At 42.1% G+C, this 72,089-nt stretch overlaps 1 protein-coding gene across 1 annotated transcript; it reads left to right on the forward strand.

The window, feature by feature from the left end:
* Nucleotides 1–9,033: 9,033 nt before the first annotated feature.
* LOC309868618 (lysozyme-like protein 1) lies at nt 9,034–23,981 on the forward strand. The gene is made up of 5 exons (XM_082738671.1): nt 9,034–9,128; nt 11,043–11,205; nt 11,703–11,861; nt 22,878–22,956; nt 23,747–23,981. Exons 2-5 carry the CDS (start codon nt 11,067–11,069, stop codon nt 23,814–23,816), a joined length of 447 nt encoding a protein of 148 aa, XP_082594797.1. The 5' UTR covers nt 9,034–9,128; nt 11,043–11,066; the 3' UTR covers nt 23,817–23,981.
* The last annotated feature ends 48,108 nt before the right edge of the window (nt 23,982–72,089 follow it).

Consider the following 72,089-nt stretch of genomic DNA (forward strand, 5'->3'; position numbering starts at 1 on the left):
CAAAGAAGAGTGTCTTGGAAACATAAAGGACCAGATTCTCCCTTGGCCCAAGTAAGTATCTTCAATTAACCTCCTAAAAGAGCCTGTAATAATCCCAAAGCTAGTTGCTGGTCTCTTGACGCCGAAATCCAAATTAAATCTTATTATCCTTCCTAGTAGGACACAGGAAAGGCATACCAGCTTAAATCCACAGAAACCCCAAACCTCATTTTTACCAATCGTTTTAACATTTTTCTACCCTGAAATCTTTTACAAGAGCTGCCTTCAAGACAAACTGGCCCATTTGAACTTCTCTCTTGCCTTTCTTCTCCACCAGTTGCTGGAGACGCTAATGATCAGGAAAAAAATGCACGGATTGCACAGAAACTGGAGAAGGGAAGTTCAAAGTCTCCACAAACCAGGTTACCAGTCAAAGGAAAAATATAGAAAATAAAATAAATAAGAGTTTCCCCCAATCCTCAAACAAAATGAGAAATAATAACTCCCTAGAAGTGCCCGTGATTTTTAACATCCATGGGATGCTTGGTTGAGTTAATATCAAATATTATTACCACATCTGGGTTAGCAAGTGGAATTTCCATGCAATCTTGGATCACCGACTCTTCCTTTGCAACCACAAACTCTACCGTGAAAATCTCTCCAGATTTGCAACCAGCGTTATCTTTTTGTCAAAACAGCAAGACCTATAAGGCAAAGTGTAAAATCCTGGGCCCTGTGCGTATGGGGAGTAGCTGTGAAATGAAGATCCGGGTAGGTAGGGGGCGTCATGAAATCGGGCTTATGACCCACCGCTCCATGAACAGACTTGGAGGGGGGAGGCGGGGAGAGCACTCAGGGGCTTGGGAGGGGCAGGGAGCTCTGACTAAGAGAGGGGAAAAGAAAGGACAGCTTTGAGAGTCAGAATGCCTTAATCAAGATCAGCCACGGGGAACAGAAGTACGCTTGTCCATTGGCTTGTGTAAACGGTAGTGGACCATGGCAGCTGGGGGTCATTCTTGTTTAGAATTCTGCAACATGATTGCTATATTCAGGAAAGCGTCGGAGCCCTGCCGATGTATTCTGCAGTGAGATGGGCTGGTTTGGGGAGGGTTGTGTCCCTGGGTTAAATGGTAACTGCTTTTCATTTTTAAGCTGAGCTTTCATCGATATGACCTAATAACTCAATATTTATTAAGTTCTCACTAGGTGCCAAGCACCTGGAGAGTCTTTCTCATGGCAACTCACTTAATCACAAATATTCATTCCATAAGCATTTAATGGATGCTTCCTTGGACCGAAACTTTGTGCTCTGTGTTAAAATGCAACTTTAGGATTCAGCCTTTTTCCCCCCTTTTTTCTTTTTTTTTTTTTAACCGAGGTGTATTTGGCACACAGGATTATATTGGTTTCAGGTGCACAAAACGATGATTTCATATTTATGTTTTTTGCCAAATGATGTCCACAATAAGTGTAGTTAACATCTGTCACTACACATAGTTACAGAATTTTTTCTCGTAACCAGAGCTTTTAAGATCTACTCTCCTAGGAACTTTAAAATAGGCAATACGATTTTACTAACTATGGTCACCGGGCTGCACATTACATCTCTTTGACTTACTTGTTTTATAGGTAAGTTTTTGCCTTTGGATCCCCTTCATCCATTTGCTAACCCCCAACAACACACAGTCTACCTGTGGCAACCACCAATCTCTTCTCTGTATCTATGAACATTTTTTTTTTTTAAGTTTCCACATATAAGTAAAAACATCAAGTACTGCCTTTCTCTGTCTGACTTGTTTCACTCAAGATAATGCCCTCAGGATCTACCCATATTGGCACAAATGGCAAGATTTCATTCTCTGCTATGGCTGCAGAATATTTCAGTGTCTATACATCGCACATTTTCTTCATCCATTGATCCATCAGTGGACACCTAGGTTGTTTCCATGTCCTGGCTACGGGAAATAAGGCTGCAGTAAACATGGGGGCGTGTCTATCTTCTCAAGGGAGTATTTTCATTTTCTTTAGATAAATACCCTGCAGTGGAATTGTGGAATCATATGGAATTCCTATTTTGATTTCTTGATGAACCTGAGGGATCTCCATACTCTTTTCCATAGAGGCTGTAACAGTTTGTATTTCCACCAAAAGGGCACGAGAGTTTCCTCTTCTCTATAACCCCACTGACACTTGTTATTTCTTGTCTTTCGGGTAATAACCATTCTAACAGGTAGGAAGTTACATCACACTGTGATTTTGATTCGCATTTCCCTGGTGATGAGGATGATATTGGACATCTTTTCATGTACCTGTTGGCCATCTCTATGTCTTCGATGGAAATATGCCTGTTCAGATCCTCTGTCCATTTTTTTTTTTACTGGATTGTTTTTGTGCTATTGAGTTGTATGAGATTTTTATACATCTTATATATTAGCCCCTAAACAGATATATGATTGGCAAATATTTTCTCCAGTTTGGTAAGTTGCCTTTTCATTTTTTAGATGGTGTCCTCAACTTTTTAATCTGTAAAAGAAGGTACTGTACAACATTTCTAGGGTTTCTTCCTGTTTGAAAAAAACCTCATTTTGATTGGTTTTATTATTTGTTTATAAATAGTTTGTCTTTCATTTATAAACTTCAAGATTCCAGATTCGTTATTGTGATGTTTCCTGGGTCTAAATTATACATTGGAAAGGTCACCCGACGATACAGTTCTCACCACGGGAGCCTGCCAGCGTTGAGAATTGAGATAAACGTTAACTGGAATTTTAAACACATGCTTACAAATGACTGCAAACCTCAGATATAATAAATAAAGGACAGCAAGGGAATCAAGATCCGTAAAATTATTCACATAAAACTTCTTTCTCATGTAATAGTGGCAACATGACCAGGATTCTGGCAGAGACAGTCCTCTTTTAGGGGGATATGTCGAAGGCTAGAGGTCGTGTGGCTGGGACCTCATACCCAGTTGTGTGGCCCACAGTAACAGCCATTTTGCCACTGACAGGAGCCAGACGTTTTAAGTCTGCTAGGTTTCTGATTTTCCTTATTCTGGGAGTGCGTAGTTGGATTAAGTGATGGAAAAAGTCATGCCACACAGACATTTTCCTTTCAAGAAGTTAAGGAGAGTTCAGCCACAGTGCAAGTTCTTTCTGCATTTATCTTGGACTTAAAAAAAAATTGCAAATGGCTACAACATGACATGCTGACATATGAGAGTACAAATGGGGAAGGTTTGAAAAGATGATGGCAAAAAGAAAAGGCTGACCAATAGGTGAGCATTTGCGGGAGAAAAGTAGCAACAATGTAGTGGGAAAGACTGAAGGTTAGTTTGCATGTGTGTGTGCATACATGTAGGCACACACACACACACACACACACACACACAAACAAATTCTCCCAAGGTTACAACATAAAGTATTGAAGAAATTCTTGGAGTGCCAAACGTGGTAAATGTGTGTTTCATGGAGGAAAAAAGTTATCCTAATGTCTACCCCCTCCCAACCCCTACCCCCTCACTTCTAGAATGGAACATAGGAGAATTTCCATTATGCATTCAGCCTACATCAAAAATGTCAAAGAATAGAAACAAGAAAGAGCCAGTTCAAGATAAGCATGGCATGAAAGACAGACCAAGGATTCGTATCCCATCCCTGACCAGGTCTCCCGGCAGGGCAGAGTGCTCCAAGGGCAGAGCTGTGGAACCGTCGCTGTGTTGGTTCCAGTAACAATTCTAATATTTTGGAAGCCCCAGATTCCTGTGAGAATTTGGTCAGATTTAGTCTATCCCTAGAAAAATGCACACAAATACCTCCATTTTGCATATAATTACAGGAGATGTTCAGATCCCCAGAAGCTTTGGACTAAGGATTCTAACCAAAAGATCCCTCTAGACCTTTCTGATAGATGAAGCATAGATATATGGTAGATATATGATATATATAGATATAGATATAGATAGATAGATGATATATATATATACTATATATATACATATATATAGATATATTTGATAGATATATGCAGAATGATCTCACATTTCTTCATCAAAATAACTACCAAACCTGCCTTGTTGCATTTGCCTCAGAATTCATTTTCTTCACCATGGTATGATGAAGATAACCAGCACACTGTGAATTCTCATGGGTCAGGCCGTATTCTAACATTATCCTACTTGGTCTTCATAGTGACCCTATTGAACAACACGCCGTTATCAACCTATTTCACAGATGCCACCCCTGGGGCACAGAGAATTAAAAGTAACAAGTAGTCATTGGCAGGTCCAAACTCTGGCAGTCTGATTTCAGACCTTGCATTCCTACCCTTGTGGTTTCTTCTACTCAAAAAAATGTTTCTCCCCTATGTATAGCGGTAGAAACTCGAAAAACAAACACACACAACAAAAAACAATGAGCTGAAAAAAAAAATGGAAAGAAAATTGTTTTATCTTCTTTCCTTACTACTTCGGGGAAATAATAGAGAAAAGGTTCAGAGAAAGTCTTGGTTTCTTATTCAAAGGACCCATCCTCTCATAAAGATGAGGTTACTCTCCAATTCCAAGGGCCAGTTCCCACCCGTTATGTCCCTGAGCTGGGTGGTCCTTGGGTCTTTCATCTCATTTTCCACTGTCACAGACGAGCGGATTGAGAATCACGTATCCATTCCTTCCTGTCAGCTTATTGCAACCTATGGCAGTTTAGATGGCACAGGGTGTCGCCAACGTGGTCACATTTAATTAAAAATTAAGTCAGGTCAGACTATATTAGCAGAGTTAATGATATTAGTCGTTAATATGGTTAATTTTATTAAAATGAGGTCTTTAAATAGTAGAATCTTTGCAATAATTTGTAATGAGAAGAGCAATTTCGAAAATCTTTTGTGCCACATGCTTGTTGGGCCTTTCACTGGCAAAGTAGTAAAAGGGTTGTCAGAATTAGAAATTAATCATTTTTAGTTTACAGTAATGAGTCCAATATGTGTGTTTGTATGTGTGTTTTTCCGACACCACCAAGCAATTCTCCCATGATTAGCAGACGCTGTGCGAGTGTCCTACAGTTGAACTCAGGTCTGACACTACCTGGAGGTAGATAGTGTCAGACCCCACGGGGTGAGGGCTCAGTCCCACAAAGCGCCCTCTGCCTCAGATATCAGGCACAGGATGAGGCTCTCATCTGTGCTTCTAACCAACTGGCTATAAACTGGAAGCTCCAAAGACCCCCTTCCTTGGGTTTGATTCATTTCCTGCAGCAACTCAGAGAACTCAGATAAACACTTATTTATGTTTACAGTTTATTTTAAAAGGATAAAACTCAGGGAGAGTCAGATGGAAGAGATGCATAGAGCTAAGCATCTAGCTCTATGGGTTGATGAGGGAAGGGTTGCAGAATCCATGCTCTTTCCAAACACACCCCTCTCCCCACACCTCCTGTTGTTCACCAGCCCTGAAGCTCTTGAAACCCCATCGTTTTGGGGTCTCTATGAAGCCTTTGTTACATAGGCACAATGAATTAAGTCATTGGCCATTGGGAACTGGACTCCACTTCCAGACTTTCTCCCCTCTGGGAGGTCAGGGGTGTGGGACTGAAAATTCCAGCCCTCTAATCACAGGGTTGGTTCTGCTGGAAACCAGCCCCGTCTTTTGGTGCTCTCCAAAAGTTACCCCATTAACATAAACTCACAAACATTACTGGGGTTTGAAAGGGGTTTGCTATGAGCATCAAGACACATTGATCACTCTTATCACTTGGGAAGTTCCAACGTTTTAAGAGCTCTGTGCCAGAAGCGGAATGAAGACCAAATATACATTTCTAATTATAAATCACAATATCACACGAGTGTTTCAGATATGCTCAACTTTTCTGTTATAAGTGCCTATCAGCAGTTATAGGAACTAGCAGATGTTTAAACGTATTTTGGAACAATTTTAGATTTATAGAAAAGTTTCCCAGATAGCAGGTAGTCTCCATATACCCTTTACTCAGTTTCTCTGACATTAACATCTGTCATATCCACAGCACGTCTGTCAAAACTCAGAAATTAATGTTGGCACCATGTGTTAACTTTTTTCAGATTTCACCAGGTTTTCCAATATTATCCTTGCTCGATTTCAGGGTCTAATCCAGGATACCGCACTGTATTTCATCATCATATCTTCTTAATCTCTGCCAGCCTGTAACAATTTCTTGGTCTTGTTTTTCATGACTTTGGCACATTTGAAGAGTACTGATGAGGTATTTTGTAGAATGTCCTTCATTTGGGGTTTAACGTATTTTCTCATCATCAGATGGTTCTTGTAGATGTTGGGGAAGAAAACCAAAGAGGTCAAGTGTCCCTGTCATCTCATGCTATCAGCGGGTACATAACATGACTCCTCACTGATGAGGTTAACCTTCCTCCCTGGCTAAGGTGAGGTGCGTCAGGTTTCTCCACTATAAAGTTACTGTTTTCCTTCCTCCATGCTCTGTCTGTTGGAAGCAAGTCACTAAACCCAGCGCCTATTCAAAGGGAGGAGAATTAGTCTCCATCTCCCAGAGGGGGGTGGGAATTATCTACATAAATTATTTAGAATTCTTCTGTAAGTAAGACTTGTCCCTTATCCCCATATATTTATTTAATCCAATCATTTATTTATATCAGTATGCACTCACAGATATTTATTTTATTTCCTGAGTTATAATCCAATACTATAGTTATTTATTTGGTTGTTCAAATTGTTCCAGCTTTGGCCATTAAAGTTCTTTCAGTTTGGCTCCTCTGTCTCTTGGATATAATACACCTCCCTCTTCGTCTGTCTCTTTTTAAGCACTTCCTTAATATCTACCACTAATAAGATGCCCCAGGCTCATTTTGCATTTTCCATGCCCCAGTCCTGAAATCAGCCAGTTTTCCAAGACGTCCTGGCTTCATTCTTTGGAGAATGGTGTTAGAAGCAAGATCGAGGTTCTGAGTGTGCTCATTGTTACCGAGTGTCACATTTTCTAGGTCCTTTCAGAAGATGCAGTTAAGAAATAAATATGTATATACTAAGTCATGTATACACACAAACCTATATTTATTTTTCTATCAAAGCCAAAAATATTTATGTATATATATTCAATAGATAGAGTGAAGAGACATCTATTGAACATATCAAAGATAGGGAAAATTATAGGTATGTGTGTGTACATGTATGTATGTGTACATGTGTGTATGCATGTGTGGATCTATCTGAAGATAGATGATAGATAGATAGATAGATAGATAGATAATCTCTGCCTCTAATCCAGCACAACAGGATTCATTCTCGATTTCTTCTTTATTTGTAACTTCTTCCTGACAGTGTAAAATCTGGCTCCCATTGTCCATAATTTACTTACTCACTTGTTTAATCCTAGTATATGAGTAAAATAGTTTTAGAATTGCTAACTTTTGCCCCTCTGAGAAGCTAATTTACTAATGACAGTATAGTGTTGATATACACATCTTTTCGTCCTTAGACGGAAATATCCAGTGAAAACGGTGTTTTCCAAAATTAGCTCGATCAGTAACTGTTTTTCCATCCCCTTCAATGAGATTATCTCCCACATTTAGAATACAGTTAAATTTGTCAGTCTGCATTGCATCCTGGGATCGCCCAACATCCTGGTTGATTTTTAAAAATTTGTATACAACAAAGTTCATGTGGCGCACAATTCAGTGGTTTTGACAAAATCACAGAATCGTGTATCGGATACTCCAGTACCATAGAGACTGGTTTCATTGATGTAAAATTTCCCTTGTTCATCCTCTCTGTAGTCAACCCCACCTTTAATCCTTGGCAAACACTGATCTGTTTTCAATCCCATAGTTTTCACTTGTTTCATAAGGTCACATAAATGAAATCCTATAATATAGTCTTTTGTGTTGTTTCTTTTATTAAGTAAAATGAGCTTGAGATTCATCCATGTTGTGGAAATTGGTAACTTGTTCCTTTTATTGCTGAGTAGTATTCCACTGAATGGATATGCCAAGTTTTTTATGGTTTCTCCTGTTGAAGGACATCTGGTTGCCTCCAGTGTTCTGTGATTATGAGTAGTTGTTGTAGGTTAACTTTTCACGAGAACAGAAGTTTCCTGTTCATTTAGACAAATACCGATGTGTGATTGTTGATGTGATTGGAAAGTCTATGCTTAATTTAGCCAGACCTGCCGAACTGTTTTCCAAAGTGACTACACAGTTTTGCTTTCCGCCATGGATGAATGAGACTCCTCACTGATCTACAGCTATATCATCATTTCGTACTGTTTGATTGATTGATCTAAGTTATTCTTCCTTTTTTTAAAAGATTATTTATTTATTTATTTGACAGGAAGAGAAATCACAAGTAGGCAGAGAGGCAGACAGAGAGGGAGGGGAAAGCAGACTCCCCATTGAGCAGAGAGCTCGATGTGGGGCTCGAGCCCAGGACCCTGAGATCATGACCTGAGCTGAAGGCAGAGGCTTAACCCATTGAGCCACCCCGGTGCCCCGATTTGAGTTATTCTAAGAGGTGTGAGTGATATTTCATTTTGGTTTCAGTTTCTATTTCTCTAATGATGAAAGATGTTGACCATCTTTCCTACATCTTGAGTTGTGTTGCTGATCTCACTAAGATATTTTATTAATAACAAATTATAACAAGACATTTTGTGCTATTAATGTAATTTTTAAATGTTAATTTCACCTCTATCTCATCCTTTTTCAAATCTTGGTTTCATGTATGCTTATAATTTAAGTAACATTAGTATAGAACATGAATGTGATTCATAATCTGATATATACCTACAAGGGATACGTGCTCAATGTTAATGGGATCTCCAAACTTGTTTGGAGACAGTTGCCCGAGAAAGAAGCTTGTGCTTGGATGGGAGGCCCTAGTGCAGTTGTATAGTGAGGAGGGCTGTTGGGGAGGACAATAAAAAAGAAAAAAAAGAGAGGTAAGGAAGGCCCAGAACATAGTTATCACCCAAGTCCCAAGAAACAGGATTCTAGAATCTCTAGGCAGTAGGGAACAAGAGTTAAGAATTCTTCTCTCTCTAAGGCTCTGAAGAAAGATTCCTGGTTGAAGACAGATCACTTGGGTCTTGTCAGAATCAGAAATGGCTTCATGGGGTGCAGGAAGCTCATGTGAGCTGCCAATCACTGATTGAGTAAGTAAAGGAATATTCCTTTCATGCAGGGTCTCTGGGGTAGGCACCAGGAATCTGCCTCTTTGGTAAGATCTGAAGTAGTCCAATGAAGCCACCTGTCCCAAAGAATCAGCAACAGCAACCTTTGCTTGCAGGACGCCGAACATGGTGGTGGGGCTACCACTGCTGGGGGGGGGGGTCTTGTTTTGTTTTGTTTGCTGCCAGTGTGATTCTAAGGCAGGGGATGGAAACCGACCTAACTGATAAGGTCTGCATAGTAAAACTCTTGTGTATCCCCCTCAGTGCCTGGCATATAGCTCACTGCTTACATCAGGGACCATTCCTGAAAAGGGCCAGATAATAAATATTTTAGACTTAGTGGTCTGTATGGTCTGTAATCCAACCACTCAACTCTGTGAAAAAGAACCATGCACTCTATATTACCGAATGGGCATAGCAACGTTCCGATACAATAAAACTTTACTTACAAAAGCAGGTCTGGTTTGGTGACCCTCACTATTCACCAGTATGTATCCTATATACCCTACAGGACACATATTTACCTTATTGTTTAGTTACTTTAAAGACCGCATAATGATTCTTCCTCTCACCTTTCTGAATACTCAGCCCTGTTTTTAGCCTCACCTATCCACTGGAGAGTGTACTCTAAGAGAGCAAAAAATAACTTTAGAAATTTCTAGGCAATGCAGAAAATGATGCTGGGTGAAAATGTGTATGAACATCACATTCAGTATCAGAAATTTCACTCCACCCCTCAGTAAGGTTACTGTATGTGGGGAAGACATTGCTTCAAGAGAGGAAGCGCTTCTAGAAAACCAATAGCCAACAAGGCATGGAACTTTCTGACATTTAATTTGTAAGTGGAAACCACTTTAAAAAATTCAGTGGGGGGTCTCTTTATGGGTTCTCTACTCCCACCACCACTTCCCTCCTCTTATGACTCATTGTCACCTGTCCCCTCAACAGTCAATACCATGACTTTTAAAAAGGCGGGCCCACGACATAGTGATGAAGGAGCTCAGAGAAACACTGCACTCGCAACACAACATTATAGTTTTGAAACAACATTTCTGCATTTGGGACAGTATTAAGAGGATGGAATAAAGATAAGGTGCTAGGCCTTCTTGCTTCAATAAAGCCCAAATAGTAAATCTTAAAGTTGTCCATGCAGACCCGTGTATATTTCATCTCTGGTTGAAACTGGGTCATGTTCCCCCATGCATAGGGAATGCTTCAGTCTTTGTATTCTATTTTTTTCTATTCATATAATTAAAATGGGAATTCAGGAGATGTATCACCCCCTGTGGTTTCTAACTGGACATCAATAAAGGAGGGTTCATTTCTTTGCTTGCCTGACCCAGGGAACATAATAGTATTTACTTGACAGTGACCATGTAGGAAAGTATTAAGAACCTGCACTCATTCTTCTTTATACTGTATATTCCTATACTTTGTTTCTGGTTCTAAGTGGTTAAAAAAAAAAAAAAAAAACAGGAAGCGGAGGGATGGGCAAAATGGGTGAAAGGGAGAGGGAGACATAGGTTTCCAGGTAAGGGATGAATGAGTCACAAGAATAAAAGATATAGCAGAGGGGCTATAGTCAATGATACTGTAATAGCATGGAGTGACAGACTGTAGCTGCACTTGTGGTGAACATGGCATAAGAGATAAATTTATGACTTGTCAAATTACCCTGTTGTACATCTGACACTAATGTATTATAGCAATAAAACAGCTTTTAAGATTTAAAAATTAAAATAAAATGTAAATAATACAAAATTAAATTAACAGAAAATATCTCAGCTGGGCCACCCACAACCATGACAAATGTTTAAGTTCTCAGTGGCAATAGACTTAATCTCAGGACTCAGGACAAAGCAAGGTGGTTTGACCTGTTCTCCTGATCTTTGACAGGTTCTGCCTCCAACAGACCTGGGGATGAAGGCTGCTGGCATCTTGGCCCTGATTGGCTGCCTGGTCACGGCCACTGAGCCCAAAGTCTACACTCGCTGTAAACTGGCAAAAATATTTTCGAGGGCTGGCCTGGACAATTACCAGGGCTTTAGCCTTGGAAACTGTGAGATTTCTTTCTTCCTGTTCTTTTCCTACCTTTGGTCTCTCTGATGAGATGCCCGAGTCTCTCCAAACCCCCAGCTTTGCCTTGTCCCCAGCTGTTCCATGCTCTACCTACCCCTCCCAAGGACGCCTACTAGCTATCCACATATTCTCAAATGATGCTCCCTGGGGCACCTCTCCTCCTCCCTACCCCTCATGTCCTCACTCCTGGAGTCCTCCACAAATGACACCAGCAAGGGAAGGAGAAAACTACATCTCCCTTGCTGGCGTGGTAAGGGCAGACCTGACTTCTGACCTAGTCTGGGTGCAGCCACTGACTAGGTGTGCCACTTTGGAAGTGCCTCATGGGTGTGCTACTTGCCTTGTCCCCTCTCTCCCCCAAGTTCTGTTGGGACCACAGCATTACGGTAACATGTGTAAAGGAGCTCTCCTCTAAGAGCAGACTTGGAGAACAAAATGTATTTCTTTTATTGGCATTTCTGGTTTTTCCCCGTCTAGGGATCTGCATGGCATACTATGAGAGCCACTACAACACGACAGCTCAGACCGAGCTGGAGGATGGAAGCATCGACTATGGCATTTTTCAGATAAATAGTTTCACATGGTGCAGACGTGCTAAGCTACAAGAGAAGAACCACTGTCACGTGGCCTGCTCAGGTACACTTTGATTTTTTAAAAAATAATGTCCTCAGTTCTTTCCACAGTTTGGCGACCGTGGCCATTGCTGCTATAAACATTGGGGTACAGATGGCCCTTCTTTTCACTACATCTGTATCTTTGGGGTAATGGCCACAGTCGCCAAACTGTGGAAAGAACCAACATGCCCTTCAATGGACAAATGGATAAGGAAGATGTGGTCCACATACACTATGGTCCAGATTCTGGACCATCAGAAAGGATGAATACCCAATTTTTGTAACAGCATGGATGGGACTGGAAGAGATTATGTTGAGTGAAGTAAGTCAAGCAGAGAGAGCCAATTATCATACGGTTTCACTTATTTGTGGAGCATAACAAATAGCATGGAGGGTGCCTGGGTGGCTCAGTGGGTTAAGCTGCTGCCTTCGGCTCAGGTCATGATCTCAGGTCCTGGGATCTAGTCCCACATCAGGCTCTCTGCTCAGCAGGGAGCCTGCTTCCCTCTCTCTCTCTCTCTGCCTGCCTCTCTGCCTACTTGTGATCTCTCTTTCTCAAATAAATAAATAAAAATCTTTAGACAAATAATATGGAGGACAAGGGGAGATGGAGAGGAGAAGGGAGTTGAGGGAAATTGGAAGGGGAGGTGAACCATGAGAGACTATGGACTCTGAAAAACAATCTGAGGGTTTTGAAGGGGCAGGGGGTGAGAGGTTGGGGGAACCAGGTGGTGAGTATTAGAGAGGGCACGGATGGCATGGAGCACTGGGTGTGGTGCAAAAGCAATGAATACTGTTAACGCTGAAAATAAAAAAAAAAAAATAATGTCCTCAGGAGACTGTGGACTTTGAGAAACAAACCAAGGGCTTGGGAGGGGAGGGAGTCACGGGGGGGCAGTGAGCCTGCTGGTGGGTATTATGGAGGGCATGTGTTGCATGGAGCACTGGGTGTGGTGCATAAACAATGAATTTTGGTACACTGAAAAAAATTAAATTAAAAAAAAACTGCATGGAAAGAAACATCTTGCCTAATCTCACCTACAGATGAAAAATCATTTGAAAAATAGAGTTCTCGGGGTGCCTGGGTGGCTCAGTGGGCTAAAGCCTCTGCTTTCAGTTCAGGTCATGATCCGAGAAGTCCTGGGATTGAGCCCCGCATCAGGCTCTCTGCCCAGAGGGGAGCCTGCTTCTTCCTTTCTCTCTGCCTGCCTCTCTGCCTACTTATGATCTCTCTGTCAGATAAATAAATAAAATCTTAAAAAAAAAAAGAAAGAAAAATAGATTTCTAACTAGAAACCACAGCGTAAGAGAAAAATATTCCACAAGAGTTCAAAGAAAATATTAATCCAGAATTTTATGTACGGTAAAAATATTCATCAGGAATTATGAAGAAATCAAGACATTTTCAGATGAGAGAAACCTAAGAGAAGTTTTCACGGACCTGCCAACAACAATCGCTAGAGTAAATTATTGAGGCAGAAAATAAATTATAAAACAATGAATCTTACAACATGTCAAAGGAAGGAGTATGGAAGTAAAAATGAGTAAATACAATGGACTTTGCTTTTCTTGAATTTTCTAAATTATGTTTGATTGTTGGAAAAAAATTATATTGTCTAATGTAGTTCTCGGTGTATATAGAGGAAATAGTTAAGACAGTTATACTAGAAAGGGGATGGCAAAGGGGCTTAATGAAACTGAGATTTCTACACTTCATCTGAATGAGAAAATTTTTCAGAATTAAAACCACTGAAGGCAAAAGCAAAACAAAAAATACACACAAAAAAAGAAGACTGGAAGACAACAAGCACAGTGAATAGAAAACATTTACAAATATGGCAGATATTAATCAATGATATCAATAATCATTTTAAATATGAATGATCTACATATGCTAATAAAAAGACAGAAACAATCAGAAAGTAAAAAAAAAAAAAAAAAAAAAATGTCCTCAGGGATAAAAGCAAGAAAGCTGTATAATGGACTACCTACCCATTTTCTGCTTTGACAAAAACTTGGAGTAGATGTGCAACTAGGTCTATGCCATGCCAATAAATTATTCAACAGTTTCCCGGGGTGACACTTACCGTCCTGTGGCCTACTTGCCCAGAGATGACTGACTTCTTCTAGGATGGTTTTTGTGAATCAACCAGAAAAATGGAGGGGTGGAAAAATTATCTTATTACCCTTTCATGCATAGAGACATTATGTATATTCAATAAGAAGGAGAAAACTGTTTGCCAACTGTGAAGCAATTTATTGAAAGCATGCATTGATGCTTCTTTGCACAGAACAAGGCAAATAAATACACTTTACCTTTTGTGAACAGTATAAATTAAGCTAGAATCCACTTCTAAGGCTTCTACTTCAATCATTTAAGAAATATATGTGTGCACAGAAAAGGCTGACGGAAAGCATCAGACATAAATTCTGGTATTAGGAAAGAGAATATATGCTTTAGGAAGTTAAAGGACTATAAACAGGTGTGGGTTGAGTGCTGTGGACTTCAGAGGACAAAGACCTCATTGATCAAATCATGGAAAGTCTTGTAGACACAATGATATTTGATCTAAGGCTTGGAAGATAGGTAAAATTTGGACATTCAGAGGTGGAGAAGAGTTATTCCAGGTAAAGGGAACAACAGAAGCCAAAAGGTGCATGTGGAGAGAGGGTATGGGGCACACTCAGGGAGAAGTGAGACATTTGTGTTATCTGGAACAAAGGGGATGTTAAGACAAATCACAGGACCTAGGGTTGAACGGTTGATTACTACCTGATTATGAAGGGCCTGGGAAGCCAGGTAAGATATATGTACCGATTTCTGCCTGCAATAGGAAATCAACAGAGGTCAGTTGATTAAGAATTGTTCCAGAAGGATTAATCTGCAGACAGGGTATGAAATATTGCCATTGCAAAGGTTGAGGTGAGAGATAGAAAGACCTGAATGATGGTCATGGCTGATGGGATGGAGAACAGACAAGAGATATTCAATAGGTCCTGCCCTCACTCTACAACGTGAGCAACACGAGGGCAAGGATTTTATCTGTTTTGCTCACTGATATATTCTCAATGCCCAGAAGGGTGCCTGTCCAGAGTTTTGGGGTTCAATAGATATTCATTAAATAAATGAATGGAAGGAATTAGGAGCAAGGTTGAAGATAAGGTGTTATAAGATATTCTGTGGCAAACTCCTTAGGAGCAGGAAATAAACTTTTAATTCCTCTTTGACACAAACACGATAATCAGTACATATGTTTGAATGTATGAATGATTGAACAATATGTCAATTTTCCAGTAAATTGTCCCTACACCTACATTACAAGATTATGGTCACTAACTCCTGAAGAAAATCATACAATTGTCAATCAATTCCTAATTTAGAACATTTTTCTGTTGGGCTAAAATCCACCTCTTTCTAGCTTTCTTCCATTAATTCTATTTTTTCCTCCTGGGTTTATTTAAAACAAATTTGCTCCATTTTATATACAGAAACTTGTTAAGTGTTTGAAAATAACTAGTAGATATTTCTTATCTTTAATTTCTTATCTTCTGGGCTAAAATATTCAGTATCTTCACCTTCCTACAGATATGACTTTTAAACCCCTCCCCATCCATGGCCAAGTTCATTAGCATTCCCCAATAGTTTGCCAATGAAGTCTTCACTTCAATACAGCACCTGGACATGAACATTTTTAGAAGTTGAAAAGCAGGAGGACAATGGCTGGCTAATTAAGTAATTAAAGAAATCTGAGACCTAAACTGACAGTAGGAAAGACAAGAAGCAACCATAGAATCCTAAAAGGGCTCAGAAATCAGCAGGTTCAGCTAATTCTTGAAACTGGAATGAAAGTAGGTAGAAAATAGGAGAAGCCCAATTAAGGAGCAGCTAGACCATCTGTTTCCCTTCCTGACTCCATTCAGCTACTGACTGTTCCTCCCCAATTCTGGCAGAACACTGGAGCTTTCCTTTTTGGACAAGTGAGTAGAAAGTCAACTGAGGGACCTCAATAACCTGTGAATGTGAGAGTTTCACACTGAAGACACAGGAGATTAAATTAAAGTTACCATAGTCCTAACAACTTTCCTCCACTTAGATCCTAGAATGACAGACAGCGGCAGGCTATCCTCTCCAGAAGAGAAGATCTGCCCAGGAGAATTCAGACAGATGGAAAAGGAAATAACTAAAGATTCTGTGTAGGAGCTCTCCATGAACAAAACTAGCCAGGCTTCCTTATAGGAAGATACACAATTGAAAATCCCCATGTCTGTGTACAGAACACCTACGAATCAGTTCTTAAGTCTCTCTTTCTTAAATGGGTGCAAATAACCAAGAATCGCCAGACTCCATAGACATGTCATTCACATGCAAGAGTGAGACAAAACAAAACAAAAAACAATATGAGATAAAAGTAACTGTTTTAAAAGCAGAGATTATACAGGGAAATGAAAATTTCAAATGAAAAAGGGAAGTATCAACGATATCTTCAGATAGATAACATGTCTTATCAATGAAACAAGAAAAGGATGCTTTATAAAGAAGAAATATTTGGAGACGAGCTCCTGGAAATTCAAAGTATGACTGCACACACACAAAAAAACTCAATAGATAAGTTGGAAGATAAGATTGAGGAAATCTTTCTAAAAATAGAATTAAAAAGAGATAGATGGAACAAGATGGGATTGGGAGGGAGACAAACCATAAGTGACTCTTAATCTCACAAAACAAACTGAGGGTTGCTGGGGGGAGGGGGTTTGGTAGAAGGGGGTGGGATTATGGACATTAGGGAGGGTATGTGCTTTGGTGAGTGCTGTGAAGTGTGTAAACCTGGTGATTCACAGACCTGTACCCCTGGGGATAAAAATATATGTTTATAAAAAATAAAAAATTAAAAAAAAAAAAGAGATAGATGGAAAATAGGAGAAATAAGGATATGAAAAATAAATGAATCTGAATAGCATGTTTCAGCAGGGTAGAAGAGAAACAGTAGATAGAATGAAATCTTTAAAAAACATTTCCAGGGGCACCTGGGTGGCTCAGTGGGTTAAAGCCGCTGCTTTCGGCTCAGGTCATGATTCCAGGGTTCTGGGATCGAGCCCCGCGTCGGGCTCTCTGCTCAGCGGGGAGCCTGCTTTCCTTCCTCTCTCTCTGCCTGCCTCTCTGCCTACTTGTGATCTCTGTCTGTCAAGTAAATTAAAAAAAAATTAAAAAAAAAAATTTCCAGAACTAAAGGGCATCTGTTTCCTATTTATAAGGCCCATCACATAATCTTGTTGATTAACATAGTTTCACACTAAGGCACATCCTCATGAAATTTCAGGAAACTAGAGAGAAATAGAATACAGTATAGTCTTCAAAGAGAAGATGTGTGTTTTTTGTGTGTGTGTTTATCTTACTTGATGTTCATTAACATTTTGGATCCCTGGGTTCATAGCTTTCATCTTTTCTCCTTTAAAACTTTAATGGTATATGTATCAGATCATTTGATGTGTCCCACAGGTCACTGAGGCTCTTCATTTTTCCCATATTTTTCCCTTTATGTGTTTTATTTTCAATAGTTTCCATCGCTATGTCTTCAAGTTCTCTTTTTTCCAAAGTGCTTAATCTACTGAATTCATTCATTGAATGTTTTATTTCAGAGATCGTATATTTTTGTGCAAGGTCATTGCTATATAGCTTTCATTTCCCTCATTTTATTCATGTTTTTCTTTAAGTCCTTGATATAAATAAACATATTTATAAATTGTCTTAAATTCCTTGCCTGGTAATTCAATCAACTGTATCATTTCTGGGTCTTAACATTGACTGATCTTTTCCCTGGTTAGGGGTCACATTCCTATGCCTCTTTGCACATACAATAACATTTTGTTGGATCCTAAAGATAGTATATGTTACATTTTTAAGTGTCTGGATTATGTTTTCTTCCTTTAAGGAGTGTTGGATTTCATCTTGGCAAGTAGTTAATTCTGATCAGCCTGACCCTTTTAAGACTTGCTTTTAACTTGTGGTGGGGAGGAGCACCTGGGTGGCTCAGTTGGCTAAGCCACTGCCTTTGGTTCAGGTCATGATCCTAGAGTCCTGGGATCAAGTCCTGCATCAGGCTCCCTGCTTGGCGGGGAGTCTACTTCTCCCTCTGACCTCTTCCCTTTTATGCTTATGCTCTCTCTCTCTCAAATAAATAAATAAGGTCTTAAAAAAAAAATTGTGGTAGGGAAGTTTGAGAGTCATGTTTATGGTGGGGTTAATTCAGTGCTACTACCAACACATGCCTTTTCTAGTGTCTTTTGAATGTCCAGGGGTTCACCAATGTCTCTCCCTTCTGATTAGTCAGAAATCAAATGTCTCCCAGACCCGTGTAAGCTCTGTAACTGTAGAGGTCCCCAGTAATTGTTTTCTAGCTAGCTTCGTGGAGTCTTACCCTTTGCAAGTCCAGTTTAAGCCTTTGGCCAAAGGTTCAGTGGAATCCCTACGCTGGGTGGCCCCTAACCTTCAAGTACTTTTCCCCACAAATTGCAGCTGCCTTCGCCTCTTACCTCTGTCTCCTCCACTTAAATTGCCATCTCCTGCCTGGGTTTTAACTTTCTGGTTTGGCAAATGCTTCTGGGCAGAAAGTCATGGTGATCATAAGACTCTTCTCCTTTGGTTTCTATCTCTCAAGGGTCATGATCCCACCTTGCCTTTTGCCTAACATCTGAAGATAATGTGCTCGTGTATTTTGTCTAGTTTCCTAGCTGTTTACAGCGGGAGAGAAAATCTTCTCCTTCATGGCCGTGCTTGACTTTACATGCAGTTGACTAATTTAATATTGTTCAATTTGGTTTCAAATACGGAAGTCTGGGGCAAACCTATATCTGCAAGGCAATCTTGAATTCTAGAAAATTAAAATGTTGGATGGTTCATGGTTAGAGATGAACGAACACTCATATCTGCTTTCTCATCATAAAGAGCATGAGATTTTTAGAGACAGCTTTAAAATAGAAAACAGGATGTTGGTTTTATATCTTAATCACCCCTCAGTAGCTGGCCTCCCTCAGCCTCAGGCCAGAGAAGCTTTAATTATGGACAATGTCATTCTGTCCCACGTATTACAGAAGTAGGGACATTTGTCATGGGAACCCGGAAACAAGTTAGCCTTATGGTCTCTTTATGAGAAACATGACGTTCCCTACATGTACGGGTCATGTGCACCTTTTGACCATCTTCCAAAGCCATGCCATCTTACTCCCAGGCCAAAATCTATTTCCAAAATTCCTGCCTACCATCCCCAAACTATTTGGACAGAATATTTTTATATATGCATATATACACACAAATAATAATATAATATCAATCTTTATTTTCCTTCAACAGCACAGACCTCTTTAAAGTAAGAGATGTTTAAGAAAAAGGAAGGTGGTTGTTGTCTCTTGTATCTAGCGTCATCTACTTTTATTACTCTCTATTTCCCATCAGCTGGGTATCTAACTTGGCCTTTGCCACTCCAGAGAGAGGAAGGAGATGTAAATTGTTGACATGATAGTGATACAGTAGGTGGGAAGCAGGAGATGGTGGGGAGAGACGCAGAGACATTGAAGCACAACAAACTTACCTGAAAATATCGTAGTTCTTTCTGCGTAGATTGCTGATGTTTTCTGTTGTTTATGTGGGAAAATAAACTCTTCAGTTGAATAATGCTTTGCTGTTCGACAGAACCCTTTGACTGCAGAGACTTGTCTATTTAAAGTAAATGGAGCAGAAGCAATTCTTGGCCTGGAGCCTTAGAAATACTTGTTCTCTTGCTCATTTCTGCCCCTCTGCTGCCCCTCTGTGGTGATTTCATTGTATTTTCACATCTCAGCATACCAGGTTCTCCATTCCCAGCCCCCATCTCCCTTCACGCATTTTCCCAAGCAAATTCAAAGTCACGTCCAACTAGCACTTTCAAGACATCTCATTATTGTTACAAAAAGCTACAGCGAAGTGGGGGACTAACAAACAAACTACAAGGTCTCCAGCACATGGGCCTGAGAACCTAATCCTCTCGCCAATGGTACACACTATCTCCAGCCAAGCGAACTGCCTTACCTCCAACACAAGCCTTCCACATGACATTGTACTGTCCTGGCATAACAGAATACTCTCCATGTCTTCCCCACTATGGATAGCCTGTTTCTTTCCCACTCCCTGAGGGCCCACTGGACCCACTTCTCCTAGGAAACGGGCTCCAACCACTTTTAAACACAAACGGTATCTCAGCCCTTACCAAGCATGTGTGCGCTCCATATAAAGTGTCTCTAGGTAATTTGAACATGCAGCAGATACCAAGCACTTGAGTTTGGATGATCTCCTAATAAATAAATAATTACTCGAAAAATGAATATTTATGTTTTTATTCTCAAGTTCACTGGCATCTATAGTACTCCATAAGCAGGCCTCTTTGCTTACGTGAGTTGGAAGCAAGTAGTCAAGGACAATAGAAGTTAAGCCATGGCTTTGAATGCAGGTTCATTTAAAGGGCTGACCTTGGCACACACCCACACAGTTGCTTGAGGCTGAACACAGATAATACACAAAGAGACCTAACAGGAGCTGGACACACAGTAAGTTTTTAATAAACGTTGGCTCTTAGTAAGAACGATTACTATTCGAACTAATCTCTCCAGAAATTAGGCAAACAACTTATAACCTAACAAAGCTTTGGTTTTCACTGTGAATCAGATGTTACTGAATTTGCATAATGTCTCAATTGCTTATTCCCTAGAGGTTGTCATATTTTTTGTTAATCTTCTCTTGGTTAATAGAAGTTTGTTTTAAATTTAAAAAAAAAAAAGATTTAGAATGAATTTGCTCAAAAGAAATCTATCACTACCTTTATCTTTTAGTTAAGCTTATCTGAGAAAGCAACCCAATTAGCAACTACACTGGCATACTCAAGAAAAACTCCATTTTCAACTGAGTTTACAAAATAATTGTGTATTGTATTGATCTGTTTAGGCTGACATTATTCTTTTTTGGTTATAGTTTTCTGAAAATAAAAATAATGCATTTCTACTGTCAAAAGTTCAGAAATATGCAGTGAAGTTATAAGAGCCTTTTTATCCCACAATTGAGAGCTAAACCTTCAAATACTGGTAATGATGACTATCTTTTTATTTTCTCTCTCAACCAGTGCTGTCCAATAGTATTTTCTGGGTTGATGGAAATGTTCTCCAGCCATTCACTATGAGAACCACTAGCTACAATAAAGATTCATAAGGCATCTGAAATGGAGTGAGAGCAACTGAGGCACAAAAGTTCTGATTGTATTGATTAATTTAGATTTAAATAGACCCATGTAGGGAATGGCCGCCATATTGGACAGTGTAGCCCTAGGAGGATATTTTTTACAATACTGAGAACCTTACATTAGGAGCATTTTCATTATTACAAAATCTTCTCAACATTTGATTTTAAATGGCACTCTGTTTCATTCTATGTAAATATTATTATTATTAATGTGAACACCTCTCTTATAAGGCAATTAGATCTTTTCCATTTGGAAGTAAATTAAACAAAGCTACAGTAAACACTTTGTAAATAAATCTTTGTCTACATTCATAATTCGTTCCTCAAGATAGATCCAGAAAGGGGCGCCTGGGTGGCTCAGTGGGTTAAGCCTCCACCTCCGGCTCAGGTCATGATTCCAGGGTCCTGGGATTGAGTCCCGCATCGGGCTCTCTGCTCAGCAGGGAGCCTGTTTCCCGCTCTCTCTCTCTGCCTGCCCCTCTGCCTACTTGTGATCTCTGTCAAATAAATAAATAAAATTAAAAAAAAAAAGATAGATCCAGAAAGAGAAATTACTAGGTGAAAGATTAAGAACAGCTTTAAGGCTCTTGACCCATACTATTACATTGCTTTCCTGAAAAGTCGCACCCATTATACTCTACCAGCAAGCACTGAAGAATGCCTTCGTCCTTGCACCCTTGTCAACCTGGAACATTACCCTGTCCTTTAAAAATCTTAGCCTAATTAATAAATAAAAATGATATCAAATAGTGTAGGCTTTTGTGTCTTTGGTGGTGGTGGTGATGGGCAGAGAGATGGACCTCCCAGATTCGCCTTGAAAGAAAGATGTCTGGCTCTAACAGCGTCTGTGTAATTTTCAGACTATCTCCCTGGTACCACCTTTGGGGTTGTCTTAGCTGCAGAGGACTGCCCCATCTAATATTGTGTTCCTCCGGGGAAGTCCACACCCAGGGACTAACTGAGGGATTCATAAAGACTTAACCATTTGGATACCACTTAGGCAACTTTGATGGGCCTGCATTTCAACTGGACATCTCTATCTGCCTACTCCAGCTTCTGTGCCCTTTCTTGCACAGATGTGGATCTCTAAGAAACACTCTTCACCCCAAGCCCATGTTTGCATTTACTTCTGAAGAAGTGCAACAGAAATGATGTTGGACTTTATTTGCCTTTTTCTGTCACGTTTGCATGGAGGGTTTTGAGGCCGCTTCTGGGCAAGAAGGAAAGAATGCTCAGGCCAGTGCATTCATTTGCAATCTGAAGATCTGTTATGTATGAAAGCCCTAGAAAAACTAACAAAGACTAATGTGTCTGACATAAACATTTTTGCATGTAAAAAAACACCTTGGATGGATTTTTTTTTAATGCACAAACTAGAAAGTTAAATAGACAAGTTTAATATTTATCTATAAAGAGATCATAAGTGCCAAAGCATTCCCAGTCGAGAAAAAAAAAAAAAAAAAAAAAACCATTGTACTGTCCTCCTACCTGTGTATTTCTTTAGGACACAGGAGACACTCTCCTCCTGTGCCTAAACACATCCCCCCAAACCCTTCAGGACCGTAACTTCAAGAAGCCCAAATGTGGCTACTCTACAAATTAAAAAAAAAAAAAAAATTCTTTGATTTGTAAAAAAGCGCAACAAAAATAAGAACATGGCTTATAGTTCTTTCCACCCTCCTGTTCCAACAAGCAGTGAGAAAAGTGCAGAAAACTTGATCAGGGCTTCCCCTCAAATAACAGTCTCAGCTAATACTCTACTCCTCTCTCTCACAGCCTTGATCACAGATGACCTCACAGATGCAATTATCTGTGCCAAGAAAATTGCTAAAGAGACAGAAGGGATGAACTATTGGTAAGAGTTTCTCCTTGGCCAACTTTGGCTGACGTGGCCAAAACCGACCGTGTCCATTCATCACACCTCATTGGGCACTGATAAGCTCACCTCTGCAGAGGTCCCATGATGTTAATGTGACCTTGTCTCCCTTCCCCATGAATGTGTGGCTGGACAGTGAACACGGTGAAGGGGGTTTCTATGGGGACGAGAGACAGTATGAGTGATGGCGGTTTGCGATTGCTTTTCACATTAGTATTCCAAACAACAGAGCAATTCCTCATGTGAATTTCTGGTGAAGGTCATACACCAGAGGAAAAAAGCTTGAATTTGCTCTCCACTTGGATGAGATCTTGGAGGGCTAGCGCAACACTTTGTGGGGGGAAAGAACATGCAGTAGCAAGAGAAAAATGACCATGTCAGTTACACACCATCCATTGGAGGGGAGCTGCCTAGGACAATGCACAGACACGGTCTCTGGTGCTCCCAGTTACCCAAGGCTGGGTTTCCTGTGAACATCGCTAATCAGGTCACCCACTTGGGGAACCTGAATTTTCAGTGGTGTAGGTGTTGAACTAAATGATCCAACCCTATAAAAGTTGTGTTTACCTGTTGCTAAGGCTAATGAGGGCTAAGAGCAAATCTAGAAGAGAAAAGTCTTAAGGCAAAGGATAAAGTTGTCGGATCTCAGAAACAAAACTAAATCCTGGGAACCACTGGTAAATTTGGTTAATTACCTATGGTTTTGAACCTATGGATATTTGGATTGTCATGCTTCTTTCTGTTGTTCCTGCTTCCCTCTCCTCTTTAGGCAAGGCTGGAAGAGACACTGTGAGGGCAAGGACCTGTCTGAGTGGAAAAAGGGATGTGAGGTTTCATGAACTGGAACTGGACCCAGGAGGCTCGGCAACCACTCCCTAGGATCTGTAGTGAATGTCCAAGTTTTCATGTCACCTTGTCCCCCCTTCCTCCCAATGTTCCTTCTTGAAGTTGGAGAGGGAAAACTAAGTTACAGTTTTAAGGAAATAAATATTTCCATTTCGGTATCTTTACTTCGCCCTGACTCTGTTTAAGCGATGTCATAAAAGCACAACGGTGAGATTTGAAAAGTCACCTGCAAAATAGTTCTCACCCCCAAAAGAACAAAATTCCATCTTTGTCATAAGGATTCCTGGCTCTTTTGGCCCTGAAATGGCTTCTCATTTAAAAAGAGGACTCCTGGGACGCCTGGGTGGCTCAGTTGGTTGGACGACTGCCTTCGGCTCAGGTCATGATCCTGGAGTCCCGGGATCGAGTCCCGCATCGGACTCCCAGCTCCATGGGGAGTCTGCTTCTCTCTCTGACCTTCTCCTCGTTCATGCTCTCTCTCACTGTCTCTCTCTTAAGTAAATAAATAAAATCTTTAAAAAAAATAAAAATAAAAATAAAAAGAGGACTCCTGGGGCATCTGGATGCCTCATTCGGTTAAGCAACTGACTCTTGGTTTGGCTCAGGTCGTAGGGTCAAACCCTGTACTGGGCTCCACGTTCAGTGTGGAGTCTGCTTCGGACTCTCTGTCCCTCTCCCTTTGCACCTCCCTCCTGCTAACTCACTCACTCTCTCTTTCTCAAATAAAATAAATAAATATTATTTTAAAAAGAAGACTCAAGGGGTGCCTGGGTGGCTCAGTGGGTTAAAGCCTTGGCTTTCAGCACCGGTCATGATCCCAGGGTCCTGGGTTCAAACCCCACATTGGGCTCTCTGCTCAGCAGGGAGCCTGCTTCCCCATCTCTCTCTCTGCCTGCCTCTCTGCCTACTTGTGATCTCTCTCTGTCTGTCAAATAAATAAGTAAAATCTTAAAAAAATTCAAATCAAGAAGAGCAGGAGATGAATGACCATGGTTTGCTGACCTTTTTCCTGAAGCCTTAGGTCATTCTTCTCTTGGTCAGCAGACACACTGCCTCTCCTTAACTTTCTGTGAGATCTAGACAATCCTTATGGACACTCTAATGGGAATAAGTGGGTGAAGTTGCAGCCATCATCTTTAATGTTAGAAGAGTTCCCCATGTCCCAACATCTTTTTAAATTAAATCTATCAAATTCAAAACTAACATCATGGTGGCAAAATTGCTTCCAGCCTTAGACCTATAGATTTTGTTAGTTCTGGAAACTGGTGATTATCTGAAAGACACTTCCTTACCTGTAACACTGAGCCAAGGAGCTTAGATCCCAAAGAGCTGTTCCCAGAATACACTCTGCTCCAGGCAGGGATGGCTCACAGGGCAGGGTAGTTCCACTCTGCTGAATTTCCTCTCTCCCATTCTCTGTCCTGCTGGGGCAGAGGTGGTTGGGGCTGCCTTACTGCAACGTTACATAGCAAACTCAAGTCCAGTGCAATCTGACTTCAAGAATGCACTCAATTAGGGTTTGTTAAAGAAATGGTTATACCTACAAATAAGTTTCCCACTTAGAAGAAAGTCCCCACTGGTCAGACAGATGGATTTTGTGATAACACCTAACTGACCCATAAACACTCTCTCATTGCCAGCTGTCTGGACTCTGCCTGGCTCATGTCACATCCTGGCTTCACTTGGAGGCAGAGGCTTTAAAAAAAATCTGAACTGCTATTTGCCAAAAGAATATAAACTTTTCCTATGTGTCTAAACAAACATAATCTGGTGACAATTTAACAGGCATTTCAAACCATGGGAAAAAAGCTTTGGAAACTCGCAGAAGAATTGAAAAAGAATTCTGTGAAATGGCTGAAGAAAACATGAAAAATGTTAACTCCATTAATTTGTGCTTCTAGAAGTCTTGAAGTCTAGAAAATGCATCTTTCATTATTATCGATCGTCCTGTTATCCATCTGCCTTGCTGCCCCATTCTTAGTCAAACCTCCCTCATTAAACCGGTGATACTGTGTTCATTACCAAGGTTGGTATGGCACCTGGCACCAGCTGTTCAAACACTGGGGGAAATATTAAACAAACAAACAAAAACCCACTCGACTCCAAGAAAGGAGTGCTTTGAGGTTACAAGTAAAGAGAAGTTAGCTGGCCTTACAATTTGATTATCTTTTCACAAAACTCATAACATTTCTAAGCATGTAATCCTATTATTTCTGTCCCTAAATGTTTCATTTATTTAGTATTTCCATAAAGATTTAGGATAAAAAAATTGCATTGTCCTGGATAATTTTTTGCAATTAATGATCTCAGAAATTTAAGAAGAAAATATTGCTCCTGTTCCTGAGTTATCTTTAACAAACGTATCTTGAAATAACAACTGAAACATATATTCCCTTCTACAGTTTCCAGGTTATTTGCAAATAGATTCTCCGTTTCTCCTCACAGACACCTTAGCAGCAGCTTACCACATGTCACTGCGGGGACAGTTGGATATTAGGGTTTGGAGAACTGCTTCGGTAGATACAGTCTTTCTTGGAGACTCAGCTCTGCCTGGCTCTTGGAACCCCTCACCTCTCAGCATCTGTCACTATGTATCCCAGCTCAGTCTCTATCATTCTTCAACACTTTCTGTCTGGTTCAACCATTTTTTCTTGATGTCTCCTGAATCCATATACCCTTTCTCTTTGGGTGTCTTTGCTCCTGGTCCCCAAACCTGGAAGACTTTAATACTTCCCCATAGCCTCTACAAGCTCCACCCAGCCTACAGGAAGCCTCTCTGGTCCTCCAACCTCCAAACAGTCTTTTCTCTATGGTCTTTCCCAACTAGACACAGATGGGATCACAAAATGGATACAAACATGACCTTGCATTTGGAATATTTTTATTTTCCAAATCAGGTTCACATCCAATAACTCAAATGCTCCTTACAACTACCTTGGGACACAGTGTAAAGTAATCTTCACTTTATACAGAAGCTACTGGGTTATGGAAATGGTGACTGTCTCTCTAAGATCCATGGTGCCATAGTCAGGAATCAGGGTAAGCCTGCCACCCTATAGGAATCCTCACAACTCAACGAAAGAACAGTGGCCTAGTTTCTTTAAAAAGACAGAGTGCCTAAGCCCCCCATCTGAGGTCATTCCCCAATTCCTTGAGGGCCCCAGTACAGCACAACCATTAGCCAGTCCTGGAAAGATCTAGAAGAGAGTAGGAAATGCTCTTATCCCAAATCTAATCTCTCCAAGGTGAATTAAAGAAATAAAGACTACATTTGGAGACCAAGAAAGAGTTCTTCTGTCCTCCCAAAATAGATGGAACATGTTCTAGATTTCTAAAATTTGAAGCAAATGTATTGCATTGATCAACAAAAAAATTTACAGTTTAAAAATGAAAACATGAAAATTATTTTTTCCAGTGGTCAGGTCTTCCAAATGGCCACTCCACGCCCACTCCTCTGGAGTCAGGTTCCGCCTTTCCTCTGCGGGGCCGCTAGACTGCAGAGCATGCACGGCCAAGGAAGCGGCCTGGACATGCCCGTCACCCACGCAGCTGTTCCAGGGAGCATCCAGCTGCTGGAAGTTCCACACATGCAAGGGTCAGGGGATGGAAATCCCCACAGCTTGTTTGCCTGGGAGCCCCTTCCTGGGGGGAGCTGAGGATGCAGGAGGAAATCTGACTATAGCAGAATCATCGAGAACACAGCTGGGCTCCCAGAGGCACCTGGGGCAGCTACACGGCACTGTGACTCAGACAGGTGGCTCTGTCTCTCCCTCATTTTCCTTCCCTCTTTTCCAGTTTGTTCACAGCACAGGAAAGAGATGCTTGGACACCATCTTGAATCACAGACACAGCAAGCACATCTGTTTAATCTGATCTTTCTTAACAGCACGAAGGGAGGAAACAGAAGGCCAGAAGCTAATAAACAGTCTCAGAGAAGAGGGGAAGGGAGGAGAGAGACAAAGAAGATATTTTCTTACACGAGACAGCAATTCGAACAACTTTGGCCATGGGAGTTCCCTTCCTGGTGGACCCAAACCTAACACTGTGTCTTGACCAGGGGCTTCTGCATTGGCTTTATTTTCATAACTTTATCAGTTGGGCTCTGATTATAACAGAATACATATTCATTGTGGAACATATAGCAAATAGTTTTCCAAACAATAAAACTATTCTCAACAGTCAATGCTGCTATTAATACTCGTGGCTTTCCATTCTGGAAAACAGCATGGAGGTTCCTCAGAAAGTTGAAAATAGAGCTACCCTATGACTCAGCAATTGCTCTACTGGGTATTTACCCAAAAGATACAAATGGAGTGATCCAAAGGGACACATGCACCCGAATGTTTATAGCATCAATGTCCACAACAGCTATGTTTATAGCAGCAATGTCCACAACAGCCAAGCTACGGAAAGAACCTAGATGTTCATCAACAGATGAATGGATAAAGAAGATGTGGTATTTATATACAATGGAATACTATGCAGCCATAAAAAGAAATGAAACCTTGCCATTTGCAATGACTCGGATGGAACTAGAGGGTATTACGCTGAGTGAAATAAGTTAATCAGAGAAAGACAATTATCATATGATCTCCCTGATATGAGGAATTTGAGAGGCAACGTAGGGGGATTGGGCTGTAGGGAAGGAAAAAATGAAACAAGATGGGATTGGGAGGGAGACAAACCATAAGAGACTCTTAATCTCACACAAAAAACTGAGGGTTGCCAGGGGACAGTCGGGGGGAGAGGATGGTTGGCTTATGGACCTTGGAGAGAGTATGTGCTATGGTGAGTGTTGTGAAGTGTGTAAACCTGGTAACCACAGACCTGTACCCCTGGGGCTAATAATACATTATATGTTAATAAGAAAAAAAGTACTCGTGGCTTTCCTTCCATTGTTTTCCCTGTGTCTTACAGGGTTGGAATCAGAGTTTTAATTTTGTAACCCGATCTTTTCACTGAACATACCGCATGATTTTGCCCCATATTTGCTAAAATACAGTGCCTATGAACAGCAGCATGGTGGCTGTGTGCCCCATAATCCCTTTCCTCTGTTCTCCCTTGCTGTGTACATGGCTCAACCAGCAACAGTGTCAAGCCTAGGACCCTAGGCCAAGTTGTGGAAAGGGCTCTTTTCTCACTGCTTATTCTCCTCCAGACATCACCCAAAGCCCACTGTCTGTGATTTTCCTGGGGCCCCTCTTTCCATGGACTCCTTGACTGCTTTGGGGAGAATGTGGATCAAGACCAGAAATAGACAGCGCCACGGTTTCCAATCAGGATCCATTGAAAAAAATGAAAGTCCATACTGTCCTGGAAAACCCAAAGTACGTGGTTAGCCATGCTGTTTCACCTCCTGCAAAATGGGAAAAACATATTCACTGCACACACTCGTATGGAGGGTGAGCAATAATATCGGAAGCACATGGCACAGACCAGGTTTTGAGAAAAATTGGTGGGGTGCCTTGGTGACGCAATCGGTTAAGCACTGGGCTCTTGATTTGGGCTCAGGTCATGATCTCAGGGATGTCCGCTCAAGCCCAGTATCGGGCTCTGTCCTGGGCATGGAGTCTCCCTTTCCCTCTGCCTTTCCCCGCAATGAGCGCGCTCTCTAAGAAAATACACAGATCTTTTAAAAAATGGGTTCCTATTACTTCATTTCTACATTTTTCTGTCTTCGGTATGTTTAACAGGTGATTTCTAACAGGTATGGCAGACACTTCAATAGGATGAATTACATTTTGCATGAAAGAATGACATCTCCGAAAAAGGAAAGGAGAGAGCTTTCCTGAAAGAAGCTGCCAGTGAAACTGAGGCCACCTTTGTTTTACTTGGGTCCCTGCAGCTGACATTTCCAAGCTACAGGGTAAAAAGTTAAAAGCGCTCTGGATTCCCCTGCCTGCTCTCGACCACACCCCCACTGGCAACATAATTCTTGGTGAGGAAGAAAAAATAAATCTATAGTTGCCTTGAAAAGCATTCATGCAAAATAAAGCCCAGATTCATAAGTAATCGGACTTGTGCATCACTTTCCAAAACAGTATCCTGTTACGAGCTAAAGCAAACAGCGGTTTCAACCCTGAGAACTGACAGGCGGTTCAGAGGGCAGATTGGAAAAGATTAAATATTTGTGCAAAATGCCACATCCCCCTTCACAAAGAGCCGCCTGAGTCTGGAATAAAAGGAAATGGGAATCGGAGGACGGGGATCCAGGAACTGAGAAGAGAGTCTTATCTTTCCAGAGGAAGGGCTGATATTGGAGCAGTTGGTGGGGAAGGGGAGAGGGGCAGAGATGAGGTGGAGGCGGGTGCCAGCGCTCAGATCACTGCATGCCTGCGCCCAAGGCTGCACTTTTGACCCGTGCAGTAGAGTCCCGCCACAGGGGCTCAGGGGAAGATGGAAACAGGATGGGGAGAGCTTTGAGGCTGCCAGGCTGCGGTGGCGGAAAGCAGGAAAGAGGCATGCTTGGAGAAACCCACAGTCTGAGCAGTACTACGCTAACTTGTAAGGCTGGGAGGAGACAAAGGTGGCCTGGGGCTGAGGCCAGTGAAACGCACTGTGCAAACTGGCAGTCCAGAGGCCCACCGGTGGAGCAAAGGACAGACCAGGAAGGGGAGGGGAGGGGGTTAAGAAAGTTGTTTAAAAACAGCAGTTTCCAGCTCTGCTGACAGTCTATCAAGGCTGAATTTTCTGCCTCTGAGATGTTTCGGTGTCTGCCAGGAACTTCGAATTAAAAAAAGGAAAAAAAAAAAAAAGGAAAAATCTCATACAATAGCGCATTCTGCGAAGGCAGTAGGGAGATTGCTGATAAGATGAAAATCTTTTAGAAATTGGGATTTTTTTTTTTTCTTTCCGTGGATTTGGAGCTCCAAGGGCCCCACCACGAAGACTAACACAGGGCACACCCCAGGAAAAAAACAGTGCCCGGAGCCTCTGAACATAGTTCAAGAAGAAGGAAAGACCATGGGAAGCACAGCCTGTGGTCCCAAGTGCTGACTCAGAGACAGCCTTAGATCAGTGGTTCTCAACCCTGGCTAACGCATCCGGAGGCTTTAAAAAAAAATGCCAATACCCAGGTCTGGCTCTCTTGTGTTAAACTGGGCTCCCTAAACTTGGAACCCTGAAGTGGGTATTTTTTTTTTTTTTTTTTAACTCTCCAGTTCATTTGAATGTGCACCCAGGACCACGAAGCCTAAGCAAGAGATTTTCAAAGGGACTTGCTGTTGTACCCAGTCTCCCAACTGGGGGGGTGGTGCGGGGGAGAGTATCAAGTACCTCCATCTTCTCAAGAAGTCATGTGCCTTGGGAAGGCTTAGAACCAATCCTAAGATCTGAGGAGCTGAACCTAGTCATCAGAGCAGATGCGGGGGGAAGGAGATAGAAATCATCCAGCTGCCAACAAATGTTTAAACCACCATGATGTGCCAGGCTCTATCTGTAAAGGTGACATAGAAGTAATAGCAGGAGATCCCAAGGCTCTGAGTGTCCTGGGCAGGGAAGGTTGACCGAACCGTGCACAGTCTGCAGTCCACAAGCATAGAGAAGGTTAAAGGACCATTTTCAAGAGGGTCTAAATATAAATGCAAATATTAAATAAGCACATGTCAAAGATTTTATTCAACTCGTTAATTAATGAGAAAATCAGTAAGACCTTAAGACCGGTTAAAAGCAATTTGAAGAGCTAGGTATTTACAGGCAATTTATGAAAGGAACATTATGGTCAGATTGCTGGGTTAAGATCCAAAATTAATATCTTAAAGGAAATAAACGATATCTTTTGGGGGCTTTTCCTTTTCCTTTCCTTTTTTTTTTCCTGCCAAATTACTTGCCTTTCTACCAAAGAAAAATCTACAACTGAATAGGTAACTTCACTGACTTACCTATTAAGTTACCTATTATTGAGTCCAGGAATTTTTGGACAACGGTGAGCAGTGAGTTGAAGAAGCGCATTGCCCTAGATAATCCTCAGGGAAGCTCTTGTCCTCTAGGACAGTGCAAGGACATGCTGCCCACTTGTCAGCCTTATTTCCAAGTTTTTGATCATTTTTCTTGATAGCGAGGGGCAGGTGGCCAGACTGCAGGTCCGGCGAAGGAAGGCTGAGCTGCTAACTGCCGAGTCCCCGGAGAGAGCCCGCAGTCCATGCCACGGTGCATCCAGCCACGGCCAGTGACATTCCCCCTGCCTCCAGCTTCCCCACCAGCAGCCTTCACAACTCACACCTCCATGCCTTGGGTCAACCTTCTAGCCCGGACCGCAGTGCACTGAGTCGAGAGCTTTTAGCAACACGCGTGCACGGGTCCTTTACCCCAGACCCCCTTACTGACCTGAGCCGCGACGGGCATCAGCACGTGTTGAAGCCACCTGTGCCTCCGACGAGCAGCCAGGGTGCGGATGCTGACCCGCAGGGGACCCAGCCGTCACAGGGTGCGGCCGGAACGGGAAGAGGACCAGCCAGGGAGTAAGAAATGTGGGGTCCAGTCCTGGTCTGGTGCGGAAGCTCCTGTTCCCCGATCCTGCCCCCCGCGGGGTGGTCAAGGGCACAGCCTCGCCTGCTGGGCAGCCCTCAGTTCACACCAGCTCCGCAGTGGGGCAAGTGACTCCGCGGCTTCCAGCCTCTGTGTGACAGACGGGGTGACATGCGGCACCTCAAAAGGCATGATGAGCCGAGAAGGGCCGCGGGAAAATTCTAGCACGTGGCAAGTACTCAATGAGCTTTTGCTGTGGTCATTAGGACTCAGTGCAGCAAACCTCCCAGGGCCACCGGTGAGGACCCACGCAGTGATGCAAATGGAGCCTCAGTGAACCGCAAAGCATTATAAGCTGGGGTGACTGTCATTGACTTCTTGGCTTTAATTAGGCTGAAGCTGGGACAGGCAGAGGACTGAATCCAGAGGTCCTGGGAATGGGACTGCCTCCACGCCCCACCCCTCCACACTGTCAGAGGGTCTTTTTTTTTTTTTTTTAAAGATTTTATTTATTTATTTGACAGAGAGAGATCACAGGTAGGCAGAGAGGCAGGCAGAGAGAAAGAGGAGGAAGCAGGCTCCCTGCCGAGCAGAGAGCCTGATGCGGGACTCGAACCCAGGACCCTGAGATCATGACCTGAGCTGAAGGCAGCGGCTTAACCCACTGAGCCACCCAGGTGCCCCTTAGAGGGTCTTTTGAGACCAAAATGTGAGCGGGCTTTGGAAGCCCCGTCTTAGATGTAGGACCATGGTTGGCCAAGCTGTCCTGGAATGGTTTGTATCTACTTTCTCACCTACTTTCCTACCTAGCACTTGGGCCTGAGTCAAACTGGAGTATCAGGGCCACAGCAATGATTGAACTGCATTGGTCAAATTAGGAGAGAAAAAAAAAAAATCAGGTGAGCACTACCTCCTGCTGGGTATTTTATTTATTTGACAGACGGAGAGAGATCACAAGTAGGCAGAGAGGCAGGCAGAGAGAGAGGCAGAGAGAGAGGCAGGGAAGCAGGCTCCCTGCCGAGCAGAGAGCCTGAGGCAGGGCTTGATCCCAGGACCCTGGGATCATGACCCAAGCCAAAGGCGAGGCTTTAACCCACTGAGCCACCCAGGCACCCTCCTGCTGGGTATTTTAAATGCTCCTACAGCAGGTTCAAGAAGAGCTTAGTGCATTCAGAAATACTTGGGAGGCAGAGCTCACAGCCTGCGTACATTTTTAAAACTTTCTCTTTTGTGTCTTCTTTATAAATGTGGCAAATGCACCCTGAGAAAGCAGCTGAGCTCCCCAAATCCCTGGCCATGGGTGAATAGGAAGCTTGGAGCACGTACCTCCCTGGTTAGTTATGAATGAATCTCTTAGGTTTGAAAGCGCTTTCACCACTTAAGAAGGTCTTGCTGTCTTGAATGGCAGCACCATTCAATGAACTCCACCATCCAGGCAGTAGCCTGGATGAACAAAGAAAAGGAAAGAGGTAAAGAAATAACAGCTAAATTCTCAAAACACCCTTGCCACATTGAACATAAAGGAGAGCACGGGATAACAGTTGGCCTGCCGGGCAATCAGTGTTCCTTATGTGTCAGATTTATGGGGCATTGCAGAATGATAATGATGAGGATGATTAATAATAATAATAATAATCAATAAATGTTCTGGTATGTGAGGAACACAGATAAGGACCTTCCATACATATTGGCTAACAGAATCCCCTTAACGACCCCATGAAATCAATACGATTTTCAGTTTACAAGTAAGAAAATTAAAGTTGAGAGAATCTCATACACTCGCCCAAGGTCATACAAGCTCAGATAATCAGTTCAAGTCGAGGTCTTTCTGACACCAAACCCCTGCTCTTCACCATTGCACGATACTTTCTAAATATGCATTTCAGAACACGTCACCTAGAATGTCGGTTTCCTATTCCCCAGAAAAGGTTAACAAATTCCACCATGGGAAGAAGACAGAGTCCTGTTTTTCTCTGGGTACATCCTCTCCCAGTTTCACAGAATATGTAAGAGATAACCCAAGGTCAGGCCACAGGAAGAAGGGACTAATGGAAAAAAATCTAAATTGATCAAGAGACAATTGGACAAAACACATTTTTAAATTCACAAATTTTTCAGAAATCTCTTAGCAAGTACAACACAATAAATGTGTCCACAAATTTTCACTCTGAAGGAAGGACCTAATTTTCTCCGATATATTCCTGACTTCCCCACCTTCTGACCTGGGAATTTCAACTCTGTACAGGCATGGGGTAATACACCCCGTCGGCTTCTTGTTAACTTCTGTCTTAGCAAGCAGCCATGCCTTCTTCAAACTACTACAAAAGTCTAAAAGGCAAAAGAGAGGAGGAGGGGGGCAGAGATGTTCTGACTCAACCACTGTATCAGAACACTGAAAAAACAAGGGTCAGGAGCGTGACTGTCTAAAGTGGAACAGAAGCTTCTAAAAGTTCTGTAAAGAGGGCGTCAGTAGCACTTGTGGGCTTTTCGGAAAACGTCCAAACTTGGGATCTCCTGCTTCCCGAGAAGAGAGCTATTTCCTACCTAGGACTCCGTGACCCCCAGTGCCAAAAGCCCATTAGAATGTGACTTACGTCCTGCATTTGACCCATCTGATCCGCATTTTCCCCTGAGTTAATAATATGACCCCTGTGAGGGGTCTTGCTGTGTGTACTGATACTGTTTGTTAACTCTTCTATGGACTGCTGGGTTCCGTATTTAATTTCCAGGAGGAATTTCAGAAGGTCAAAGCCCCCATCGGTGAAGAATGCCATGTGAGTAATGAAACAAGGCGGGCAAGTTCACCCGGGAGGAGATGGCAGTCTTCAAGCGTGGTTGACAAAAGACCTTTAGACTGTAGACCTTTGGGGCCTGGGGTGGAGTGAACAGTGAAGAAAATGAGCTCAGGGAGAGGGATCCTTAAATCAGTGGGGAAAAGCAAAACATGTGATAGGCAGAGTCACAAGCTACTGGCACATTTGGTTTCCATTAATTGTACAAGCCGTGGTTTGGGCTGTTACTGTCGATGTTGTGTGTGTGCATTGGGTTTAATGGGCAGCTGGAGCAGAGGCAGTAATAGAGTGGAGTAAGTGTGTGAAGGAATTAAAGCTACAACTTACCAGGGTGTGGAAAAAAAGAAATCCAAGTATCTGCAGGTCCCCGCCTCTCCGAAGAAGCCTGTGGTTTCCCACACTTAACAGAGAGAGAGCCCCACAAGGCGTCAGCTTTCTCATTTCAAAGTCAAAGTCATCCAAAACCAAACAGCAGCCTCACAGCGGAATGGTTTCTCTCTGATTTACACATCAGTTTCTCTTTGTGTTGATTTAGCAGCGGTCATCCTTGGCTGCACCTTGCAGACAAGGGTCTCTTCCTGCTGGTCCCTGGGACGCTGTCAGCCCGCCGAGGGTAGAGCGGTGACAAGACACTCTGTGCTCAGTCCGAGGGCAGAGGAAATTTCCGGCACTTTCTCAGATTTCTGTTTTGTAACGTCAGTCCCAAATACTGTCATGTAAGTAGTTCTTCTTCAGGTTATTAATAAATGATGTGGCTTACTGGACATGGGAAAGGGAGGAATTTACCAACTGGCATATTCCATGTGTGCATTTCTGTGACTGGAGGTCAGAATGTCTAAGCTACATGAACTTCTGAGACTGCAAAGAGTCTACGGCAGCTGTCACCAAATCACTGGAGGTAAGATAAGATAAGAGCGCTGTTGGGGCACCTGGGTGGCTCAGTGGGTTAAGTGTCAATGCTTGATCTCAGCTCAGGTCTTGATCTCAGGGTTGTGAGTTCAAGCCCCAAGGTGGGCTCCATGCCCAGCATGGAGCTTAACAGAAAGGAAGGAAGGAAGAAAGAAAAAATAATAATAATCCCTCCTTTACAGAACTTATGTCAGGCATTTTTCATACATTAGATGCCTACTTCTACTCTCAAATCCAGGCCCTCCCTTGGCCTTCCTTTTCTCCAAGACCTGATGTGATGCTAAAAGGGAACCTCCTGAGTATTTTTTTTTAAACAGTTGCTTAGTGGATGCGGAACCTATGCGAGTCAACCTTGGCAAAGTGGTCTGTTTCTTTGGTTTTTAGCAGCAGTGTGGAAAGACAGTTTGGAACACGGGTTACTGTAATATTTCCCAAGGAAGCTGTCAGAACCTAAAACCCTGAGAACTGCCTTCTGCTGGTAGGCTTTCCAAAAACGAAGAGCGATGCTGGGAGCAGAAGGAATGGCTTGCTGCATTCCTGAGTTAGCTGCCCCATGTATGGTCTGTTGCTCACTCCCGGAGTTGACTGACTGCAGAACCTCGCCAGCCCTTGCTGTCTGCGCAGCAAACACGACCCACATTTCGGTCCCCGGACCACCTCTTGTTTTCGGAAAGCCCCTTGGGTCTCACTTATTCCCAACCAATCCTGCGTAACTGCGTAACTACCACTTAAGAGAAATTTAATTTTCTACTCGGCGTTCGCCTCTCTTTGAAATACATGTTAGGCACCCTGCTTATAAATTCTCCCCAAATCTCAAAAGTACTCTGAAAGCCCCTGAGAATAGAGCATCTACATAATTCCTACCCTGAAAGACATGGTGTCCCCTCTTAGGTCAAGAGTTGATAGCACCTATGTGGTCCTTGATGATATGGATTTGCATGTCTTCTGCTGTACCCGGCATTGAGTAAGTACTGGGTAGGGTTTGTTGATCCTGCGTTGGGGTGTGTATGTGCACTCACATGCGCAAAAAAATGGGGGCGTGTTCAGCTGTGAAGGCAGGCGGCAAAAAGAGAAGCCCAAAGAACTAGATCATTTCTATAATCAGTGCTGTTTACTATTTATTACCAAAGGAAAATATGGTAGCAATAAAGAAAGCTTTCTGATTATAGGGGAGAATAATACTATGTATCTTAGGTTTTCTCTCTCTCTCTCTCTCTCTCTTTTTTTTTTTTTTTTTTTTTTTTTTGCCAATGTAATATTTAGGCACACTCACATTTTTACCTTCAGTTGCCATTATCAGTAAACAGCCATTGAAAGACTTTTTGGACAACCTTTCTAAAGTCAGTGTTTTTCTTTCTTTCTTTTTTTTTTTTTTAAAGATTTTATTTATTTATTTGACAGAGAGCGATCACAAGTAGGCAGAGAGGCAGGCAGAGAGAGAGAGAGGAGGAAACAAGCTCCCTGCTGAGCAGAGAGCCCGATGCGGCACCTGGTCCCAGGACCTGAGATCATGACCTGAGCCAAAGGCAGCGGCTTAACCCACTGAGCCACCCAGGCGCCCCTATCAGTGTTTTTCAAAAGACCCACTTCTCTTCCATCCTTTCATTGGCAGGCCAAGGTCAAAGGAACATGGAGTGTGTGTGTGTGTGTGTGCATGTCTCCCTGTATTTTCCCATCTCATCCCTTTTTCTCTTTCTCCCTCTTCCTTTCCTACCCATTTTTATTTTTATTTATTTATTTATTTATTTTTAAAGATTTTATTTATTAATTTGACAGAGAGAAATCACAAGTAGACAGAGAGGCAGCCAGAGAGAGAGAGAGAGGAGAGAGAGGGAAGCAGGCTCCCTGCTGAGCAGAGAGCCCGATGCGGGACTCGATCCCAGGACCCTGAGATCATGACCTGAGCCGAAGGCAGCGGCTTAACCCACTGAGCCACCCAGGCACCCTTTCCTACCCATTTTTATACCATTCAGGTTTTATCCGCCAGTGGGCATTGAAATACTATGTCCCTGCATCTTTGTATAAAATAATCCAACTGAGAGGCACTTGGGTGGCTCAGTGGGTTAAGCCTCTGCCTTCAGCTCAGGTCATGATCCTGGGGTTCTGGCTGCAGGCAGGCTACTTCCCTCAGCCTGATGTGCCCTAGAAATGTTACTGCTCTCTCTGTATGCCAGGAGAGGTTTGGGAAACATCAGTGCAGCTCTGAAGTGAAATTATTCCCTGTGATCATCACCATCTAACACAGGATAATGTGAAGACTAGTGAAGTGACTAGAGTCCCACTTGTGTTGTCATTTTTGGCTATTTCATTATTTACATTTCTAAACTTCTCTATTAACCGATAACTTTTCAGACCTGTAAGAAAAAAACAGTTTACTTACAACCATGTCAAATCTTTACGGCCATGTCCAACTGAGCCACAAGGAATCTAAGGTTACTAGCTAAGAACCACAGTCGCTTCTGCAGGGAGAGAGGTCTAGAGCCAAGATGGATCTGACCAGGATTGTTCCAGATCCATGATGGATCTGACCAAGTTGGCAAGACACAGAAAGAGGGAGGGAAGGAAGAAAAAGTGCTTCCTTTTGCCAACTCCTCAGGGTGTGAACTTAATTCCGGGAGCGGGAGGTTTATCTGTAAATTGAACTTTAAATCTAAGGTCTGATCTCAGAGTTGTAGCAACTGTTTTTGAATTTTCAAAAGACTCACCAACGACTAGTGGTCCAGACAGGACTACTACCATGTAAACTCTTGAAGATCACCCAGGAATGATAACTGACTGGGGTGGGGTGGATATGTAGTCCCAAAAGATCTGTCCAACCAGAAGCTCAGGAGGTGACCTGACTTGGGATCAGGGTCTTTGTGGATAGAGTGACTGTAGGATCTGGAGATGAGATCGTGCTGGATTAGGGTAAGCCCCAAATACAGTGTTGACTGTCACTCTAAGACACAGTCAGAGATCAGGCACAGAGAGCCCAAATGCCCAAGGCCATGGAAAGCAAAAGCAGAGACTCTGCAGGAGACTCTACAGCTTCAGGCCAGGGTACACTGGAAGATTCCAGAAGCTGTCAGCAACTAGAGGGCACCTGGGACAGATTCTCCCACAGAGCCACCAGGCATCCAAAGTTTTGGCCACTGATGGTCGCACGTGGAACCCTATCAGACTATGAGTTCCCAAAGGCTCGTAGGGTCTCTTTCCTGCAGCACCCTTGGCCCCTGGCACAGGTTTAAAGAAGAATGATCAGATAAGTGAGTGAGGCCACCTTGTCTAATCCTGGCTCAACAGTGGAAAGTCACCGGCACGGTCATTGCAAACGTACACATATGGCTCCCCAGCCTGGGCTCAATCCATCAGGACCCCCTTCAAGTGGTGGTATATGCCAACCCAGGCTTTCTCTGTTCCACAGGGAAATGCCTGGTTGATGAACCCACAAGCTGCCTCGCCCTCAGGGGCCCACGTAAGTCAGGTGGAGCTTGTATGGCCATCCCAGCCGGCAAGCCTGGAAGTCTGCTCTGTTCTACCCAGGCCAGAATCACACTGCCACCTGGAATGTGTGTGCCTTTGGGACAAACCCTGGATCCTTCCTAATTGTACATCTGGGGGATGTTTAAGTGTACACGCCCTTTTGCTGGTAGCGTGGTTCTTGCAACATGATCACAACTGGCAGCAAATTTCCGAACCGCGGTTGTACACCTGTGGCCTGGACAGTGACTGCACTCTCCTGCTCTGAGACCAGGGTGCCTGGCCATTTCAGGGCAAGAACATCAGCTGCCAGTTCTGCTTGAGAAAGGGTTGGGTATTCAGACTGAGAAGACTTTGGCCGAATAGGGTCTTGGGACGGACTCCTAGGGAAAGGCCAGGTGACGAGGCCTTTGGTTAGGAAAACCAACCCAGCTGTTCTGCTGCAGAGACGCCAAGCCGAAGCTCAGCCTGCTTCCATGAACGCTTGAATTAAACCTCGGGGCTCAGCGACCATCCACAGGAGCTGGCAGGAGGAAGCTCCAGCCCTGGGTGGCATTGTGTTCAAATCTTTAAGACCTGGATGTCGCTTTTGTGCAAATGCAACACAGCTAGCATTCTAAGCCAACAAGGGAAGAAGGACAAATACCTTTGGGTCAGACATTCAAATACATTGCAGAGGTCAAGCAGGGCAGTGAGGACATTGACCATAACTGAATGTAACATTTGCGCCCCATGGTCTGGTCTTACAGAATCTCACAGCGCTTATGGGCCTTCTATACCAAGGTCAGAAATGAATGACGAGACCCCCGTACAGAGTACCTATCAGTCAACACACCTGTATTCACTGCCTGCCATGAAAGGAGAGTTGGAGACCAACCCAATCTTTGAAGGTCTGTCATGACAAGTGGTGTCAGCTGGCCATGCTCTCTCCCACATCACAAACCCCTCTCTTCTCATCTCCATCTATTGGAATCCTACCCAACCTCCAAGGTCATGTCAAAGGCAGCCTCCTCTGTGAACCTCTTTTGAATCCATCCCCAGCCCTGTCCTCACAAATATAATCTTTCCTCTCTTTGAACCTCTCATAGCATCTAGTTTCTGCTTCTACAATGACACTCATCAGAACCTGCTTTGGAGAAGTTCTTTTCAGAAGAGCCACATTCCCAGCAAAATTTTAAATCCCTTGAAAGCGGCACCATGCTTAACACGGTAGCTTCTGCAATGCTCAGCATGAGGCCCCCCAGAGCAGCTTGTAAAATGCATTTATTTAACATATTTCAACTGTCTATTAAGGTGAAGATTGGAGGTGATGAATGAAAGTTTCTCCCATTTGGAGTGGTTCTTGTCCTCCTAGGATGCTTTTTAAAGGACACACACACACACCTCTAAGAAGACAAAGCAGGTACGAAAAGAGGAGTTAGAGTAACAGAGTATGGGCACTAAAAACATGATAATCAGTGGGTCCCCAAAACAGAAATTAAAGTTTCGTTGTTATCAGAATGTTTTCCTTATTTGTATTGCAGGTTAAAATTACTAGATCATCCAATATTCCAGGAAGAAGTACAGTTACTGGGCTCAAAGTTGGGAGGCTGGAGTTCTAGTCCTGGTTTTGCTGTGAACCAGCCATGTAATTCTGGGTGATGCAAAATCCCTCAGGACCCAAATTTCTATAAAATTAGAGAATTCAACTAACTCATCTCTATGGCTTTACAATTTCATGCTCTTTAAAAACATGTCATTTGTACTACATCCCTTGGGTCCTTACAAGAATACCAAAAAGCAAAAGCAGCTCTCTGTTTGGGGAAAAAGAATGACTTCTTTTGCCTTTCTATTTGTCCTCTGAGATTTTCTCAACAATTTTTCCTATTTCTAATTAGGATACTTACTCTATCCCTACTTCATATTCAAAAACAAACAGCCTCTCAAAAATTAAAAAAAAAATACAAACTAGATTAGATTAGGCTAGGTTAGGTTAGATTTAGGGGAATGCCTTAACAGAAAAATGTAAAACATATGAAACCCCTTTAATAATTCCATGCCTTGGGGGCACCGGGGTGGCTCAGTTGGTTAAGCATCCGACTCTTGATTTCAGCGCAGGTCACGATCTCAGGGTCCTGAGATCGAGCCCCATGTTGGGCTCCACACCGGGCGTGGAGTCTGCTTAAGATTCTCTCTCTCTCCTTCTTCCTCTTCCCCTCACCATGCTCTCTCTTTCTCTCTCTCAGAAATAATAATAACCAATCCCTTCTCCTTTGAAGGAAAAAAAGATCCATGTTCAACAACATTTGGTCAACACTTTTGCCCATACTTAACTACAATAAGAATGACTCTCATAATAACATAATAATAGAATAAATAGGATAAATATTGCAATAGTATGGTAGTTTAAGATTTGTTGGAATTGTTTAAGCCATGACATCCTGTTTTTATTTCATTATCCAGAAGTTGTTTTGGTTCCAGTTCCGAGCTAATTAAACTTTAAGACCAACGACATCATTTGCACTTCAAGCAAGTGTACGGGAAGTAGTGATGTGAATATCGCTTGAGTAATGAAAAGGAATGATTTCTGGTTTTTGAGTTAAGTCTTTCGAATTTGGTAAGTATTGAGGAGAAGGAAAAGAAAGACATGACTTATGAGCATGGAGTTATGTTCAAGAGTAGAAAAAAGAAGAGAAAAATTTTAATTCGAAGTTAGTCCATCTATGTATAATGCTGGGGAAAGGGGGGTCTCAGGTTACTGTATAAAGTTACTCACTGGGTCTTGCCCGTTTTGTATGTGTTGGGGGTTGGAAGGGAGATTGTGAACACAGCACATTTCATTTTGAATATTGATTATTATTGGAAAATGGGATTCAATATAAGTATTGCCATGCTAAGTTTATGCTCATGGAAATCTACTCATCCCATGCATCTATAGGACCACCTTGTAGAGAAGGCTATGTTATAAAGCCAAACTTAATTCATTAAGCACTTTGATGACAAGGACCTCAGTAGCCAGCCAAGTATAATCGTTAAGATCAGGTTTTTATTCTTCTTCCTAAACAGTCCCCTATCTCTGGCCTTCAAATAGTGTCCTGATTCCCCTGTGTGCGTACCTGCACTGAGAAGGAGCTCCTCCTCCCTCAGAAGGTCCCATGCTACACTCTCCATGCCCTGCACTGTTCTTCTAGGCACTCATGTGGGTCTTCGTTATATATGGATTTGCAAGATTATTTGATTAATGTAATTCTATGTCCCATCACTAGAACCTCCATAGATTAGAAGCTCCTTGAAGGTAGGGACTGGCTTCGGTTGACTCCCCAGAGCCTCCTATGGTGCCTAGCATGTAGTAGACACTCAACCAAGTTTCATGAACTTGGGAAAGGCTGCATACAGTGCTAGCACTGTCTTCCAGCTGCTGACCTTATAGGATAAAGAAAGCCACACAGGTGCCCAATAGAGTCTTTTATACATGTGTCTGGGTAGCCCTGTCTTTGTAACAATGCTCTCACATACCAATATCTGGGCAGGATGACACACATTTTGGAAGCCAGGGGACTTACATTACCATTTATCTTTCTCTGGTTGTTGCTTGATTCCTCAAGTAGGACATACACTTTTTGAGTACAAGGACTTATGCAGAATTCACCTGCTAGGCTTGTTACTAAGAGGACCCGGACCTTTTGCCCTCAAGAACTTCCAGTCTAGGAAGGGCCAGTGTGGATATCATTAACACTGATGTGATCAAATTTCAACTTCTGTTGTAACATTTTCTGAATGGTACAGGAGAACTGAGAAGGGAGAAGCTTCTCAGATGATGTGTTATTGGGTTTGTGACTCAAGGATGAGCCAAAAAGAAAGCCTAAACTGCTGAACTCGTTGGTGGAGGCTAGTGTCTCTTAGCTCAGCTCACCCTAGTTCCCAGAGACGGATGAACGTCAAGACGCTTGGCGTCTCTTATGATGCCTACTTTGAATGCTCCCTGTCCCCGTATCTGTAAGAATTGGAGATTCAGAACGGTAGTCTATCTCCTGCCTCTGCCTTGAGACATGAACGGCTGTGGTTATTAAAGCACATGGGCATCTAATACCAGCTGCAGAGGTCACTGTTACTACTCAAATCTCCTTTGAAGCCATTCTTACCCAGAATAAGATTATAAAGGAAAGCAGGCAAATCAATAAAATAAACTGACTTTGTTACTGTACCGATAGGGATGTGGCGACTGTGACGTTATTCACGGTCTGGGGCCAAACTGTCAGCTTCCCTTTTCCAAGGCTTTTATTTTCCTCCATTCCATTCTCCTCTGTAATCTTTGGCCCATTTGCTGGGACTTTTTCTACAGCCGGGCAGAAAAAGTCCAGGTGTGGTGCCAAGGCCGATTTATGTCTTCTGAGATGCTCAATTTCCCACTTAGCGAAAGCTGGCTTGCCGGAGATGGTGCCTCTGACAAAATCTCTCTTCGGCCCAGAGTTAGCCAAGGCCCAGCTCCTGGGAGGTCCCTCCCTTACCTTAGGGAGCCGGAGAGGTTCCCACATTGCAGTCCCCATACGATTGTCAAGCCTTTCTGATCATTTCCTTACAATTAGGCTCAAACCCAACTTGGAAGGGGCGTGCGTGTGTATTTTTTTTCAATCTAACTTCCTGCGGCCTGAACACACTGACAGCTTCTGACAGTTCGAATTTTATCTCTCCACTCCGGGAGCCACACAGCCGAATTCTATTTCTTAGTCAAACAAACGACTACAGAGGGTCCATTCTGTGACCGCTTCAAAACAGGAAGCGGAGGTGAGGGATGGCAAGAGCGGGTTTTACATAATGAGGGAGGCTGGGGGCCGCGGCTGACCCCCCCATGGGGTCTGCTCCCTTCCAGCCATGGCCTCTGTTCCGCTCGGACCACCGCACCCTCAGACCTGGATGATCAGGCTCCTTTCCCAGGACCAGTGCCTGGCCCCCACATCTGGCCCATGGTCTACTTGCAAAGGAACCACGCTGCCCCTCCTGCGCTCGGAGAGCGGACAGAACCACGGAGGTCATTGCCAAAGACACTCCCCACTCATCCGCAGCTCTAGTGGGTCTCTAGGGGGAGTCTGCCTCCGGTCTCCATGTAGGTGGGCCCAACCACAGAGGGAAAGCTCCATGACCTCTTTCAGATCCCACCAAAGGAAGAAGAGAACACATCCAAAGAGTCCAGATGTGAGTCATCCGGGACAAGGAGGAGGAGAATGACACTGGCCACCGTCCCTCACCTCCACTGTCACTCTTGCTGGACATGGCAAGTGTTTCCCTTTGGAACTTTGGCTCCAGTGACTGCAGAGAACCCTCCAGAAGGCCACAGGAAGATCTGCATTTGAAAAACCGATCATTTCCCCTGCTGCTGAGAAGCGAGCCAGAGCAGCCTAACCTCGGCTTCACCTTGGGAAACACAGCCTTGGCTCAGGGAGGTTTGAAAGCATAAACTCCCCGTAGGCCTCCTGAGAGCTCTGGGCGGCTCATTTATGAAGCTTTAAAACAATCTCAAGTCTTCTGCAAAAGGCCTTTGGGGGCCACCCACTCCGGACATGAATCATTTGTATGTGTATCTGTGCACCGACCTGACCCCCCCCAAGAATGCCACCCACGGGCTGCAAGGACCCAGGGGCTTTCAGAGGGAAATTTCAGGCAGGGAAAGAGACCCTTTCTCCAACCGGTTCACCGCTCGTTGGAGGTTTATGTATCCTTCAGGCCACGAAGGAATCAGAGCAGACCTCCTGTGAAACCCTTCCCGGCCACCTACACAGACTTAGTAACTCCAGTCGGCCCCGGGTTTCCTTATCTCCCAGCCTGGATTTCCTAACCGGAGCCAGAGGGCCCAACAGAGCAAGGCAATTATGACCATGGGTCTAATGCTACAAGTTAACATAGGAGTTTTCCAATCAAAGGTTGTTTAAGAGAACAACTTTAGAAGAGGAGATGTATGCAAATTTTCATTTCTACTTTAAAAGGGGTGCACGTGCTAAAAGGGGTGCTGAGAAGTTGGCAGCTCTGTCAAAGGTCACCAAGAGACAAGGTCATCAGAGCCTTCACTAACCCACTGTGTCTAGGGTGCCCAAGCCCCGTGTGCAAGCAGAAATATATTGCTTTATTTGACGAAAGAAAGAAAGAAAATCAAGCAGAAATGCAGACCTCAAGCTCTAAACACAACTAATTTAGTCCACACCACTTTCTGCCTAAAGAATCTTAAGATAAGCTTAATTTGATTATAAAGACTTACACACCCACCAAGCAGAGGTTATGAATAATCTGGGGATGAGACTGGCTTTCAAAATGGAAAATGAACTTCAGTCTGTCAGGTAAAAATGTTCCTGTGAATTAATAACACAAATAACATGAGGCTTTCTGAGTGTGCTATGAAAGAATTAAGTTACCTCCTGTCACGTCAAGCTGTGGACTAACTTCAATGGTCAGAGGCTCCCAGGATCCAGGAGCTGGGATTGGAACTCCTGAGAAAAATAAATGCCAAAGCCTGCCCTCCCACGGTGAGATCCATCCTGTCACCCCTGCTGTGTAGAACCAGTCCCCGTGGGGGGAGATCCGAATTTGGAGAGATCTGAATTTGAGAAAAAGAAGTGCCCAGAAACCTTAACAACATGGAGACAAGATTATGTAAAAACCATATGAATATTTAAAATGCTTAGCGTCTGATCAAAAAGGAACTCAATAAGATTGGCTCAGGTGGTTGGGTAGTATATTGGCCATTACCCTTCATAATTATTTCTGGAGAACACAGAGATAGGCAAAAGTCAACCAGGGTGAACATTTTAATTAAGAGGCTCCGTCCTCAGGTCAGCTTTAGGACCTCCATTTGGCCTGGGTGGGCCACCTCGGAACCCTTGTTACTCCCTGGTGTCACAGCCATGCTCGCTCATGTCTTTGGAGAAACACACCTGGAGAGCAGAGGCCCACTGATTGGGAATGTCCTGTTGAGAAGTGTGCATTGGGTCCCAGAGCAAAGGGTGGGGAATTCCGCGATGAGGTGACAGGATGTAGCCTTGGACACACGTGCCATTTGTCCATTCCTGGCCACTATGGAGAGTCCCTTAAACTTACCAAGAACTTATTTCTGACACAAAATAAGCCCGAAAGGAAATGAATCTGGGAAGGCATCTACCCAAGGTCCTTGGCCTCCCCCAGCCTACACACCCGCATTTCCAGAAGGTACATGCCCACCTCTGTGATGGGTCTTTCTCAAAGACTCCTCCTGCCAGGAGGTAATGAATTGGCCTAGACGGTGTTTGGCAGTGGAAGCCTGGGAGTGATTTTGAACACAATGAGTCTTTACAGGCGTCTGTGAGTGCCCTCCCTCCCACAAACCAGCTACTTTACTTCTCAGAGGGGCCCGTAAGGTAGGGATGTGAGGGACCCGGCATTCTTTATTACAGAAGGAAGTGATCAGGTGATGGCAGCCTGTTGATAAATCCCACCCCGCCCTTCCTAAGGGTGAAATAAAACAGGAAATGAAGAAACGGAGAGATGTGGGAATGATGCAAAAGGAAACCGACTTTGTTTGCAAAGTATGAAGAAGGGAAGGGTAAGCAGACCTCACAGGGATCTGCCTGTGCTATATTCGTTATCACATGGGTGTTAACACTCCTAAGGCCACATCTGCAGCATTTTCGGTCCCCAGGCCTTACTCCTGCCTGGGACACATTTGGAACTTGGTAAGTGCTTCTGAATTAGCACGTTAGCCTGCAAGTAAACAGCTGCAAGTATAGGCCAATAGCATTTATTTAGGTCAAAGAAACTCAAGTCTGGGAGCACAGACCAGGAAGAAAGCCAACAGTGCCCCACCTGTAGGGTGAAAGCAAGGGGTTTTTATAACAAAAAGGCAGGGGGGGAGGGGCAACTCCATGAGTTAAGAAGAGAAAAAAAAGGCCCAACTGTTCTTGGCTGTACACCGACGGACTGACTACCACTTCTATCTTTGGTAAGTCCACAAGCATCAGTGTTGTGACCAGGATGTCCCTTTTCCCACTTACTCCTCCAGCAATTGCTTAAAAGAATTGCCATTTTGTGGCTATCAGACACATGAAAAAATGTTCATCATCACTAGCCATCAGGGAGATTCAAATTGAGATACCACCTTACACCAGTTAGAATGGCCAAAATTAGCAAGACAGGAAACAACATGTGTTGGAGAAGATGTGGAGAAAGGGGAACCCTCTTACCCTGTTGGTGGGAATGCAAGTTGGTGCAGCCTCTTTGGGGAACAGTGTGGAGATTCCTCAAGAAATTAAAAATAGAACTTCCCTATGACCCTGCCATTGTACTACTAGGTATTTACCCCAAAGATACAGATGTAGTGAAAAGAAGGGCCATCTGTACCCCAATGTTTATAGCAGCAATGGCCATGGTTGCCAAACTGTGGAAAGAACCAAGATGCCCTTCAGTGGACGAATGGATAAGGAAGATGTGGTCCATATACACTATGGAGTATTATGCCTCCATCAGAAAGGATGAATACCCAACTTTTGTAGCAACATGGACGGGACTGGAAGAGATTATTCTGAGTGAAATAAGTCAAGCAGAGAGAGTCAATTATCATATGGTTTCACTTATTTGTGGTGCATAACAAATAGCATGGAAGACAAGGGGAGATGGAGAGGAGAAGGGAGTTGAGGGAGAATGGAAGGGGAGGTGAACCATGAGAGACTATGGACTCTGAAAAACAATCTGAGGGTTTTGAAGGGGCGGGGGTGGGAGGTTGGAAGATCCAGGTGGTGGGTATTGGAGAGGGCACAGATTGCATGGAGCACTGGGTGTGGTGCAAAAATAATTAATACTATTATGCTGAAAAAATAAAAAATTAAAAAAAAAAAAAAGAAGAATTGCCATTTTGCCCAATCTGAAGATTTCTGGCCCTGTTCAAACAGAGACCAGGTAAAGCACTTTCCCTGCAGCAGCCACTCCTGCTTCATTTTAAAATGGCTCCCGTCGTGTCCATTTTTCACAGCCAGTGCTAAAGGAAATACGTTGAAACAGGCTGAACGTAGAATGATTGTTAAAAGAAAGGTGTCTCTCCCCTCTCCCATCATCAGGCCACAGAGAGTGATTTGAATTAGGGTAAATGTGAAGGCAGAATTCCTGAAGAAAATCCTGCCCCACAAAGGAAGTGGGAGTCTAGGTTGTTCCTGAAGAATCCTCAACATCTTCTCAAATACAAGCCGCCATCTTAGCTTCGGATGAACAAAGGTCCACTTCCTTAGAGGTAGGAGCATGGGAAAACCTCATTCACGCAGGTAAAAAGGAATTCAGCAGTATTATAGGAGGTCTGCTGTGCCAAGGACCCTCCCTAAAATCTCTAAAACAAATCCCTAAAACAAATACAGATGTATTGAATTTCAAGCCTCAGCCTGTGGAAAGCCATTTTGCCTTTCTTCCTTCTTTTCTTTCTTTTCTTTTCTTTCTTTCTTTCTTTCTTTCTTTCTTTCTTTCTTTCTTTCTTTCTTTCTTTCTTTCTTTCTTTCTTTCTTCTTCCTTCCTTCATTTCTTTCTTTCTTTTTTATAAATTTCCACCCAAAATTTGAACTCAGAGATGTTTCATTTCTAAATGCAAAGCTGAAGTATATGACAAAGGATCTACTTATTTTTTATTTTATGTATTGATTGATTTGTTTATTTATTTAGAGTGAGAGTGAGCAGGGGAAGAGGCAGAAGAAGAGAGAGAATCTTAAGCAAGTTCCATGCCCAGTGCAGAGCCAGACTCCTGGCTCAATCTTTGAATGCTGAGATCATGACCTGAGCCGAAATCAAGAGTTGGATGCTTAAACCAACTGAGCCACCCAGGAGTCCCAATGATACACTTTTCAATAATAACTTTTGTTCTAGTAGCTAAAATACTGAGGGGTATTTTTTGGGGGGAAGAATAGCTGAGGGGTATTATTTTGGGGAGAATAGCTCACAATATAAATTTGTCCTAAACTTCAGCAATCTTTTCTTTTTTTGTTTTTTTAAGGTTTTATTTATTTGTTTGACAGAGAGAAGGAGACACAGCGAGAACACAAGCAGGGGGAGCGGGAGAGGTAGAAGGAGGCTCCCCGCCAAGCAGAGAGCCCTATGCGGGGCTCAATCCCCGGACCCTGGGACCACGACCTGAGCCAAAGCCAGATGCTTAAAAACTGAGCCACCGGGGCACCTGGGTGGCTCAGTGGGTTAAGCTACTGCCTTCTGCTCATGATCTCAGGGTCCTGGGATCGAGCCCCACATCGGGCTCTCTGCTCAGCAGGAAGCCAGCTTCCTCCTCTCTCTCTGCCTGTCTCTCTGCCTGCTTGTGATCTCTCTCTCTTAAATAAATAAATAAAATCATTAAAAACAAAAACGACAACAACAAAAAACTGAGCCACCCAGGCACCCAAACTTCAGTGATCTTATGGTTATCAAGTTGGGTTGCTATTTTATCATTCTGCTCTTAGGTTAACAAAAAGAACTTTCTATTTCTAGACAGAAATGCTACAAGATAGAAGAATTTAGGGAGATCTGAAAAACAACTGTCAAGGCAAGCATTACAAATAGGTTAAAACAAAGAATAAAGGTACTCTACCTTCTCCAAACAGCCCCATATCCCTACCATGCCTATACTTCCTGGAGTCTGAGATTATTGTAACAGTATAAAGGAGCAAACCATCCAGTACCCATTTTCACAAAACTTTTGCTTACAGCTATAGGCTCTCCTCGGCTGAGACTATCTCCTTTGGGTTCTCTGGTTACAGAAAATGTTCCATAATAGCTTTAATATCATTCTTCAATTCTTTGTTCCACTGTTCTCCCTCCTTAGCTACTCGTTAGTCTGGCACTTCATTCATTTGTTTGTTCATTCTCTCATTCATTCATTTGTTCCTTTCACAATAGGAATTGTGTGACATAAGGTCCTGGTGCTCATATAATTTGCATTCCTCGTGGAGGCCAGCAATCAAGCAACAAGCCAAGAATCAAATACAATGAAGCATCTGGTGGTTTCCTGCAGGATGAATAGATAGTAATTTAATTGACCCCAGAAAAAAATATATATACCCTCCGTAGGGCAAAAGGAAGGCCTTGTTCAGACCAAGAAGTCCAAAGGCAACCTTGTGATTTCCACATTCCCATTAGTAGGACCTTGCTGGTCTTTTGGAGCAGCTCCGTGCTGATATATCTTCCAGCCCTCTGCTCACAGGCCCACCAAGTGACTTCTTTCCAGCCGAGGAATTATTTGTGTTTGAGGAATCTACTTAAATGAAATTACAGCTGGGAAATTCATAGGACATTTCCAGAAAGAAACTCAGCCAGAGGAAAGTAGAGTGTGCACCAAGGCCTGGTCCACCTGTGCTCAGACATCATTACTGGCAGCCCTCAGGGGTCCCCTTAGACCCTGGCCTCATTATTTGTTTCACAGGGCCTCAGGCAGGGGCTTTTTTTTTTTTTTCTTTGGCTTTTCAGGGTGTTTATAGGTTCTACCTGCAATCAATCAGAAGAGGGCAGGGTGCACATGGAATCACCGTTTGGTCTATAGTGATTTGCTTTAAGAAGAGGTCTACACTGTCGTAGATCTTGCTGGTAGTGATACCACCAATCTGAGTCCCTGGCATGTACAAATCTCAGCACACATAGCTTTCATGCCTACAGGCACTCTTCACAGGCAATCCTAAAGGGCTATGGTGTGGGTGCTGGGTGATTCTGAAGAAGCATAAATCCAATGACCATAATGTAAGGGATCTATGAGGGAAAGTATTTTGGTTCATCAGTAATTCAAGTCTAGCTGTCCACCCAGGGTCTGCATTCAATTCAACTTCATCATTTTACATGTCACACAATAACACTATGTATGCAATAGACCCCATGAAATCCAAACATTGTTTTTTGTTTAAAAAAAAAAACCCACATCTTGAAGGAAAAAAACAAGCTGGAGCACTTACACCATGAGGTAACAAACATTGTTTTAAAGCAATAGATATTACAACAGTGAGTTTCAGCACAAGGACAAACTGACCAACTGACAAATTTGGAGGTCAGAGACACACCAGCTCCTAATATGATTCCCTGATTCTGACAAAGGTGATACCACCATTTCATTGAAAAAAGATCCAACAATAAATAATGATGCTGGATCAGTTGGATATTCTTTGGGGAAAGAATGTATCTTGACACAACATCATACACACATGAAAATGAATTCCAGATAAATGGTAGATGTCAAGGTGAAGGGTACAAAAATAAAAGAGAAAAACATAAGAAATCATCTTTATGAACTTGGAATTGATAAAGACAAATAGGACATAAAAACATTATACATAAGGAAAAATGCAGTGAATTGGATTGTATTAAAACTAAGAACTTTGGTCTTTCAAAAGACACCATTAAGAGAGTCAAAGGGGCAGCCCAAAAATGGACAAAAACTCAAAAAGATACTGCCTAAGTAAGAATGTCCAAGTGGCTAGTGAACATATAAAAAGATGGTCAGGGCACCAGGGTGGCTTAGTCGGTTGAGTGTACTACTCTTGGCTTTGGCTCAGACCATGATCTCATGAGTCCATGCTCAGTGGGGAGTCTGTTTGCTTGAGATTCTCTCTCTGTCTCTCTTTCCATCTATCTCTGCTCCCCGACCCCGACTCTCTCTCTCAAATAAATAAATATTTAAAAAAGATTTTTTAAAACATGTTTAACTTCATTAGTCATCAAGGAAATACAGATTGAAACCACCATTAGGTTCTGTTCTGCCCCACCAAGACAACTAAAATATCAGTAAAGATCGCTAAATTTTAACAAGAGCAACTGGAACATCCCCATGCTGCTGTTGAGAGTGTTCACTGGTGCAACCATTCAGGGAAACTGGTCTCATCTCCAAAAGCTAGCATATGTGTACCTTTGAAGGGCAAGAGAAATGTGTGAACTGCACACCCAAAGACCAAAGACATGTCCCCGGATTTCTAGAGTGGCAATCTTCATTGGAGCTAAAAACAAAACCACCAACACCAGTAGAATGGATGAGTGCTTATATTCCATGCACAGGATGGAATACTATACAACAATGAGAAAGAGTGATATACAACTCTTTACAACAACATGAGTGAAGCTCACAGTCACACTATGGAACAAATGAAGGCAGACATAAGAGAAGAATTATCCACCCTGTCTCCATGTATAAAACAGGTACAAACAGGTAGGATAATGGTCACTCATTTGCGAGGAGTGATTGGACGATGACCCTGAAGAGTATTCGGTTACTTATTCTGGATTTTGGTTTCACAAATGTGTTCAGTTTGCACATATACATTGAGCTTATGATACATGCACTTTTCCAGATACGTACACTTCAATAAAAAGTTATAAGCAAACAACAGTTCTTGTTGATATTCCCACAATAAAGACATATATATATATATATGATCAACTCTCTAGAGTTGTGATGTCCAGTTTAAGACCTAAAGTGTGCTCAAAATCTGCTGTAAATATGTTTTCTATAATGATGTAAGAGTTGGAGAAATATACCTCGTACCAGCTCCAGAGAGTTTAGTCATGTGCACACGCACGGGAGATGGCATGAGGTTTGCATTACTAGTGCACTAAATACGAATAATAGGAAAAATATGGTGCCCCAAAGAAAGCCAACTCCTTCTGCTGCTATGAAACTGAGAAAAGCTCAGAAATGTTACCTGGAAATTTCACGGCAGAAAGCTCATGCTACAGTTTCATTCTTGGGTTGGGGAAAATGCCAAGGTTTCCTGCTAAGAGTCTATGACAACACATCGCCTTGCTAATTTTTTTTAAAACATTTAACTCTGGTCTCCCCAACTAGACCATAAGCTTATTAAGAGTAGGGGCTTATTCTATGTCTCCTTAAATTCTAGGCACACAGTCTTTTTATTTTTTGATAGTTAAATAAAATTTGATAGAATCTTCAATTCTAACTGGAGATAATGCATTTGAGGCAAAGGTGACAGAGATGGTGGGTTGGATGTTATGTGGGTGACTGAGTTGATAAGTGACTCCTTGAGCTTTTTTTGTCCTTTCTGGCAGAATGCCTGATTGGAGAAGAGGAAGGGGAGACTCCAAACTCTGACTTGTGTTTGCAGTTATGAATCAAGGGCAATTGAGGGATGAAAAGAATACTCCTGAGCCAAACATGGAAGCCCATTGCAAAATGGCGCATGAAGGGTGGTCCCAGGGACTTAAACATCTTGTCATAGCTAGGACCTCAGGTTTTCAATTGTTATGGGTTAAACTGTATCCCCACAACCACCAAATTCATGTTAAAGTTCTAGCTTCCGTACTTCAGAATGTGGCTTTATTTGAAAGTAGGGTTGTTACAGGTGTATTAGTTAAGGTTTGACCATACTGGAATAGGATGGGTTTCAATCTAGTATTACTGGTGTCCTTATAAAAGGGGGAAAGTTTAGGGGTGCCTGTGTGGCTCAGTGGGTTCAGCCTCTGCCTTTGGCTCATGTCATGATCTCAGGGTCCTGGGATCAAACCCCACATTGGGCTCGCTGCTCAGCAGGGAGCCTGCTTCCTCCCACCCCTCTGCCTGCTTCTCTGCCTACTTGTGATCTCTCTCTCTGTGTCAAATGAACAAATAAATAAATCTTTAATTAATTAATTAATTAATTAATTAAAGGGAGGAGTTTGAACACACACACATACACGCACACGCACAAAAGGAAAACACCAGTGAAAGAGGGGTGACAGTTCTACAAGCCAAAAAACTCTAAACATTGCCAGAAACTACTAGAAAGTTAGAGAGAGGCATGAAATATATTCTCTCTCACAGACCTTAGAAGGGAACAACCCTACTGAGACCTCGATCTCAGACTTCCAGCTTCTGGAGGTGTGAGACAATAAATTTTAGCTTTTTAAGTCACCCAGTTGGTGGTATTTGGTTATAGCAACCCTACAAACAAATACCCTGTATTGAGATTTCAATTGCCTATTATAAATCATGGACTTAACTCTTATTCTGGCAATGCACAAAACATGTTAGCAGCATTTATAATGATATCAAAGCTATGTAAATCTATACTGAAACTTTAGAAAGAGTTATTTCACCTTTGAAAACAAACCATATATTTTGCCTTTCTTTTTCTGGGACACCCCCAAAGAGTCTCCAAAGTTAATGGCCCTCAGTGACACCACAAGGCCCAATCCCCTCATTTTAAAGATGAAGATGTTGAGGATCAGAGGTATAAAGTGACTTGGCCAAGGTAAGGTAGATTATTAGATACAGAACTGAGGATCCTGGCTTCCACTCTCAAGTTAGACATTTTTCCCCCACTAGATTACACTCTGCCCTGTGAAAATCTTATCACAGAGAGACAAGAGAAATGTACAGTCTTCCTTTGAGTTGCAGCTATGAGCAAAGTGGCAGGAATCCCACCAAGGCCCTGGAGAAACCATTACTCACACTGTAAAGATTAAAAAACAAAAGTAGCAAAAATACTTTAATATTCCCAGTCCAGCACAGTCCAAAAAAGAATAGAAGAGGCCAAAATCTAATTATGCCACTGAATCTTTGCTTAATCCTACAAGCTACTTGGCATTCCTGTATTTTCAACATTTTGGGGGATTCCAATTTGGAACTACATACATCGGGTATGTTTAATTTCAGACTTGTAACAAATCACATGTGCCAAACCACACAACTCTACTTCAAGACAATTTTCCCCAGTGGGAGAAAATATAATATAGCCACAGCCAAAATGCGTACGTTAGTTGAAAACACTGACATTCCCAACTTAAGTCTTATGCCACGATCATCTCTCTCTCTCTCGCTCACCCTCCTCCACTCTCTCTGAATTCTTTCCAGCTCTTTGATTCTGCCAAGAAATGAAAGAAAAGAGACTTTCATGCCAAAACCTAGATGATGGATCAATTGACCTTGAAACCATGTTCTGTTAATTCATGATTATTTTGAGTGAACTTGAGTAGCAAAGAGGGCTGCTGGAAAAATGCTTTTAACTCGGAAGGGTAGAAAAGCTAGAATGATAGTGAGGTTTGCCTTTTAGACTAGGCAACCTTAATATAACTAGAAAATTGCATCTTGGATTATACATCCCAGCTTTTTAGTATTCTGTTAGCAAATGCAAATAAATGGCTCATATTTGGCAGACAAGTAGCTACTATTAACCACTCTAAAGGCCAATGAGATTTTCAGGAAAAAAATAAAAACTGTCCTAATTATAAAGGGAGGGAAGGACATATTTTTAAAAAGATTAATTAATTTATTTTAGAGAGAGAAAGAGAGAGAGCCTGAGCACATGTGAGGGCAGGTGGAGAAGGACAGCAAGAGAGAGAATCTCAAGCAGACTCTGCACTGCGTGTAAAGCCCAAATAGGAGCTCTATTCACAACCCTGAGATTCCGACCTGAGCCTAAGTCAAAAGACGGAACTTAACCTACCGAGGCACCCAAGCACCCCAGGGCAGTTTTTAAAAACACAATTGATTGAAAAAGAACTGACAGGGTAGCTTTTAAAAGCTGTAAATATATCCAATCTGTATAGTGTCTGCATAATATTTTTTATGATTTATAATAATTATATCCAAAATGAGTCTTTATTTTACTATAAGCCAGTGGCCTTAGATAATAACCTATGTAAATCTCTTATTAAGAGTTTCACATTTGGAAAACCAAAAATACAATGAAATAATATCACCTTACATCTGTCAAAATGGCTGAAATCAAATACACAAGAAATAACAAGTGTTGGTGAGGATGTGGAAAAAAAAGGAACACTCATGTACTGTTTGTGGAAATGCAACTGATGCAGCCACTATGGAAACAGCATGTAAGTTCCTTAAAAAGTTAAGAATAGAATTACCATATAAGCCAGTAATTACACTGCTGGGTATTTGCCCCAAACAAAAATAAAACAAAATACTAATTTGAAAAGATACATGCCAAGATAAACTCAAAATGGATAAAAGACCTCAATGAGAGAAAGGAATCCATCAAAATCCTAGAGAACATAGGCATAACCTCTTTGACGTGAGCCACAGTAACTTCTTTCAAGACGTGTCCAAAGGCAAGTGAAACAAAAGCAAAAATGAACTTTTGGGACTTCCTCAAGATAAAAAGTTTCTGCAACAACAAAGGAAACAGTCAACAAAACTAAGAGGCAGCCCATGGAATGAGAGAATATTTGCAAATGACATTACAGATAAAGGGCTGATATCCAAGATCCATAAAAAAACAAAACAAAACACTTCTCAAACTTAATACTCAAAAAACTAATAATCTAGTCAAAAAATGGGAAGAAGATATGAATGGACATTTCTCCAAAAAAGACATACAAATGGCTAACAGACACATGAAAAAATATTCCACATCATTAGGCATCAGAGAAATACAAATCAAAACCACAATGCGACACCATCTTACACCAGTTAGAATGGCAAAAACTAACAAAACAGGAAACAACAAATGTTGGCGAGGATGTGGAGAAAGGGGACCCTCTTACGCTGTTGGTGGGAATGCAAGCTGGTACAGCACTCTGGAAAACAGTATGGAGGTTCCTCAAGATGTTAAGAACAGAGCTACCCTATGAGCCAGCAATTGCATCACTAGAAATTTACTCCAAAGATACAGATGTAGTGGAAAGAAGAGGCACCTGCACCCCAATTTTTATAGTAGCAATGTCAACAATAGCCAAAATGTGGAAGGAGGTGAAAGACCCTTCAACAGATGAATGGATAAAGAAGATGTGGTCCATATATACAATGGAATATTACTAAGCCATCAGAAAGGATGAATACCCACCATTTGCATCAACATGGATGGAACTGGAGGGGATTGTGTTAAGTGAAGTAAGTCAAGCAGAAAAAGACAATTATCATATGGCTTCACTCATCTGTGGAACATAAGCAATAGCACGGAGGACCATAGGGGGAAGGAGGGAAATCTGAAGGGGGAGAAATCAGAGAGGGAGATGAACCATGAGAGAGTGGGAAACAATGAGAGACCAGGAAGCAATCTGAGGGTCTCAGAGGGGAGGTGGGTAGGGGGAGGGGGTAACAGGGTGATGGGTATTGAGAAGGGCATGTGCTATGGTGAGCACTGGGTGTTATATTTATCTAATGAATCATGAACACTTCATCAAAAACTAATTATGTGCTATACAGTGGCTAACTGAACATTTGAAAAATTACAATGCACCCTTACATTTGTTGTGGCATTATTTTCAATAGGCAAGGTATGGAAGAAACTCAAATGTCCATCGATAGACATGTGATAAAAAATATGTGGTAGGTATGCATGATGGAATATTACTCAGCCATAAAAAGGAATGAGATCCTGTGACAAATGCCATATGATTTCTCTCATGTGGAATTTAAGAAACCAAACAAGCAAACAGAAAGAAATAGAGAAACAAAAAACAGCCTCTTAAGTACGGGGACTAAAACGGTGGTTGCCACAAGGGAGTCAGGTAGAGGATGGGTGAAATAGAGAAAGGGGATCCAGAGTACATGTCCCTTGCTGGGCATTGAATAATGTATAGAAATGTTGAATCATTATATTATACACCTGAAACTAATATAGTACTGTATATTAATTATACTTTTAAAAAAGAAAATTAAAAAATAGTTTCACATTTATTATTTTGCCTGTCTTTTCTTTTGAAGTCAAGTGGTGGTAGAGTGACATAAACTAACACAATTTAAATATACCAGGTAAAACTGGCATAATTTTCCCGGTCCATTCGTCCAGCAAAGACTTTTGCTACACCAAGACCCGCGTGAGGACAGAATCCTCCAGACTTGTCCTCATCCCTGTCCCTACCCCAGGGCTGAATCCAGAGCTCTGTTGGGGTAACTGATGCAAAAATAGGTATTCATTCAACAAATAATCAGAGAGTCACTGTGTGCATATGATTGTTCAATAGAAAATGCATTTGTAAATTAAGTTTTAGGAAAGATAGCTACCCATGCTCACCAAACCTGGATGTTCAGTACATCCCAAAGTATTTGAAAGTATGCCTTTCAAAAGAAAGATTTCCCCAAAAATAATGGCCAAAGAGACATACTGGCGTGATGTGGCAGTTCTGGAGAGCAGGAATCGAGAACTGGATCTGGGCAGCTACTTGAGGACAGTGTGAATCCATTTGCAGATTCTCAACTTCCACACATGCCCTTTCCTAAAACTGCCCCGAAGAGAAACTGCATTTTCCTGGTTCTCCTCTTTCATCTTGCCTTTCACACTTACTCTTCCCTCATTTTACTAACATGCTTTTCCCACTCCACTGGACACACATTTCCCTAACATGTGAAAATGCAGCCATAGTGGGGGCGGGGGGGGAGCCTCTTGTTAATCTAGGTGCCAAACCTATTCCCTTCCCTCTCATCTCACTGAGAGGTGGTTCCAATGTGTTTACTTACAAGTTTTTAACTATTTATTTATTTATACATAATGTTATATATAATTATATATATTATATAATATATAATATATATTATCCTCCATATAATGTATATTTATAATTATAACAATATATTTATAATTATCATAATAATTATTTGATCATTTATTAATAAATTTTATGAATTCATAAATTTTTATTTTTATTTATAGTATATCATAGATATTATTTTATTTTATTTTTATTTTTTATTATTTATTAAAATTTACAAATTTTAATAAGTCAAGCAGAAAAAGACAATTATCATATGGCTTCACTCATCTGTGGAACATAAGCACTAGCACGGGTATTTATTTAAATTTACAAATTTTAATAAATTATAAAACAAATAATTATTTATAATAAGCTTAATAATTATCTATAAAAATATATATGCTATTTTCATAAACTGCTTGCTAATAATAACTATACTGATAGCTATTGAAGAAAGGAATGAAAGTGTTTTTGGACTTTCACTTGGTATTCATCTTATTTGGGGAGAGAAGTATGAAGGACTTACCAGTAAAGAACTTTTCAGCAAAAAAAAAATACAGTAGGATAATATTTGGGGAAGAAAATGAGATACAAGTATGACTTCAAATAAAATACCCACTCCTAAAGAACTTGGTCATGTATTTTTTAATGAATGCTATTAGGTATCAAATAGCTACATATTCAGATTCTACTGGCTTTATTTAAAGAGAACTATAAGGGCCTTATTTTCCAACACCCATGTTCATAATAGACTGGAGATTTACATCTTTTATAACTACTTATGTTTATGATGAAAAATTTTAGACACCAAATTAAAAGTGGTCCAGCAGATATGTACTTTCAAAATCATTTTAGGGCAACTTGAACAAAAGGTTGAAGACTTGAGCTGAATAGTGGTTGGGGCAAGAGTGAAAATCAGAAATAGAAGCAAACCTTGTTGAGTGTTCAGCAGAGCGCTCACTTGGTGCCCACCTCAGTAACAGGAGGCACAAAGCTACCAAGGTCTCTTAAGTCAGAGTTAAGAAATGCTCAGAGTGATCTGTGGCAAGTTTCTACAGTGTGAAGCTGAGGGGAGAGGTATACCAAATATGTGCGGTCGGACAATAATCACTCTGGAGTAAAAGTAATCTACATGTCCCTGTGTGTTCTGAACTTGACATACAAACTACCTTTTACCGAGAGCAAAAGGCACATGGTGACTTTAAAATCCCATAGGCTAGAAACAAATAAATGGGCTGGTTACTCACACACATAAAAATTTATGCTGGAATTCATTCAATTATGGAAGCTAAATATTAGCATTAATATTTATAATCTTCCTTACAAGAGGAAAATAAAAATAAAAATAAAATAAAATAATAAAAAATAAATAAAAATCAGAGTATTCTGATTATTTGATTTTAGTGAACTGTCCCTGTCTAGAAAAGCAAATCGTTTTTCCACAGTGTGTGGATTTCACAAGTGTGTTAAAAACCACTGACCAGAAAAAATAATGAACGCAACTTCATTTCTTCTTTCCTGGTTTTGGATTAAGAAGAAAAAAAATGACTGATATTCACTCTTAAATGCATTTTGCAGTTAAGCTCTCTAAAATAATGTATTTGTAAAATGGGGTTTCTTTAAGGAGATCTAGGGAAGGCATTCCCAGGAAGGGCACAGTTTACAACTTCCAGTTGCAAGTGATACCTATGAGAACATGGCCGGCACAAGGCAATGTGCGCTGCTCACTTTGGGGGGCTTCTCCCCCCTTCATTTCAATGTCTCCAGTTCCCTTATGTCTTCATGTTCCTCTGGAATTCTTGTTGAAAGCCTGAAACTGAACTCAAGATTACAACCCACAGAGACCACACCTGTATCCACTGGTCCTCTGTATTTCTACATCACTCATGGTGCCAGAAACTACCCAAGTGAGAAACCTGGCAGTCATCTGAGATTCCACCTTTCCCTCTGTTTTCTCCATGACCCATGAATCCCCTCTCCTGGCATTTCTCAGATCAATGCTTTTCTTCTCATTTACATGCCTCTGCTTTGGTTCTTTCCTGTATTCTTGTGGGGCCTTCTGACTAGTCTCCTCCACTCTGTTGACAAAAAAAATTTCCACACGCAGATCACAGAAGAATCTCCATCTCTGGGATTAAAAAAACCAAACTCCTTATCATGACGACAGAAGCTACTGAGGAGTTACTTGCCATCTTTATTCCTTGCCCTTCTCTTACATCTATCACTGTTACAACTACCTCCAAAAATTGGCAGTCTTGAAAGAACTCTTTGCTTTTGCCTTGTGTCTTTGCACATGCTGTTCTCCTTGGCTGGAATAGCAGACTATGCTTTTCTCATGGGGCTACATTTACTTCACCCCTTGGGCCCCTTCTTTGTTTCATTTCATCATCAACCCTGCTTGGACACCTCTGCTCCTTCAGCCTGGATATTGTGTGCCCTTCACACACTTCTACAGTGCCCTCCCTGTTTCAGACCACATCATATTAATTGTTTGCTTGTCTGTCTTCCCCACTAAACTATCACCTTCTGAAAAGTAGACATCATGCCTTTGGCTGCCTGTCTTCCAAATCTAATACAGTGTGCCTGACACATAAAAGATACTCATGATTGTGTAAAAAGAAGAATGAGAAGGAGGAAGGGAGAAGGAAGGACAGATAGACTCATTTCGTATTCAGTTGGTCAGGACTAAAGGTTTTATACTCCTTTCATGGGAGGAGGAATTCTGTTTATTCCTTCAGCAAACATTTGTTTGAGCTTACACTTATGCCAGGCTTCCTGCCAGATCTGGAAGGACCTACCTAAGTAGCAGTACATAGATTCTATCCTCCATCAACTCACAGTGGGAGAGTGGACATCTAAAGGTATTATGACAATAAAGCAAATTCTAAGCTAGAAGGAGAGGCTCCATGTCAAGAAGGCAGAGAGGAGACTGAGCAATAACATTATGGGGTAATGTGTTACTCAGTATAAGGTAGTTCCTGCTGCGGTAACAAGTAACCCCCCTTCTCAATGGTTTCATATAACAAGAACTCATTTCTTTTTCACACAAAATCTGTTGCTGTGCAGGCACCACACCAGAGCAGCTGCCCTCCATGTAGTGACTCAGTGATCCAGTGTGTTCTAATAATCTCAATATCTCTTCAATGGCTACAGCAGAGAAATAGAGGAGCAGAGAGAATTGGAAAGGAGCTTCACCTTGTCAGCCCAGAGTGAATTATGTTACTTGTACTCCACCTGCTGGTCCAGAACTGGCCATATGGCCCTGCCCATCTCTAAGTGGAGTGGGAGATGAAGTCTTTTCTGTGCCCTGGAAGAAGGAATAGGAAGTATTGGTGGATTTTGGTGAGCCCATAGCATTGTCTCTACCAAATGTAGATCTAATTAGTAACCCCAAATTCAGATGAAGACAGTGGGGCACAGAGAAGTTAAGTAGCTTGCCCAAGGTCACATAGATCTAGTGGTAAAGTAAAAATCAAACATAGGCTTCCTGAGTTAAAACCTTCAATCCCAATCATTATGCCATATTGCCTCTGTGCCTTTACAATGGAGAGAGACAGAGAGAGTGTGTGAAGTATGTGTGTGTACCTGAGGGAGAGAGAGAGAGAAAAAACACCAGTTTGTTGGGGGTGGGAAAATATGAGGCATTGGTTTTCCCAGTGGCCTTCAAATAGTACATATAGATAACCATCCTTGCATCAGGTTGAACTAGATCTGGAAACATCCAGGGGCTCATCTGCTGCCCAGTCATGAACCCTTGCCTTGGAAATGAATGGCCCAGGTTCAATTCTAACCAACTCCCCCTGTATCAGGTCCACTCAGGAGATTACAAGGGAAAGGAGAGGTGTCATTTGGAGCGCACCAAATGACAGGAAAACAGGAGTTTTCTCCTGTGCCTGACGTCTACAAGTCTTGAAAAAGTGGTGAGTATGGGTGGGAGATAAAGTTCACTATCCTCCCTGTTTGGGATGAGTGGAAGTCACCCCTCATTTGTCAAGACACTCACAGAGGAAAAGCAAATGGGTTCACAAAACACAAGACCAGGAACAAGGACACTCAGCATCCAGTCCGGGCTCTCCACCAGGAAAACAGTAATAATAATGATATTTTTATTAAAAATATTTAAAAAATTTCTTCCCTCAGTCCCAAATCTTTTCATGTTAAGGAAAGAATAGCCTCTCCGCTGCCACCACCAGGACAGAATGGGTTGCAAAGATGAGTACAGTGTCCGCAGTTTGGGGGCCTCAGTCATCTCCTGAGGGCCAGTGGCTGCTAAAGGAGTCAGTTAATAGAAGTGTCAGTTAATCGAAGGCCAGAAATAAGATGGGTGATGTATTTCAGAGCACACACATAAAAGCCTCTGAACAATCTTCAGAAGGAATTGGAAGCTCTTTAAGTCTTCAGGCAAGGGCTCACGGTCCATTATGGTGCAGCCATTTACAGGATATATGACATTCTTTTTCATTCCTGAGCTCCTTTGCCCTGGACACACCAATTACAATAATACCTATGGGACCGTTAATTCCACGGGGAAGACTTGCTAGGGCTGTTCTCATTGCACTGACTACTCTTGGGCACGATTAGCCTTTAATACTAGCCCTAGGTCAATCAGATGCAAATATGGGAGCTGGAACTTAAAGGGAAAAAAATTGGTCAAGCTGGTGTAGTGGTCTTAGTGTGATTAAAGTCTGCTATTTTTAACAGAGTAAATGGTCAACACAGATGCAAATCAACCACCCATCATTTAATTTCCATTTAAACTCCATTCAGTTCTTTATCAATGCCTGGAATATCAACCTATGTAAAACCTTAAAGTTAGTAGGTATACTGACTATTTTCCGCTTTTCTCCTCCAACTTCTGTCAGAAAGAGTCACTGGGAAGTCAGAAATTTGGTAAAATATTCCAAAGAAATCTTCAAATCATGACATTATAAGAAAATTTCGGGATTATGAAAATCAATCAAATGAAACATCCTAAACTAAAAATAGTTCTCAACACAGTGAAATCCTGGATTTAAGAGATACACACATAAGGGAAAGAAGGAAGGAAGGAAGGAAGGAAGGAAGGAAGGACATTTACAAAGGAAGGAAGGAAGGAAACTTAGAAATCATTATACATAATTAAGAATCTTGATGAATATGAGATGCCTTGTTGACCATGGTTGAAAACTGACCATGAGGGTGATTTTGAATGTGCCCCCCAAAAGAAACCCCCAGTGTCTTATTTTCTTTTTCTTTTTTTCTTCTACCAGGTCAAGGGTTTACAGACATAGACAAAATGGAAACTCAGCAAAGAAATAACAAAATAAGCGGAGGAGTTGAAGGCACTCTGGTTTCACCAAATATGACTATACAGGAAGTGGCGGTCACACCAAAGCCAACGCTGCACAGCAGCCCCCACAGGGGCCAGCACCACCTCAGCCAACTGCAAGTGCAAGACCACTGTGCACACCATACTTCCCTCCACAGTGCCCGGCGGTGCCACCCTTTTGACAGTCTTCATTCAATTTAGTGCACTCTTTCATTTGGTATCTCTTGTCCATCTTTCTTCATACTCCAGCCCTGAAAAGGAACTAAAAGGAGAGAAAAGAATAAGAAATTTAAGAGACAAAAATAAAGAAAAAAAATCATTTTCATAAAAAAAATTTTAAGAAAAAAAAATGTAACTGTAAGCCTCAGAACGTTTGCTTCAATTGTCACACCCTTTTTCTGGTTTCATCTTTTTTCCTGGGTTTTAGGAGTTCGTTGTTGTTTGGCCTTTTTCGGTTTTTTGTTTATTTGTTTGTTTACTTTCTGTGTATCTTCTTCTTCCAAATGGCACGAAGTTAAAAAAAAAAAGTTTGATTCTGTCAATCTTGTGTACGTATTAGCAGCCTTAATTAAAATAAATAAATAAATACCAGAGAGAAACTTGAAACTTTGGCCATTTTTACCTCCCTTGCTGTTCATATCTGCTACTACCCATTTCTAACAACAAGTTCATGTGACCTGCATCTCCCCGATTTCAGACACTGTGCCAGCGCAGTTAGAAGCCGTGATCTTATAAAGGGTATCTTAACACAAACAACATGAAAAGACATACTAATTCAAAGGAGGAAAAAGCAGTTTGACATAACAAAGCAAAGAACAAGTCAGTATATTCGAAAGAGCTGAAAGACACTTGAAAAATTATCTAGCAAAAACACTTCCATGGAAAAATAAGGAAAAAGAGAGATTGTCTGTGACTTGCCGCTGGCTGCTGCCCTTGACCTTGAGAAAATGTTTTGCCCTGTGCACTCCAGTTCCTTGATTTGGGGAAAGAGACTGACACCAATACCTACCTCAGGGGGCTGCTGTGCAAATGAATGTGGTAATCCCTGCAAAGTACTTCAACAGCGCCTGGGACATGGTAAGTACCTGAGTACTACTAGCTCTAATAAAAATATCATTATTATTACTGGTTCTCCTGGTGGAGAGCCCGGACTGGACACTGAGCGTCCTTGTTCCCGGTCTTGTGTTTTGTGAACCCGTTTGCTTTTCCTCTTACGAGTGTCTTGACAAACAAGGGCTGTCGGCACCAGTTCTGTGGCACATCTGAGTTCAAGGTTGAGAGCATGCCCTTTGGAACCAGACAGAGCTGAGTAACCAGAACATTACAGCCTTTGGTCACCCATGTGAGCATGGGCAAGATATTTCGCCTCTGCAAGACTCGGCTTCCCTGTCTGGAAAGAAAGAAAAGAGGGCAACTTTCAGCAGTGATGGTGAGAGTTAACCAAGATCGCAAGTGCCAAGAACCTTCTCAGAACAAATGCTTCATCCATGGTGGCTCGGAGCAGGGATAGATCATGGGAGAAGACAATAATGCAGAGAGGGAGGCTCGAGAGTCAATTTTTGTTATTTAAAAAAAAAAAAGGTGGAGGGCACATTTATGACATTGGACTTGCCCTCTTTGGAGGCCCTTTGCAAGTGAGAAAGGTGTGGCCAATGGAAGCACAGAGAGGACGCAGGGAAGGTGAGAGCCACTGTCTCCAGAGGCCTGCCAGGTACACATTCTCTCGTTGCTGAGTCATCTCTGAAACCCGTCATTTTCTTCTTGAGAAACTGTTTAAGCAGTGACAAGGAGACACACAGCTGCCCTCTGGGAGAGTTAACTGGCTCAGCTAGGGAGAGGGCGCTACCAGAGAACTCACTCAGATGAACATTTCCTAGGGAAACCAGATCACACCGAGGATTTGCACCTCTTCTCAAAGAGCAAAAACATTTGCTTTCCACGTCATGCTAATGTTTGTGGCTTTGGTGCCAAACCTAACACGCGGAGCTCGGGCAGGCGAGTCAGGCTCCAGCGCGGCCATGTGAGCCCTGCAAGCCAGAGTTCGGGAGCCCTCCGTCCACATCAATCACAGCTCCGCACTTCGTGAAGGAAATGAGCTCAGAGAAATGCCGAGTGTGATAAAAAATGAAACAGATTGACATTCCAATAAAATAAGCTCTTCTACTCTCCATACACCCCCTGGGTCCCTGGAGATGTATATATTCCAGAAATAGCATTACATTCACATCATAGTCTTGATTCAACGCTCCCAGGCCGGAGCTCTGCTCTCCTATCACTGCCAGAGGCCAGCTCTGACTCATGTTACATGTTATTATTACTAATGATGACAGATCATTACCAGGGGAATGCTTTCATGGAATACACAGCCTTGAGAACACAAAAGCGGGGAGGAGAAACGCATTAACTGATGTTAAAAGGATTAGACTCGGGCAGCAGAATGCGACATTGTCCCTATTTGGTGGAAGAGCATTGAGCAAGGAGGGGAAACAGAGCCTATTTACCAACCATTACCAGATCTGGGTTCCATCCCTTCTTAAGGCCAATCATGCCCGGGGTTAATTGCTATGTGGCTCCACCCAACTTTCCTGCAAGCTTTATGGGTGAGGGAGCTAATGATGCCAAGATTTGGAAAGAAAAGGTAGCAGAGTCACACAGAACAATCTCTGGGCTTCTGCAAGAACCCTTTCAGAAGATTGCAGCATCTCTTGACAGGACTAAGGATATCATGCTTTTTGTGTCCTGCCTCTGACGTTCATGGTAAAGGACACTGTTCCTTTCTTCCACCACCCCCTCCCCCCGATTAAATGACCGAGGGGAGAGTCAGGGGGAGGTCAAGGAGAGAAGGCAACCATATATGCAAGCGATCAACTTGTTTCTGTTTTATAAACAAGTATTCGAGGTAAGGGTTCAAATCGAGTGAGATCTCTCAGAACATAAAATTTCTACCTACTTAAGCAACCAGTCTAGAAAAGAGGAGTTTGGGGAAATTCTCCTGACCTGATGTTGGGAGGAGAGGAGTGGGAATCTGGAAACCATTTCTGATCTCTGTGTTCAAAAGCATGCTTGCTAATGTAAATGAACAAATGATGTGCAGAACCTTAACTTATGCCTCTCCCTTGGAATCCCCGCCCCGTTCCTATGTAGTTGAAGTCTATCTTTTCCTTCTGCAAGCTGTTCTTTTACATTGTCATACAAAAGTAAGCCATGCTCATTCTCACAAGTACAAATAATATGACATGGAGAATAGGACTAAAAGTCTCCAGTCACCCTCCTGTTTTACCTCTCCTTCAGCCAGAAGCAAGCGACTGCTAACAGCATATCAGCGCACTCAGAAATCGTGTGTTTATGTGCATGCCCATAGCGATGGGTTGTATTGTTTTGTTTTTAACACTATTTTTGGACCATGCTGTATATATATTATACTGTATTGCATATACATACTACCACTTTCTGTAATGGTGTACGGAAGTCATCATTCCATCTCTCTATTTCTCTTTGTTTCTGTAGAGTCATAATCAAACCTTGCCCCTTCCATGAAAAGGCACTTCCAATTATTCTTTCCTTGAAACAAGAGCTGCAGTGGAACTGAGGGTCTCGTGAGCACCTGTGCTCACGCTAAAAATTTTGTATTTACTGTCTTGAATCTTTACAACAACCTTGCAATGTTGGTGTTAGGATGCCCATTTTGAGGAGGAAATTGAAGCTAAATGAAATTCATTACCTTGCCCACGGTCACGCAGCTCCTTATTCCATGGAAGAGCCAGATCCTGACCCAAGGACATGCCAAGGGATTTCATTCTCTCACCCCACTCGTTCTGCAACTTGTTTTGAATACTGTTTCTGTGCATTACTCAGGGTGCTAGAGATTGAGGGGTGACCAAACAGTTTTGACCTCATGGTACTTAAATATTTGTTGTCTTATAATATGTCCAGCTGTCCTGACAGAGTATGATTTGCTGTTTTCACAGGTACGATGAAGGGTTTCTACTGAACTGATCTAAGGCTCAGTAGAAATGCAAGACATGTTGCCTTACCATAAGAACACAAGGGGGTAAAATTCATACTATCTTTTAAAAATCCAAAATGTGGTGTTTTTCTCATGTGTTTAAAACCACTGGATAAAAGTAGCCAGTAGCCTTTTTCTTAATCATATTTGCATTAGTCTGCTTGGGCTGCTCTAATGAAATACTACAGATGGAGTGGCTGAAACAAGAGACACTTGTTTTTCACAGTTCTAGAGCCTGGGCAGTCCAAGATCAAGGTGTTGGTTGATTCAGTTCCTAGTGAGAGCAATTCTTCTTGGCCTACAGAGGGTGACCTTATCACTGTGTCCTCACCTAGCAAAAAAAGAGAGCCATCTCTCTCTCTTCCTCTTCTTATAAAACTACCAGGCCCATCACCCAAGGCTCCTACCCTCATGACCTCATCTAACCCTAACTCCCAAAGGCCCCAATTCCAAATACAGCCACATTGAGGGTTAGGGTTTCAACTGACAAAACTAAGGGAATAGCGAGGGAGACAATTCAGTCCAGAACAGTATTCTCTCATCTAATCCTTATGGTGAAGAATATTTATTATTGAAACATCAAAATCCCCTTTGAATTTCCAGCTCATTATTTCTATCTTTATCATTCATACATGATCTTTCCAAGATAACTACAAAAACAAAGCAAAACAGGGGCGCCTGAGTGGCTCAGTCTGTGGGGTGTCTGACTCTTGATCTCAGCTAAGGTCTTAATCTCAGGGTCATGGCTTCCGGACCCCACACTGGGTCCCATGCTGAGTGTGTTGCCTACTTAAAAGAAAACAAAACAGATCTTCACCTAGTTAGACAAGTAAAATCTGAAGTCATTTTTGTGTCTCCCCAGGTTCTCTTTCTAATTAAAAGCTACACAGGGACACAGGCCCCAGAGATGATTCTCAGGGAATCAGAGGTTTACAGTGTGACAGTTTAGGTATGTTGCTGCCATTGGAAGCTGTAGAATCCAGCTGCTGACAGAAAGTGAGATGGATGTAAGAAGGTAAAATGATTCTACTCAGAATATGTCCATTAATCAGAGTAGACAAATTTAAATTATGTATAAATATAGGCCCCATGGAAATTATATCACTGGACTGAGTGCTAGCAGTGGGGATTAGGAAAAAAACACAAAGCATGTATAGCATAAACTTGTTAAGTGGTGAGGGGGATATCACAACACGTTGCTATGTTAACCAATATGAGAATGGAAACATAGATCTCTTGAAGCACATGCTTTTTGAAACTTATGAGAGCAAAAAGTTAAAACTTACATCCAAAGTTTTGTTTCACAGAATCACACATTGACCAAACATCTAAGGGTGTTTTCTCCATTTAAAATCTTGTACATTGACCCTGTTATAAAGGAAAACTTCCATCGAGGACACCCTTTATCTCTTTTAGGTTTTTCTTCCATACGGAGTTTTTAAAAAGTGGAAACCCTATATGAAACTGCCTTGCTTGATACCTATAATAGAAAAGCAAATGTAAGCATAGCACAGAAGAATCATCCAGAGGTCACTAATGAAGCATTACCTAGCTTATATCCCTGGGCACTCAGGCGGGGATCAAGCTATTTGCATAAAATCCTAACCCTGTAGTATGAATGCATGGATGTCAAGTCAGAACCAAGTAATCATGCACCAAATAATTCAACAGAAGAACTGGGCCCACAGACCTCCCAAAGCTAAGTTCAGTGTCTGAGACAGAAGCTAAGTAGTGATGTTGCATTGCACCCATATTCAACAGCAGTTTTAAAAGTAGATCACCATAGGTAAGTACTGAAAACCGCATTCCCCCAGCCCATCTCTATTGTGAATAATTTCTTTGGATTATGGAATTCTGAATCCAGAAAGTTCACAAAGGGAAAATAAGTGAGATTGAGGTAAAATGGTGGCAGATTAAGAAGATCTGAGGCTTTCCTCATCCCACAAATACAACAAGATGACTATCAAATCATCCTAAACACCCCCAAAGTTGACCCAAAGACTGGCAGACCAAACTCCACAGCTAAAGGCACAGAAGAGGCAACATCAAAGAAGGTATGAAGTGCTGAGAGGTGATTTGGGGTAGAAACAGAACATGGTTGCTGCAGTAGAGATAGAGCCACATCATGGAGAAGGGTGAAAAACAGAATAGCACCAGGAGAGCCCACAAGGGGAAGACCAATCTCCATAACAATGGGCTTGGAATGCAAGAAGGGCTCAATTTTGTGTTCTTGCAACCAGTGGGGCTTAAAGCCTGGAGTTTTAAGTCAGTGGGCTCGACTTAGGGAAAGCCCAGAGACATTGGGGCTGATCTTGGAGAGAAGGCAGAACAAACAACCTGCAGACATACAGCATCGGGACAGAAATCTGGAGTGACTGGGGCATACAGTGGGGGAGTTATCTGGTCTTCTCAGAGCACATCCCAGAAAGACAGCATTCATAGAGAGACCCTTCCAGGAACAAAGGAACTGGCAAGCACCATTGCCTTACCCTACTTATCAGCATGAGCACAGGGCCACCTGCAAGAACTAGTGCAGTACATACACACACTACTTAACTTGCTTACACTAAGCCCCTCCCCTGTACTCTGGTGGAACCACCCTTCCCAGCCTTTCTTGCCTCAGGCAAGTGTGGTGGGTCTCCTCTCCCAGAAGAATGGCTGAAACCCCTGCCACTGCCACATCTCCTGACCCAGGAATTTTCTCAGGAACAAGAGAAGTAGCTGACTTTCCTAATACAAAGCAACAGACACAGCAACTTAGACAAAATGAGAAGATAGAGGTATTTGTTCCAAATGAAAGAACAAAACAAGGCCATAGTCAGAGGTCTAAATGAAATAGGTATAGGTAACATGCCTGATAGAGAATGTAAAGTAATGTTCATAGAGATACTTAATGGACTTGAGAAAAGAGTGGAAGACATGAGTGAGACTCTTAACAGAGAGATAAAGAATAACACAGCAGACATAAATGGTTAAATAAACAAAATAAGAAACATGCTGGATGGAATTAACAACAGGCTGGATAAAAAGAGGAACAAATTAATGACCTAGAAACAGTAATGAAAAGTAATCACACTTAACAAAAAAGAGAAAAAAGAATGATCCAAAGTGAGAAGCGACTTAGGGAACTTCGTGACTTCATCAATTGTAATAACATTTGCATTATAGGAGTCCCTGAAGAAGAAGAGAGAGAAAGGGGAGCAGAAAATTTATGCGAAGAAATGATAACTGAAGACTTCCCTAATGGGGATCAGACATCCAGATCCAGGAGGCACAGAGAACCACCCCCCAAAAATCAACAAAAGCAGATCCACACCCACACACGTTACAATTACAATGGCAAATATAGTGATAACAGAAAAAAAGTTTATAGCAGCAAGACAAAAATAAGAGAGGCACATACAGGGGAAATCCCATGAGGCTATCAGGGGATTTTTCAGCAGAAACTTTCCAAGCCAGAAGGAAGTGGCATTCAAAGTGTTGTATGGAAGAAATTTGCAGCCAAGAATACTCCACCCAGCTAGGCTATCATTCAGAATAGAAGGAGAGACAAATAGTTTCCCAGAAAAACAAAAACTGAAGGAGTTTGTGAATACTAAACTAGCCCTGCAATAAATATTAAAGAGGACTCTTTGAGTGGAAAGGAAAGACTAAAAGTGACAGTATGAAAGTAGGAGACACAAAAACAGTAAAAATAAATACTTTTGTAAAATATCAGTTGAAGAACTCACAAAATAAAAGTGTATAAAATATGACACCATATTCCTAAACCATTGGGTTAAATGAGGAAAAAAATTAGTTTAAACTTAAATGGCCATCAACTTAACATAGACTGCTATATGCAGAAGAGATTATATACAAACTTAATAGCAACCGTAAAACAAAAACCACTAATAAATATGCAAAGAGTAAAGAGAAAGAAATCCAAATATATCACTAAAGAAAACCACCAACC

This window comes from Mustela nivalis (genome assembly GCF_964662115.1).
Source record: "Mustela nivalis genome assembly, chromosome: 7".
NCBI classification, from domain to species: Eukaryota; Metazoa; Chordata; class Mammalia; order Carnivora; family Mustelidae; genus Mustela; species Mustela nivalis.

What these genes read in the sequence shown, in the direction of transcription:
- LOC309868618 (XM_082738671.1), top strand. Translation starts at nt 11,067, where the DNA reads ATGAAGGCTGCTGGCATCTTGGCCCTGATTGGCTGCCTGGTCACGGCC. An exon ending in GGGCTTTAGCCTTGGAAACT is followed by an intron (nt 11,206 to 11,702) that starts GTGAGATTTCTT and finishes TTCCCCGTCTAG; the next exon opens with GGATCTGCATGGCATACTAT. An exon ending in CTGTCACGTGGCCTGCTCAG is followed by an intron (nt 11,862 to 22,877) that starts GTACACTTTGAT and finishes TCTCTCTCACAG; the next exon opens with CCTTGATCACAGATGACCTC.